Source organism: Buteo buteo, chromosome 2, assembly GCF_964188355.1.
Source record: "Buteo buteo chromosome 2, bButBut1.hap1.1, whole genome shotgun sequence".
Classification (NCBI taxonomy): domain Eukaryota; kingdom Metazoa; phylum Chordata; class Aves; order Accipitriformes; family Accipitridae; genus Buteo; species Buteo buteo.
The window spans coordinates 64,719,227-64,791,315 of NC_134172.1; the positions used below are offsets into that span (position 1 = coordinate 64,719,227).

A 72,089-nucleotide genomic window follows, 5' to 3' on the forward strand; every position below is an offset into this window, starting at 1 on the left:
GACAGCAGGGCTCCATCATGCCTAACGGTGGCTTGGGAAAACAAACACCATCACTCTGAACATGTCCCCCCCCTTCCTTCCTTCCTCCCTCCTCCCCCAGTTTTATATGCTGAGCATGACATCCTATCATCTGGAATATGCCTTGGGTCAGTTGGGGTCAGCTGTCCCGGCTGTGTCCCCTCTCAATTTCTTGTGCCCCCCCAGCCTCCTCATTGGTGGGGTGGGGTGAGAGGCAGAAAAGGCCTTGACTCTGTGTAAGCACTGCTCAGCAGTAACCGAAACATCCTTGTGTTATCAACACTGTTTCCAGCACAAATCCAAACCATAGCCCTGTACCAGCTACTGTGAAGAAAATTAACTCTATCCCAGCCAAAAGCAACACACCCTACTTTTCGCCCTGGTCCAGGTAGGGCAGCACAGATGGCTACATTCAGAAAACAAACATCATGTCCAATGCAAAGGCTTCCACAGACACCAGCATTTGCTTTCTGCCTCCATGCCAAGAGCAAGGAAAATATCTTCAAATCAATGTTAAAGGCCAGTTTCCAGTGTTTGCTCTTCTTTTAGAGAGAATAGTACCAAAACTGATACATTTTGTTCCCTTACCCAACATTTGCTATGGCACTGTCAAAGTCATTATCATTAATCAAATTAGGTGTAAGAATCTAAATAAAAAATGTGCATAGTAATTTATGCAGATTGCTGTGTAAGCTTTTAAAATGCTGGGCTGAGGGAAAAAAAACCCCAACAACCATATACACAAAATAAAACCTGCAGCTTTCTTCGCTCTAATTAAATCTGTCCTGCTCTGCCTGCAGGTGCATAGACCCTTTTGCTCATCTCTTTCTGTGATCGTATTCTGTGCAAAATGACAAATTAATAACTTGAATAACAACAGTTCAACAGAAACAGCCTGATTACAAATCTTGATAGAAAAAGGTATTGTTGCAGGAGTGGTTTCCATTTACAATGCAGTAAATCAGATGTCTCTGAAGGAAGAAAAGTGCAGTTTAAAAACTTATTTAAATGAAGAAATGGTAAATAGGAGAGGCAGTGCCCATTTCTCTTATTATATGGGTATGATCCAGCTACAGGAAAACCTCAGCAGAGGAGCTGGTTCAATTTACTGTTATCAGAGGGGATTAGAGCTGAAGATCCCTGATAGCCACAAGAGCTTTCCTGTGTTATTAACTAGGCTTGGCGGTATTTTTCGTCCTTTAGAACACAAATGAAAAACCTCTTCAGTTGCAATGCACGTTGGATATTTCCTGCTTTCATGCAGCATTTCTCCACTGCAGTATTACGACCAACTTCAGCTTTGATTATACATATGCTTTGCGCATATGTTGGCAAGACAAGTCCCACAGTGTTTAGGTTATACCACATTTTGCCCAAAGCCCTAGCAGCTTCTGTAAGAAGCAGTCAATGGAGGGAGCAATGAGCTCTTCCCCTTGCTCAGTGGCTGAATCAGGCCCTGACATAATGGGATGTGGCCCTGGCAATCCCCAATTCATACCAGGGGCTTCCCAGCATGGGGCAAGGGGAAGGCATTTCTCTGCTCTGTTCTCCATGATGGGGTTAATGGTGTGAAACAGCCTTCCCCCTTTACCTGGCCAGCTATGCTTTAACTATAGGATGGCTATTTCATAGCCAGCAGGAAATGCTTTAACAGGCATCAGTTCAGCAGCAGCAAGGAGCTCCCCATATCAGGAGCTGTCTCAATCCTGCAGATAGATCCGTGCAAAACACTCCCACCCCAGTTTGTCAGCAGGGTGAGCTGGTGGGGCTGAACAAGCAATGCTTCTGCCCGGCTGCCCCAGGGGTCCGACCCTGCCCACCACTGCTTTCACCAGCCCCAGGCTCCTTTCTGCCAGTGCAGCCCCTTCCCTGAGCCCACAGGTCACCTCCGGGGATGTCTTGGGTGTATCTCACCCTTGTATTTAGTGACAACTCTCAGAAGACTGTAGATCCACATCCTGGCTTTCCCAGGGAGCAATGCAAACCTGCAACAGGACAGTCACTCCCTCAGGAGCCATCCATCGCACTGGTCTGTGTGTACTGCTTTTATTTCTCCCATTCCTTCCATTCAAGGCTATTACAAGGACATCTGAAACCTACATGAAGGGCAGAAGCATTCATCTACCAGCCTTCCAAACACCAAAGGTAGTAAGACTCACAGAGTATAGCTAATATATTTATTTTTCTCCACCTTACACAGCCTGGATTGCCTCTTAGCAAAAACCTTTCCCATGAAGGGAACAGCACAACACCTTGCTCACCCTTTACTAAAGCCTTACATACATCTTAGGCCTCTCATTGCCCCACTGGCAAAGAAAAAGGAGTGGAGATTGTGAGTATGTCAAGAGCTCTGCAGATCAGAGCAGTATTAATGTAATGTAAGAAAATAAGAAAGCTCCACGTCGGCCTTCCCAGTGCTTCACAGAAGAGTGATAGTTTTCCACAGATCTGGAATTATTTGTCAGATGGGCTTATATTTATGTTGTGTGGAATGAAATGGCTCCCTCGAAAACATTTAGTAGAGCCTCTGCAATCTGATCGGGCAGCTGAAAATGCCATTCCTTTTCAGAGGAAAATGGGAGAAACTGTTTTACAAAATGAGGCCAAGCAATGTTTGCATGCAGGCTGGTGTGCGGCTGAGCTGGGTGCTGGGGACAGCAAGTGGCCGTGGCACATTTAGCAGCACCCGCGGTGGCCCAGTTTTCCCAGGCACTGTGTCTGCCCCGTGGGGGTTTCTCAAAGCAACTGCCAAATCCATTCATACAGAAATTGTCATCTTCTTATTTTGGCATGGGCATAGGTAGGATCTCACAATGACACAGATCCCTTTACACAGGGTTGTGTGTTTGTGCCCCTGCTGCTGTGCAGCACTTGCTGATGAGGGGGTTTAGTTCTCCTCCACTCCCTTGGAAAACCCCAACCTGTGCTAACAGTGAGCACAGTGACTGTCTACCCCAAAATCCTGAGCTGCTGGTAGACCCCAGCTCTGCTTTCAGTGTCACACAAGCTGTGAGAAGATACCTTGTGGTCTTTGGCACAGGCTCTACTTTTTCTTTTCTTTTCTTTTCTTTTCTTTTCTTTTCTTTTCTTTTCTTTTCTTTTCTTTTCTTTTCTTTTCTTTTCTTTTTTTTCTTTTTTTTCTTTTCTTTTCTTATGTACTTTTCTGGTCTCTTAATATAAAGCAGAAAGCACTTCCCTTAATCATGTCCCTTTGTCATTCAGTTATAAAAGTTGAACCATCTGAAGACAGTTCCCTGGCTAAGAGGAGAGCAAGGGAAGGGACTGACAGAAGAGGCAGAATTTCATGTTTGCAAAGATGAAAACAGAAAAGGGGAAGATCAGCAACTGTTCTGCACAGGAGAGGTGGTATTAACAACTAACCAGCTCCCAAAAGGGTCAGGACACAACTGCTGCCCATGCATCCACAGTCTGGAAGAGGGCACACGCGCAGAACCACCAGCCAGAGAAAGCTCCAGAGCCAGCCAGGGCAGACAGTGATGGACCAGGAGCTGGAGGGATCCCTCCTTGCATAACCCACCTCAGCAGTAGCCCTGGCATGGCCAGTGCTGTAGCTACCACGTGCAGGTGAAGCAACCGTCCTGAGGTCCACGGTTTGCTGGGAAGCCCAACACCAGCCTCAGAGAGGGGGGAATATGGGGCAGGCATGGGTGGACAGGGCACCCCTCCCTCCATCATGCCAGGAACCATCCTCAGCACCGCCAATTAACAAAACAGGTCCCCTTTTGAGGGACCAATCCCACCTCAGTCTCATTCAAGGCTCTTTTAAATAGTTCCTTCCCAAGAGGCTTCCCATTGAACATCCTCCTCATCCTCAGAACAAACAGGTTTTTTATAATAAAGTGCTAATCGATAGTGCCTGCATGCAGGGAACAGGAGACACGTGTGTGCTAAACCAGCCACCAGGACGCAGCCACCCAAGGAGGCCACGCAGGGCTCCTGTAGGACAGTTTGTTTTAGAGCCAACTTAATTTAGGAGCTGTGTAACAAAATAGTAACATAAACACTAGCGCACATTGGACACAAACAATTAGCAGTCTTTCATTACAGCAAAATGCAACACAAGGATTTTTTTTTTCCTTTTATGTCTCCATCCCTGTTCCCACAGCAGCTCTATTAAAAAGGTGATGATTTACTGCAGAATGTGGCATAAAACAATTGTAGTTTGCTGGAAGGCTCTCAGTCTCTTCCCCAACCCTGTGACTAATACCTGGGATTTAGAGATGTGCCTGGCTCTGCCCTGCACTCTGGCATGCTGTACACATCGATGAGCTCAAGTTGTGGGACCTGTCTCTACCTACCCATGCTGAACAGCTAGCCGCAGGTCGTGCATGGGCACTGGTGCAGGATAGTACTCTGCCATTTCCACTTATTTTCAGTTGATTTTTCTAACTGTGGTGAAGAGAAGGAATTTGTCCATAGGAGTGAATGGAGGTGCTGATGAGACAGTGGTGCATCCCACGTTCCTCCTCCTGGTTGACTTTCTCACCCAGAACAATGAGTCCTGGCAATGTGTTCATAAAAGCATCAGGTCCTGGAGTCATGGCTTTGCAAATTGTATGAGCTTCATTTTTCTCATGTAACTGAGGTTGTCATATTGGGGTTTATCAGGGAAAGCCAACATTGCTATTGCCTTTCACAGGGAATCCGATGCTCAGGGAGGCAGACGATGGTGGAAGGGGACCCAGCAGCCAGACAGCAGGTCTCTTAAAGCCCATCTAGGGCACAGCCATCCACAGCTGTGGAGACATGAACTGCAAGATGCCTGTCTGGCCTCCGTCACTGCAACGTTATTCTCACAATGTTTCTGTCAGATACGGGACCAAGTCCAGAGAGGTGAAGAAGTAAATTGTGCAGATGACTGGAGCTTTTAAGCTGTAGCATAAAAAATTTATGTCTCTCAGATTAATGTTCACCTGCTGTCCAGTTCTGGAGATGTCCAGCCCCTTGGGTATCTCAGTACTCTATTTTAAAGGTCAATTTTATCCACAAGGAAATCTGGAAGCAGGGTATGTTCAGAGAGCCTAATTAGAGATTGCTATAGCTACAGGATCAGTGAGAAAGAAACCTCATGATAACACTGTCCTCTTGTTCCCAGGGCTCCCAACCAGCCCAGACATCTTCCAGCTGGTCTCTCTCATCCAAGGGATGAGCATGTGAGCTGCCTGGTATTTGGGGAGGGATTCTTTGCTTCCCCTTTGCTGCAGGGATTCCCACTCCACCAGCTTTGCAGGAGGAACTTCTCAGAGCTCCTAAGGGACCACATGTCTCTTTTTAAGTCAACAGCAGACCCATGTCAAAGCTACATGGGTGAAAGTGTTTAGAAAGTGTTGCCTACACATACACATTGCTAGCGAGGCACTGGACCCTGCTGCACTCGGGAGAGGCCAGAGCAGCCCCATCCCACCTGCCTGACACCTGCCATGGCTGAGCAGGAGCACGGATCTTCACTCCACAAAATAAATTAAGATCTACTTAGGTTGTGTTTTTAAATCTCCATTCAGAAACAGAGCACAGCACAAACCTCCTCATAGACATAATGCCTGGGTGGAGGATGGAAAATGTTGCTCTTGCCGTGTCATGATTTCTGATTAAAAATTATTCACTTGGAAAGCTACCCACTGCATTTACCTGCTCACAGCTGTGAACCACCCAGCGATGCCCTGTATAAGCCAGCAACGTTAGTGGAGCAACATACTGTAGCTGATTTTTTGTGTGATAAATGGATGGTAATAAAGACAAGTGTGCAAACAAGCAGCAAACCTGCCAGCAAACCACGAAACCCAGCCTGGGAGCATTCCGCAACTCCTTTGCCTCTGGCTGTCCTTTCTCTCTCCCCAAGGAACTTGTCCAAGCTCTGGCCAGCACCCATTTCTCCCATACCCCTGGCTTAGCCTGGTCCACAGCATGAGAGCAGACAGGTACTGAACAGCACTGCAACAGAGAAAAAAAGCCACGAGAAAGCCACCAGCCAGTAAAGTTTGGGCAGGCACACAAGCTTTCTGCACGGCCAGGTGTCTGCTGCCCAGCTCTCACATCAGCACAGCGCCCAAGGGCCCCAGGCTTCAGTGAGCTTTGCATCAAGCTTTTTACTTAACTTCTCACCTTTATTATGCCCTTGCTCTTGAATTTAATAATGTATTTTTGTAGCCGTCAGATGCTATAAAACTAGCTTTTCCTTTTTTCCTTTTTTTTTCTTGTTTTAGAAATCCACCTGAAATCTAATACAAGGGGAAAAATAATATTATAGACCCACGATATCATAAATTGAGCAAGGACAGAAATTCTTTCATCCTAACCCTTCCAAGCACAAGCTTTCATTTACCCCAGACGTACAACGTATAGGTTGGAACAAACTCATAAGTGGTAAATCACATCAGGTATTACAGCAAGCCTTGGAGAAAAAGGACAGTAAGCTATTATGTCGATGTTTTGTTTGTCTTTGTGAGTGTGCTGCCATCCTGCTGATTTGTATTCCCAGGGACACAGCCCACTTGATCATGTCCCCATGGCAGGTCCCAAGGCAGTCATCAGCTTTGGGAAGGTGTTGGTTGGACACATAGCCCCACTGTCCTTCTCCATGCTATATGCTACCTCCGTGTCCTTTAGCTTTCTTTTTCCCCCCACTTTTCTTCAGATAGCAGTGGAAGTTGCACTATGGCAAGTCCTCAAGGGTTAGAAGGAGGACCCCAAAACCCAGCTCAAGCCCTCTGTGCCAGTACCCCCCGACTCCCCCAAATGCAGCTGTCATCCAGGGACCACCATTTCTGGAGAAAGGCATGCCCACGTGCGTGCTCAATGTGAAGGGCAAAATCACTGCAGAAATGGGAATATTAGTTTATAGCTGTGAATATGTAGATATTTATTCACTGAGAGAGAATTGGATTTATTTATTTAGGGTCCAGGCCTGAGTTTTTTGTTTGCATTCCCTAAACAGAGCAGGGAAAATGGCAGCTTTTGAAGGAATATTAGAGAACTTCAAACCAGCTGATCCATTTTGGAGATCCAGTTCTGGGGTCCCCAGTAGAAGACAGACATGGACATACCGGAGCGAGACCAGCAAAGGGCCACAGAGGTGATTAAAGTCTTGGAGAGTTGGGTATACAAGGAGGGGCTGAGAGACATGGGATGTTCAGCCAGGAGAATGCTCAGGGAAATCTTAACGATGTGCATAAATACCTGAAGAAGGGAGTACAGAAGACAGAGCCAGGGCCTACTCAGTGGTGCCTGGGACAGGACAAGCTGAAATTGTGGTCAAACATAAGAAAAAAATGTTTTTCCTCTGATGACAGACAAACATGTTACCTGGAGAGCCTGTGGGTCTCCATCCTTGGAGATACTCAAAACCCAGCTAGACACAGACTGCTCTGCCTGATCCTGCTTTTAGCAGGGAGATGGACCAGACCACCTCCAGGTAGACCAGACCACCTCCCGATGTCCCATCCCACCTCAGCCTCTCTGCAGTGCTGCAGGGATTTCACTCCCCAGTGTGCTGCAGAAGCCTGTGACACTCATGGCTAATCAAAGCCAACATCCCAGCTCAGACTTTTCTCCCAAGCTTTTGGAACAAACTGTTCACAAACAATTCACAGAGCAGGAAGGAACACTAACAATCACCCGAGAAGTACTTTTTGAATAACAAATAAGCATGAGACATTCATAAACTGCTGGCAAACAATTTATGAGCAGGAGAAGTAGCCAAATTCATTAAATAAATTATACATTACATTTTATTCCCCCCTCAGCTCTATTAAAGATTATAAAACAACATATATGCAGCCACAGATAAGGCTGAATTATCTGTCAAAAATAAGTGAAAGGATGTAAACATCCCATGAGCAGTCAACCAGTGGAAGTCATCTGCAAATATAGTATTATTGTATAATTACAATGATAAACTTAATACAACAGTCTAACAGCAAATACTCACAATTAGCTACCTAAAAATAAGCCAAGGATCAATAACCATTCATTGAGCTCAACTGACAAAATATTCCAATTATTATTACTGCACTTATCTCCTATTTATTCCATAAACTATGTTAAACATCTCATTCATCTCTTTCTTTAAAGAATGTGTTTGAGACAAGCCATCGTTTGTTCTCAGTTTGCCAGAGGAAAAGTGATGGAGAGCAAGCAAGTTAATCCTTATCAATCTTTTGTCCTCACCCCCCACCATTTCCTTCCCACCAAGGTGTTAAAATTTATATTTTGCTCTCACACATGCTGAAATGAATTCAGTGTAACAGCATCAGATTTGCACCGATGTCACTGAGGATTTTTCCTGTCCCTGGGGGAGAAGGCTAATGCTTCAATTTAAGTATATGACACTCCACCTGCTCTCAGGGCTGCACAAAATAGGAGCTGAACACGCATCCCAGAGCCAAGGGACATGAGGACAGGTTTGGTCTGATCATATCCAGTCTTGTCACCTAGGGAATCAGGTCAATCACAAGTGAGTGCAGGGCAAGGACAGCACAAGGATGTGCTTGCTTTGGCTACCAGGCCATGCATTGGCTGCTCAGTGTGGACAAAGGACCAATCTTGGGTGGGTGGGACTGTGTAACACTCTAGATGTTTTAGACCTAAGGTTCATGTAGGCCACCATCCTTGGTCTGACAGCAACCACTGCCAGACATCTAAGACATAGTGCAAAACCAGCAAATTTAGGTACTTCCTTGATGTATTTTTCAACCCTCCAGAGATCTGCAGCTTTGAGACAGAGGTGGTATTTTATATTTAACAGGCCTCCATGAATTTGCTTAATTTTTGAACCAAGGTAAACTTTCTCCATCTGCTGCTTCTGCAGCAAGGGTTTCTACAGCTTAACTGCACACTAAGGCAAGAGGACCTGTGTTTCCTTGGTCTTGAACCTGTCACCTACAGGTTTCATCAGGTGGCAGCAGATATTACCCTGGAAGAGACAGTGAAATTTGGTCCTTATTCACCCTCTACACATCAATCAGGATTTTAAAGCCCTTTGTAGATTTTTGAGGCAGGAATTTTCTCAAAAAAAGTCATTCCTAGCAGACCATATTTAATCATGTGTCTACTCATTACAACCTTTGGAATAGCTTCCACCAAGTTGCCTGCTGCAGGTGACAGACTATCACATGTAACTCCGTGGACCATTCCAATCCTTTTTAAAAAATAGCACCCTATCTGTCACTTCTCAGTCTGCTATTGGGGCAGACTGGAGCAAAAGATTACACCCTACGGTGAGCAGGTCCGTTACTTCATTCTTGATCTTGAGAGCATGTGGATGATACCATCTGGTCCTGGCAATCTGCTGCTGTACATCTTGTTATTTTTTCCTGTAACCTCCTCTAACAATTCTTCAATTCTACAGTGTCCTGTAAAGAGAGGCTCTGAGGTGCAAACCTCCCTGAGCCTTGATGGGCACAGATGCAAAACAAGCCCTGTGTTTTCCTGCTATGACTTTCCCTTCTCTGAGCACTCCTTTACACCTGGGTCGTCAAAGGCCCTATGGGTCATCAAGTAATTTTCCAGCTCCTGAGGGCTGAACAAACCTTTTTTTAGGGTGCTAGGGGTTTTGTAAGCTGCTCCTGCACTTTTTCACCTTTTCAGGGGGGCTGTCTTTTGAGTTTTTCCATGTAACCAGTCAATTGTTTGCATTCTCTTCTCAATTCCTTATCTGGATATCACTTCTATTGATTACTGACTTGATGTTTATCTATGCTTTTTCTTTTTTGTTCTTTCTGAAGAGCTTGGTGGAGGTGAAGGTTGACTCTCCCAGTGGGAGTGAAAGGGCTGTGGCTGCTGGAGGGGAACTTCTCTTCTAGGGGAGCTTGTCAAGGAAAGGGCAGGACCTGGAGCCCTTAACTTTGCTCCACCTCATTCAATCCCACGCACCATTGGCATGGCCTGATTATGTTTTGGGCATCTTGCACATGTACCCAGAGCACGTGGTTGCCCAGATTGTTGACCATGCAGTTGGCACATCTCTGCAATCAGACCCTTGCACAAACAGGAGAGGCAAGATGCTGTATGTACATTTCAGTTCCTAGAGCAACCAGCCGCATCTTTTCAGGACCTTAGCATTTCACAGCCACCATGGGAAGTGATTTTATTCTTAGCTATGGAAGAAAAAAAATACATACTCTGTTCATCGCACAGATAAAATATTTGATGACTAATTTTTTGTGACATGTATATCCAGTTATGATTTCTGCCTCTATTCCTAAACTCATGAAGGAAAATGTCATAACAGAGGTAAGCCATCATAGATTTTAATGTCCTGGGAGGCTAATGTCTCTACTGGAGAGTGTATATGGCAAGAATGTCTCATTTCTGAGGGTGCTTCATGTCAAGAGCTATTTCAGATGATCTCCTTGCAGCTAGGTTGGATGCCCTGTTGTTTCTTGGCAAGTGCACACTCCCCAGGTCTTACAGTCCCAACACTGATAGGCAGCAGGATACATTTGCAGAGAATCTGAAGTGGCAACTCAGCCACTCATCCATCTCCTTAAAACCAACCCTTTTCTTTCATGCGATGCCACAATAATCACTGTTGTCCCATTTGGTGTTCACAAGTTTCCCTCTCCACAAAACCAAGGGGACAGTAACTCCCACAGCCACACGCCTAGAGGCAGATGAGACAAGGCAGGGGAGGAGTGTGTGGGTCCTGTGGGGTTTGTGTTTTGTTGAGGGTGCAGCATGAGAGAAATATGTGGTTTTAGAAGCTTTCAGGATGTCCTTTTTTGGGGGAAGAGTCAGGCAGGTTCATGCATCATGAATTATCACAACACGTTGTGTATCCTCTGAACACAAGAGTCCTCCTGTGCTTTCATCACCCATGTTTTCCCATTAAGCTCGCTTAGCTCCTGGCAGACCCAAACTGGCTGACAAACCTTTACAGCGGATAAGAACCTGAGACACAGCAGCAGCCCCAGCTGTGGGGAAGGACTGATCTACTCCTGAAGTCCCACCAGCCTCCTCCTCTGCAGAGAGTTAGAAAAACCCGAAGGGAAAAATCCCTGATGCCCTTGCCGATGGAGCAGACATCACTCTGGGTTAACCTCTCAGCAACAAGGGCGGCTGAGTCTCTGCCTTCTTCAGTATGAAGCCAATTAATTTTACCAAAAGGAAACAGGTATTTTATAGAAAACAGTGTTCTAGAATATCACACATGATACGCTTCTTAACAAAGGTACTGGGCTGGGTTATTAAACCTGAAAGACTGGTTGTAAAACACAGTTGCTCCACTGGCAGAATGGGGTTGCAGTAGTGTAATCAATGTGCCCACCCCAAAACTGAGACAGTCTTTCTGTACCAGTCACTGCTGTCCTTATCTAGTGCCCTGCTTCAGTAGTCCTCTGTTTTGCTTATCACAAAGATCTGCTGAGATCCCCTCTGACCCTGGATTTGAGTGGCCACTTGCATTTGCAATGAAGGTTTCTGACCGGCATTGCTATTTCTGGTCATTCTGGCTTCCTTGCTGGGAAACAATGCCGTTTACGGCACAGGGCAGATGAAATCATAATCAGAAGTTGACACCTTTTTACATCCTGCTATAAAACAGGCTGCAGGAGAAGAGCAATAAATCATTGTGGCGATCACCTCCTTCATACTGGACCTGCAGGGTTTGAAAAAGAAGCGCTTCCCCCAGGATCGCTGCAGAGAAATAGCTGCTGGCTGACGGGGGATGTGAAGGGGACAGTGTCTCATCCAGAGCAATTTCTCTTCTGCTGCTCAAAACCCCCTGACATCTTCCCCATGGGCCAGGAAATTACCCACGACCTGGGCCATGTCCTCCCTCCACCACACAGGGTGGAGCAACCTGAGGCTTCAAAATGTGCTGGTGGCACGGTCTCCTGGCTGTGGGCAGCAAACCCCTTCCTTGCCTGCCTGCCCCTCTTCTCCACCCACAGCTTTTGTCCTGCTCCCGTTCCTGCCCATCCCAACACGGACTAGGTGGCGACAGGAATGAGGGCAAAAACTGGCCAGGGAAGGTCTTATTGCATCCTCCCTTGGCCTCACGTGGCCTTTTTTTCTTCTGAAAAGGCTGGGCACAGCCCTGGCTGATGGGTGGGAAGGGAGCCAGGGTCTAGCTCAGCCCTTCCCGGCTCCTCCAGTGGGATGGAGGGAGGCAGTGGGACTGGGCTGGCACCGTGTCCACTTGTGCATTACTGAAACGTCTTGGGAGAAATTCACAGGTTGGTAAGGGACCCATGCAGGGAACATTTGTCGTTCAGGATGTAATGAAAATGCTTTAGTTAAAAAAAATAAACCCAGCTTTAAAAAGAAGCATGAGATGGATTCATTCCAGAATTAGTCAAATACCTTGCTTTGGGGGAATATACTTCACTTCTCTTTTAACTTTAATATCACATTAGAGACTGTTTTCTGGGATGGTGGATACTGTATTCTGAATACTTTATCGCCAGACTCTGAGAGCTAGTGAAGTGTTTTGGATAATAGAAATGAATAATGTATCATGCACTCATTGCCTACCAGACTGATTTGTTTACTAATAATTTAGTTTAAAGTACATTATTGTTTTACTACTCACACACTGATTTACTTCCAAACACTGACTGAACAGATATCATTAAATTAGAATAATTTTTAACTCTAAAAATATATTGTTTACAATTTGCTCCTTAGCAAGGCATTTGGTCTGAGCTGCATATATTTGTCTCTAGGATTATGGGTCCAAAGCGATCTTCAAGCTGATTATTTCTAGGATATTTCAAGACTTTCTTTTGTATCTGGGGTCCATTCCAGCCCTCTTGTCACTCAGCTCTTCGGCAAAGGACCTCAGTAAAAACAAGGAGTCCCTCATAAGTAGAACATCTGCAAGCTACTCTAAAAGAAACCAAGCCTGAGGCTCCATGATGAGCTTTTCCCCTGGACTGACTCTCTTAATCCTGTGAAGAATAGCATGTGCATCATTCAATATTTCTGTGCATAGCTTTGCAGTGCAAAACTAGTTACAGGTGGATCCTTTAGCATATTTTGCAACGTGCAACATTTTTGTGCTCATGAAATTCAGAATCAGAATAACTCAGTATTTGAGACCTTTCTCTCTAGTTAGACTGCAGTGGAATAAAGTTCATACACTATGCCTGAAGAAAGGTTTAGGCCATGCTGCTAATGACTGTTGCACCTATTTGCAGTAATTTTCACTGAAGCTCAGCTAACTTTGTAGTGATAGCGTGAAGACAAATATCTGTTATACACAAGTTTCATTTTCTGCAGGACCAAGGCTGCTAAATGCATTCCTAATACTTGCATGTCCTTCAGCAGTTTAGATAATAGAACCTTTGAAGAAAGATGAACAAACTGGGGCTTTTCAGCATAAAACAGAGGAGACGGAGGAAGGGAAGGGAAGGATGAGGTAATATTCTTTTAAAGATGGAAAAGGCTGCTGCAAAGAGAGAGACCTATTGTTTTCCATGTATGTGGAAGATAGGAAACCATGCATTTAAAACAAAGTATGAAATATTCACTTTACTCACTAGGAACTTTTTTAAAAATTTTGTAGGTAGTAGAGGACTGGAGTAGATTGGTGCAAATGCAGTGTCTTCTTCGTGGGAGGCTGTAAGAAGTGGCTGGACCAGCATCCATGGGGTGAGATGGGCCTGACCTTGCCGGGCTGGTGAAAACCTAGCTCAGCTCCGGATTCTTCCACAGCTGTTTTCCAAGCTTCTGCATTTATGGCTGGGGAGCGCAGTGCTGGAGCTATGGGGTGCACTGTGTGTTCATGTCAACACCTTCAGAAACATGGCTTTAAAAAGAAACAAATGCATTCTGAATTATTTATATTTTCAGTACTTACTTTTGAGATCATTAAAATTATGCTGGAAGGGGGTTCTGGATGGATTTACTGCTGGGCTTGCTCACTCTCCATCTGGTCTTAACTGGGATCTGAGAGTGGTTTGGAGGAAGAGGAAGGGTCTCCTCTGTGCAGTTTGGACCACCTTCATTCAAGGTAAATGGGGTCAAAGGACATTTGTTCTGGAGGTAAGAAATTACCTCCCACTGGTGTTACATCTGTTAATTTGCTACAAAGAAGAAACTGAGGTTTCACAAAACCTCAGAATTGGCTCCCCAGCAAAACTGCTTGCAAATCCTCCAAAGAGAAATTCAACGCAAGCTGTTGGGCTACAAAGACCCCGAAGTAGGCAACCTGTTTTTTTATTTTCCTCCCCCTTCAGACTTAGAGACTTTAACAATGTCAGAAAAGAGGAAAGCATCCTGACATTGCTTGCAGGGATAAGAACTGGGAAAAGATTGTACAGCTTACAGGATGAGAAAGAAATTAAACTGCAGCATACAAAACCCCAATATCCCAGCTGCAGGCTCATCCACTTGGTGAAACCAATCTAATTTGTTGGACTCTTTATCCCCAAAGCCTCCTGAGACCTTAGAGTAAAAGAAAGAAGCTACCCAGGGAGAAAAGAAAGTTTCCAGCCTGGAGGAACAAAAGGGATGTCACGTTTATTTAAAAAGAGAGAGGGGACAGTGGAATAGAAGCCAATCTTGGGTGCCTTCAAGCACTGCCAGGCAGATCCTGGAAGATAAGTGCCAGTGTTGTCAGAACTTGAATTTTTCTGAAACAGTTCTGATAACATTGATGGAGGAGCCATGCACGATGGCAACGGTTTGAAAGCCTCGGAGCTATTGTTGATGCAAATGTAGAGCAAGAGCTAGAACAGCGGTTCCCAATCTGTCACTTACGGCTGACACAGGCCCCATCCAGAGAGACCATCCTGCTTTGCTCCAGGCAACTGTGCAGGAGAAACCTTCAGCCCAGCTAACACAAAGGGCTGTGATGCTTACAGAGCCATAGACGGTAAAGGAGAGCAAATACGTTAATCAGTGGGGACGAGGTGGGCTGGAGAGAGCAGCATGAAGGAGGTGGAGGAAAGTCACCCAAAAAGTTGCCTGTGGGCCAGCTTGTGTGGAAAAGCATTGAGATAAAAATGCTCCAGGCTATGAAAATTATTTCCTTAACACACTGAGAAAACAGGCTTTTCATATATCACAGAGAAAGAAGGCCGGTTAGTCATCTGCAATTGGCAAGTTCTCATAAACACTTATGCTCCTGGGAGCTGTCAGGAATATTCCCTTAGTGCACAGGAAGGGATCCATGGTCTGCCCTGCAGACATGTGCTTTTATATGACAAAGTGCTGCAGCTTTCATAGAATGGTCAAAGCCTCCACAAGATTATTCAAGAACTTAGTCACTGTCATTTGACTCAAAACTGTACTTCTTGATGCACTGATGATTGGACCTGAACCACAGCATCATGTGTGCTGGAGGTCCACGGTCTAACCTCCTGTTCAAACCAAGGCCAGTCACAGCAACCTGTTCCAAGCTTTGTCCCGTTAAGTTTTGAATGTCTCACAGCCCCTCCACACCCCTGCTTCGGTGTTTGACCATCCTCAGGGTGATATTTTTTTTCCCCCTTCTAGCTAATGAGGATATCCCATGTTCCAACTTGTTGACTCTCATCCTTCCACCAGGTATCTCCGGGAAGAGCCTTCTCAGCACCCTCCCATCAGGCTGTTGCAGATGTCAATGAGGTCTCAGCTTCACCTTCTCTTCTTCAGGCTGAACTGACCCACCTCACTCAGCCTCTCCTTGTATGTCCTGTTCTCCAGCCCTGACCATTTTGGTGGCCTCTGCTGGACTCACTGGACTTGCACTGGGAGCCAAAATGGCCCAGCACTGCAGATGGGGTCTCACCAGCACAGAAAAAGGGCAAGGATCCCCTCCCTTGCCATGCTGGCTGCACATGCTGCTGCCATACTTGCTAATGCAGATTTTGTGGGGCACGGTGTTGATTCATGCTCGACTTGTCCACCAGCAGCCCCAGGACATGTTTCTGCAAAGCTGCCAGTGTATCTAATGGGTTTGGGTTACTCCCTCCCAGGACAGGATTTTGCTTTTGCCTTTGTTGAACTTTGTAATGTTCCCAACAGCCCATTTCTGCAGCCTGTCAAGGTCCCTGTAGATAGCAGCCCTGTCCTCCAGCGTACCAACCGTTCCCCCCAAATTATGTGGAAGGCACTCCGAAGCCTGTACTGTCGAGTTTTATTCTGCAATAGCTACAAGAACCTTGGTATGTTTCCATGCAATTTAAAATATAAATTAATAAGATTATTTTTAATTGAAATGGAGTGGAGTCTACATTCTCTGCTCCAAACTCTGCACAAACTAAAATTTCTGATGCCTGACCTGCTCATATATCTAAATCTCTCTTTCCTCATTCATATTAGAGCTGGTAGAATTAATACATTATTCAGTGATTTAGTCCTCCCGTCCATGATCCAAACCCATTTTCTGCAAATGTATTCATTGCTTCCTCATGTTTGTTGACTTGTTATGTGAAGGACATTCAGCATATATAGAGTATTTGGGAACATTTTGCTTTGTTTGCAAAACGTTATCTGTGGTGAGGAGGTCACGTGAGTCTCAAAGTATTGTTTCCACCACCCGAATCTTTATAAATGAAGGATTAGTAAATTACAAATGCAGATAAGTAATAACTATGGAATATTGAATAATAAATAGTCAGGACTACTTGCAGTTCAAGAAATCCTAGTTGCCACCAAATACCCTTATTTACTTTTGTTCTGGGATGAGGAAGAGCTTGTTTCCCAAAGGCTGGTGGAGTTGTGGATCTTGAATTCCCCTTAATGTCCACAGCTAAGGTCTAAGAAGAGGGCTCTGTAGGATTGCCCAAAACCCCATATGAATTAGGAAATATACCTTCATGAGCATGTTCCACATTCAGGTGGAGTTTGCATTGTATCTAGTTGTAAAAGCTCTCAAATTATGTTTGTAGGTATTCTAGAGATACCTTAGAGGGGTGTCTAAGGGATACCTTAGAGAAGGCGGGGGGGGCAGAATTGCAGCTACTTTATTCAGGGCATCACTAAGATGAGCTGAGCTCAGTCCCACGCTGACACGAACACATCCCATGCCACTGCCAGGCAGGGTTGAGCCCTCAGGAGCTCCTCAGCTTGGCCTGAGCCCTCGCTGTCCACGTGCCCGCATGCAAGGAGCATTGGCAGGACTGGACTGGAGACCTTGCTGGGTCCTCTGGGACCTCTACAGGTCTACCTTCCCGGTACCCGGTGGGGTAGCAGGGCAGCCTCTCTTCCTGCAGGCTGGCTGGAGCTGCTCTCCCAAAGAACAGCTGGGTCCCACCTCTGGTAACAAGGAGCACCAGGTGCCAGAGATCTGTACACCAACAGCCCAGTCCACCTCACTAAAGAAATCCCAATCAATATTCCCCATTAGAGTGCTACTGAAGTGGAAGTAATTTGGCCATGAGTTGTTGCTGGAGGTCTGATCTTCTTGCTTTGGGCTGCAGAGGCTCTTAGGGTGAAAGATTTACAGTATTTTGGAGAGACAGGGTTATCCTTCATGAGATGGGAACATTGACAAGCTGGGCCTTTTCATCTTCATTCCACTCCTGAAATCCCTCTTGATTCATTACACTTTGTCCTTCTCGTTGGTGTAATGAAATAAAAATGTTTATGTTGATATATAAAGATAGCAACATTGATTTTCTTTTCTGCAGTAGATTTGATTACTATCAAGCTTCCAAAGCCTTCCTGAGGTCTTTTTTTATTTTATTGCGACACCTTTTCAAACTCACAGCTTTTTCCTAATTGTATTTTCTGCTGAGAGAAGCATGTGGAAGAATCTGAAAAGGATGCAGGTGAGGTCTCAGAGGGGCCATTTCAATGCATTAAAACATTGAGATGCTCTGATTTTACAAAGATGGTACTTCGCAAATTACATATTTGCAAAAACTTAAGATGAAATTATAAATAGAAGACTGCAAGCAAAGTTATTTCACATTTATTATTACTTCCTCTAGATTTTAATCTCATATCGGATCCCTGGGGTTTTGGAGGTTTGCCGATATTTTGACACTATTTGTATTCCTGTTTCAGTGCATGATACCTTCAATATGCTTATGGGGATGGATGAGCAGATGTGGGTAAAATGTACAGGTGCCTTAAATATGCTCAAAAACAGAGCCAGCTTTAATGCTTAGACAAGATATTTGTCTCTCTGTGTTAAACCTGCACTAGTCTCAAACCTGAAGAAGAAACTCCAGACTGGAAACCTTTGAGAGAACCGAAGCACTTGATATCTACAACTAAATCTTACACCTCAGTCTAATTGAGGTCCCTTTTACATGCCCTGTTCTGCATTGTAGAATGGGAAAACAGCAGAGGCTGAGGCTGTGCTATTGCAAATTTTCAAATCTTCAAGGTGCAAAAAGCACAGAAACCTTGGTAGTGCTTGTGCTATTCCAGACCAAGACATGGAAATCACCCAGAGGCTATTGGGACAATCTCTTGCACAGCTGGTCTGTTCCCGGTGCTAAGCTGGTCCTACAGCAAACACTTCCTTGTTAAGCTGCTTAGAATTATTGATTTACTGAGACAGAATGTTAATTATTACGGAATCCATGAAAAGGTTTGTTGTTTTCTTTTTTCTTAACGAACAGTGTTCTCCAATTAATCTTGGCTTTGTTATGAATGCAGGAAAGATTCTTCATAACTACCAAAGAAACCGATTTTTCAGGTTTCAACATGTTTGTGTTCGGCACAACTTCACCATTTCCTTGTTTGCTAAGAAAAGGGCTATAGATGAAGTTGGAGCAGGCTTTTCCCTAGAGGTGTTCACTTAGTGGTTTAAACATCAGCTTCCCAACAGTGCCTGGAACTACATGTTTGAATAAGGCTTGATTCAAAATGTTTAAGGAAAGTTAATTAAATTCAACTGCTTACTTCATGAGCTTTCTGGAAAGATCCTGGATGACCCTTCCCAATCCAGCAATACAGGAGCAGCAAATGCATAGACATGGGACCAAAGGCCAGACATCTCTCCTGGGTACCCTGTAATTCTTACATGGCCCTACAGTAGGAATTTCAGGTTTCTGTAACCGAGTTTCTCTTCCGATCCTTTTCTTTTCTGATAATCAAGCACTGGAAATGCAATCTCAGCAAGCAAGCAGAAGTTCCAGAACATTTCCATTCAAAGGAAACGTGATTTTTTTTGCAATCTATTGCTTCTCTTTCTGTGAAAGCGCTAATCTTTGGGCATTTCCTGACTCAAATTTTTTAAAGTAGCATTTCAAAATGTCCAAAATTTTACTATAGGATTTTCAGATCAGGTGAAAATGCTTCAACGGCTAAATGAAGGAATCTGATGCTAATATATGGGAAACACAATCCAAGCTTTTCTTCAGATAGTGGCTCAGTCTGCTTTTCAGATCATTGACTTAAGGATTTTCCTGTACCTTTCATGGTCTTTGAAATATTTTTTTTTCTACTTCTAACTTGAAAGAAAGTCCGTTCCATTATATTAGTCTTTTTTTTTCCTTTGGCATTTCCCTCTACCAGTCAACTCCATAGTTGGGATCCCTGCTGGGGAGGGGGCAGCTGACAAATACCTTGTTCCTCAGAGGCAGGCTTCTTCTGGCTGGGATGCAGCACTATGAACCATCTCATGGGGTTACAGGCTGAAGCCATCCAATCCTGCCATAATAAATGAAGAAATATGGGTGGTCCCTTAATCTGCTGGGCCCATTGGCCCTGCAGCTAGACTGCTTGTTTGGGATATAGTGGGGCCTGGAGCAAAGCCCCTTTGGACCTCCTGCCAAGGAGCCCAAAACCAAGACTATAGTGTTCCTCTAAAGCCCTGTGACCCTAACAGAGCTAGTCTGTTTAGCACAAATGACTTTTGGAGCAGGGAGTTGACCATCTCACAGCCACATGTAATTGCCATGGACTGGAAGGCCAGTTCCTTCCTCCTTCTTTCAGTTAATGAATATATTGAATATGGTTGCTCAACCCACGTATGTCCAGAATCCCAGTTGTTCAGATACAAGAGGCACAAGGAAGCGATATGACTCTGAGTCTTTCCACATGCCTGGTGAGTCAAAAGGGCTACGAAGTCAAAACAGCACACTGAGCTGAACCTTGCAGAAAGTCAGGCACAAAGTCCCCGAGCTGCAGATCTCATGGGGTGCAAGCCTGAGGGGAGATCTGAGCAGTTCAGGGCCAGTTAGGTACATGCCTGCAGGCAGAAATTTTAGTACTTCTGGGATTCTAGTGAAATAAATGGCAGCATTTCCTGGATATTTGCACCCCCAAGATCCACTGGGGGAGGTGACAACCTAATATTTCAACTCTAAAATGAAGACAAATACCTGCACGCCTTCACCAATCTAACCCTAAGCAAATGCACACATCTTCACTTTGTATTTCTTCTCAGTCTCCTCCAGGATGCATCTGAATCCTAGATGAAAACTCATTCAGCATTAAACACTTTGTTAGCTGGATTAGCCTGAGGGGGTGCTAGTAATTGCAGTATTGTTAGGGCTGCTTTTCATTTAAAATCATTCTGTTAGAGATGCTTTCACACACAGAATCCTGTAATTTTCCTAGTAGTGGGCTGGGTGTAAACTCCTTGCTAAGCTGATAGATGTCTTTTTCTATAAAGTCAATTACTGTAGAAAATCCAGTAATACAAAGGGCATAATGCAATTATTTGGAATTGATTTCTTATAAGCTTATGAATAGACATTTGGGCAAGTTCAAGTTTGCCGAGAGAGTTTATAATAATAGCTGTCACATTTTACATTAGCTTTCATCCCAGGAGATTTCAAAGCACTTTACAAATCCTGAACTCGCATCTCTAAAGAGGAAGCATGGCCCAATGCCCACTTGCCTTTTGCTCAGGAAATCTGCATTTGATTCCCCCTTTCACCACAGCCTTCCAGCACAATTCTTGACAAGTCTTCAAACCGCTGCTACAAAATAAGCCAAAATGCGTCCTCCCTCTGCAGGATAGTGGGAGGAGAGACACCGTAATGACTGGCAGGGGTAAGAAGGTGCAAAACCACGTGGAAGAAGTCCATTTAGACCAAGATCAGCCCTTAGGATGAGTCTCAGCTGCCCTGACTTGCTCTTCTTAAAGTCAGATGCTGATTCAGATGGTCACCTTGGCTGAAGCCCTTTGATAAAACAACTGAGATGTCAAAGGAGAGGATCAATCCTATTTGCACGCCTAAAATAGGACAGATGTCCCACTGCCAAGGGGTGGCCTACTTCTTGCCGTGGACTTTAAAGGAACATAAGAGTGAAGAACGTGGATTTAGACTTGCAACTTTTCATGATCTAAAGCTAAAGGACTCCTACGCAATATGCCACGGATGTCCCAGCAGTTGATTCAGAGCTATGGGCACTTTGGTTTTTAGCAGTAAAAGGCAAGTGGTGATGATAACAGTAACAACAGTGATGATAATGAGCCGTGAATGTTTTTAGGAGGATGTAGGCACCTGCCAGAGAGCCATGGAGGAAGGAAGCAAAAGGATGACAGCCAAGTATGAACCACGGTTCAGTGGCACTGATGGCTAAAAATATGGCTCATTCTTAGTGGTTCATTAATGGTTCTTGGTGCGTTTATGAGAAACTTTATGTGATCACTTTTCAAAGCTGTGGCGTTATCAAAAGGCAGAACCTTCACAAGGAAATAGGAATGATGTACTGCAAGAGGTGTTAATGAGGTTGTAAGTGTTATTACTGGCCTTTCCTGGCCAATGCAACCTATAGCTAGCAGACATTTCATTAAAAATCTGAATAAAGCTGAGGCTCTGATGTAAAATTGAGGCATGTATTCTCCATACGATAAATATATTCTACCTATCTGTAAGGAACAAGAAGGAGTCATGTTTTTATCTATTTTTCCCTCTGAATAAGATGAGCTTCATGTAAGTATGCAGACCAGGAAGAGCAGCATCAGCACAGACAGCATTGTGCTGAAATAAATTCATTTTTCATCTAGCATTTTAATCTAGCCCCCACATTCAGCATCCTGGTCTAGTCTTTTTTTTTTTCTTCCCCCAAAGTTGCAGTGGACATAAAATATACCTGATCCTTCTTAATTTATATTTGCATCAGTTCATACCATTTGAAGAGTAGTTTTCAGATTCTAAGTAGGCCAGATAATAATTAATTGACTAGATGGTTGCACCATCAAGCCCGCCGCTTTGTAAGAATGAGGATGTACTACTTTAATATTTTAAAACTTTCAAAATTGTTTCAGACGTAAGGTGATGTTATAATATTTACTGTGCAGCACCTCAGAAGCCAGCCTGATGAAGGGCCAGGCTTAACTGAAGTTATTGTAATCATGCCACTGTTTTAAAAGGACCTAAAAAATAGGCATTATAAAGAAATATTGACAGATTAAATAGATTCTATGATGGGAACTGGGAAATTGCTCAATTAAAGCATGTGTGTATTACAACATTAGGCAATTATTAAATTAACAGATGGCAGAGACTTCTCAGAGCTCTGAAAATAGATCCTAGCAGCATGCAAGTGATAAAGGGAAAGTCATATGATAATGTAGGCATGAATCTGAATACCCCTCTCAATCACTGCCACGTGGGAATTCAGGGGATGAAACTGATGCCTTGATCTCACAGTAGCAATAACAGAGTAACTCATACAGTGATGAAAAATCTGTGTATTTCCCCCACTCCCCCAGTTAATAGTAAATTGGTCCCAAAAAGGTGATTTTCCCTGTTCCCCAACTAGCAGAAAATCTGCTAGAGGAAAAATAATGGGAGAAGATAGGGAAACCAAAGAAGGCTAACTCACAAAATACGATAATATACCATCTCGTTGTCCACGATCTCAGAGGCTGGGAATGCTCACCTGAGACACAGAAAAGCCCAGATCCACCTCCCTCCTGTCCTGGAGGGATCCTGGTCGCATTCTGCACCTCCTGCTTGGGTCATAGTCTGGACCTCCACAACAAACTGCTCCAAAGCACAGTGTGGAAGTGAGCACTTTGCATCTTTCTTCCTTATACTGTTCCCCTTGCTTAAGGGATTAAATTTCACTGGAGCAAAGACTGTAATGCTGGTGAACCATCACATCCTCTATACGGCTCTTGAAATCTGCTAAGCAGCGCAACATCCCTGATGAGAGTAGGTGGGTTAAAACCTCCTGGGAATGGGTGGTTGGAAGAGCCCTGTGTCAAGTAAGACATGGTCCCTGTCCCTGCTCTGGACATGGACAAGATTGAGTATGATTTTGACCCTCAGCTGAGCCCTGTCCCCTCCAGGAAAGGGGCTCTTCACTCCTTGCCGCTGGCACTTTTTCTCAGCTGCAAGGATTTTTTAGGTCGTTATTATATCCAAGAGAAAAAGCTTGAGAAAAGCTCATTAGCCTGGAGGTAAGAACAGTCGCTCGGGAAGTAGGTTTGCTTCAGGGAACAGTTAATTGTTTATACAAAGCTTCACAGTGTTGAAAAAGTGAGATTTACCATACCAGCATCCAGGCTGTCTCCTTGGACTGCCAGTGGTCAGAGCACTTTCCTGGGCAGATGACTGATCCCTTAAATCCCCTCAAGCAGAAAGAAAATTCAGATGACACCAACTTCTTGAGTAGCTTGTAACCCCAGGCCTCCATTTTCAGCATGAAAAGTTTTGCATTAAATGGAAAACTGTGCATCGACCCACATGAAGAGTTTAAGATTTGTATTTTGTGGAGGATGGAGAGTATAGCGTTGCTTCAGCTCTCCAAAGCTCAACAGTTTTTTTGAAGAAGTTTTGGTTTGGCTGTCACATGGAAAAATAAATCAATCATTCACGCCATTTTAGCAATTACCCCCTTTTCAGATTTAATTTATCAAAATTGGAAGCCTAGAGTTAAAGCAAATCCAAGATAGACGTTTCATTATTCTGGACCTCTTTGTATCTAATAATTTCCAACACTATAAAATACAAGTGAAATTTCCCATTTCTGCAACTTTTTTTTCCCACTGCTGGCAAGGTCTGGTCTGCACACAGAGCTCCCCTGGATGACAACGGGGAACATGTCATTTATGTACAATAACCATTTATTTTTAAGAATTAAATAGGCAATGAGTGGTTGATGGGGTTTGTACCCATAATCTGGTGGTCAAATATCTCAACAGTAGCCTGGAAAGAAAGATTAACTTTCAGAAGTATTTCACACAGGTAACAATAAGAATTGAGATGTATTTGAAATGCACATCTTTGTAGGCACAGGAATCTGCTACTCGATAGCAGGAACAGCTGAGCTGGAGCATATCACAAACTATCAAAGAAAACTCTTTAATATCATTGTTGAAAGTAGAGCACACCCAAGAAAATAAATGTTAGACTTGTATCCTCTGATTTAAAGACAAGCCACAGCTTGGCTTAAAATTCAGAACTGTTTCACTCTCCCAGACAGGGACTGGGGATATATCATCTGTGGAGAACTATATGGAAAACAAAGACACTTTGGAGATTTAGGAGCCAAAGTCCTGCTTTCAGCAGTGATGTAGAAACTCGGGCATGCCAAGGGCCAGATGCTCTAAGGTATTTGGGGGTTTAGAGATGCAGATAAACTCAGGTTAGTCAGATGCATAGTAATCAGGGAAAAGGATATTTTTCTAATCCAGATGCAATAATTCTGAAAGGGTACAGATACAGGTCAGAGAATTCAACCTGTGAGCCAAGAGCTGTGGGCAGGGGAGAATGAGTGAGGGGGCTATGAGACAGTTCAAAAGAGTCCATAAGAAGTGACTTAGAAAATTACTCTCATCCATGCCTTAGTGCAATCCACAGCACTGACTTCCACTGACGATTTGCACCTCTATCCAAAGCAAAAGCAGAATCCACAGGTTGAAGATGTTTGAAAACTTCTGGTCCAGCCCATCTGGAAGACTAATATTACAGCAAGAAGGGCAAAACAACAATAATGATCCTACTCTCCAAAGAAATCTTTTATGCTTACAGAGAAAGTAAAAATTGAATTGGGCATTATGAAAAATTCTCTGTGTAGCTGCAACTATAACCTAGATAATTCATTTAGGCTAAATATATGGTTGTAATTGAAAATCCAAATAAGGTATGCATATGCATTGATCCATATGATTTAAATCAAGCTATAAAACATCAACATTATCCAGCAAAAGCTGCTGAAGAAATGGCAGCCAAGCAGAATATGAAATTCCAGAGAGACCATTGCACTGGCTGGGAGGAGGACTTAATTGATTTTGACAAAGAAACCTATTTGCTGTTTAATTGATTCCTACTCTAAATTCACAGCACTTTCAGACCTAGCAGAGAGAAGCAGCAGAATAGTGATTACCCATAGCAAATTACAGCTGGCTGGGTCCAGAATACTTCAGGTCCTAGTTATTCTCTATTTACCAAATTACTACTGTGGATTTTCAGAGAAATGCTAAAATCTACTCATATAAGTACACAAATCTCTCAAAGTTACAGGATGATTGAAAGAGCTATTCAGACCATCAGAAAGACCTCAGGAGAAGCAGTAAGCATCCTCACTTTATTCCAAAAGTATTCATGCTCTTCTGCACCTCTTTTAGGTCAGTGAGAGCTGTATTTTCTGGGTTGCAGGGAAGGAGGAGGTCACAAATTGTGTCAGTGCTGTAAAGTCAACTTGTGAAATCCCATAAAAGCAGTGGATGACCCTTCTCAGCTTTGATAGATGTCTGTGCCATGCCCTTCCAGGAGCTACCACCACTAGACTGACCTCCAGTCTGTCTTCCCTGCTCCTAGAGAGAAACTGTTCAGCAGCCTCGTGAGTCCCGGGAGCAGCACCACATCTGGGTGCATCTGTGTAACTACGAGTTATGCTGGAGCCTACAGGGCTGCTGCGTTTAGCATGTCTGTGATGCCTTCCAAGGGACATCACAGGAATCACTGAGCCTCTACCTTCATGTCAGGGCGTAGGTGAGAATGATTTTCTTCCCATCTTAAAACAGAGAAGCAACCCCTGCAAGTCAGGTACTTCCTCATGCACATGCCCTTTTAGACGGCAATGAGGTGGAGTTGCACAAAAAAGTCATTGGAAATAGGAAAAGGACTTCAGAAATTGTTTGAGTGGGGAAAGTCACCGAGCCAGCCATGTCCTGTTGCAAGCATCGATGAAGTAAGACCCTGGTGTGACCTGGAAGTTGCTAAGTACGGGACCATGCTTTGCTCTCCCTGCTCCATGATCACTCTCTACCAAGTTCCCAAGGAATGCACAGGCGGGCAGCGACCCTGCTGCAGGCCTGTCAGCACAGCTCACAGGGCCTCTCCCTCTCAGGAGGGCTCATTTGCTGGGGCTGTGCTAACTCCAGGAGTGGTTGCTCAGGGAGCAAGGAGTATGGTCCATTCATCCTCCTGAACCCAGCACTGGAAGCACAAATGAGCACCCACAAGGTATCGTCTCACTGTTGTTTAAGCTACTGTTTCCCCAGTACCTCCCTAACAATGACCGATGGACTCGTCGCAAAGATTTTTCAATTTGAAAAATCCATTCTCATTTCAGAAATCATCTTCCTCTGAGCTCATCCATTTGTCATACGTTGCAAGGCAGAGCTGGGGCTGCAGTCGGCACTGCCGGCACACTCCTCTTCAACGGGGAAGCAAAGGTCTGTGGAAAGCTGGGATAGAAAGTATGGCAATTACAGCCTGGACAAAGACAACTAAATCATTGACTTTGTTTCAAAATAATTAAAGAAAGGATGCTTGAAAGTGTTAAGAGGCAGGTTGGACCTAAGAAAATATTATCGTGATTATCAATACTGTAGGGCAGGTCTTATTCTTTCAGCATTTAGACATTTCTTCCACCTCTCATACTGAAAGGCATCTTGCATGGAGGTCAGCTGGGAGTGAAGGCACACGGCTGGGTGTGGAAAAGGCAGCACATGAAGATGTCCAGACGCGTGGCTGCATGCCGAGGCCGTCTTTGCAGATGCTGCAGAGACAGAAATGGCACAGAGTACAACTTGAAGACCTGACCTCAAACCTCTGTCCGGAGGTGGGGCTATTCCAGAAGCCAGAAAAGTTTTCTGTAACCCCCGGGAAACATTGAAACCTCCTCCAGCTCCACCAGTTCTGGGAACATGGATGACAAGTGACAACTATCTAGATTGCCCTTTTGCAAGCTCTCCCCTAATTAAAAGCAGGATGCTGAGAAATCACTTATCCTCGTCATAGCTGTTGCCTGAGGGACTACATTAGGTGGCTGAACACTTCGGTACATCCTTTCAGGAAGATGTTCACAGCTCTGGAGGCTCCCCTTGAATTTTTTTTTTTCCACAGATGAGACTGCTGTGGGCACCTAACTAGAAAGGGATCTTCCGATCCCATACAAGCAGAGAAACAGCCCGAGAATTTCCTTCCTGCTTCCAACAGAGGAACTTCCTGAATCAAACAGTCTGTAATCAAATGAGAGCAAAGAGAAACACGGCTTTTCTGTAAGCTTCACCAAGGTGTATTTCCAGCAGCATTCTTCACAAATTTCAGAGAAAGCAGGATGGAAAAAAAAATGAAATTGTTAGAACCCTTTTCTTACACAACTGCAGACCTCTGGGTGTCATTGTAAGTTTCCCAGGGAAAGGAGCTCAGAGAGATCCAGCTACAAGAGGAGGGATAACCAGAGGTGTAACGGGGCAGGCTGAACGCCTCTACCTCTCTGTGGTGCTTGGGGCAGGGGGGGACGCTGCTGCAGTGCCTGCCCATATCCATCAAAAGGAGGAGCCACATGGGGGACCAGATAACACCAGTTAGGACACCTAACACCAAGAAGTAGCTTCTGAACAGTGTGTTGTACCCAAAATGAGAAGTACAGGCAAAAAGATAGACAACACATGCACCAGGCACAGCAGTCTGCTCCCATCAGGTTTACTGGTGCATGTGATTCTCAGCCCCCTCCAGCAGCCCTGCAGGTCCCAATGTGGATGGGCACCCCAGCACCTTGGATGCCATCCTTTACGGGGGTCCTGGCACCCCCATTCCCTGGGATCGGGAGGAGCGGCAGGTCCTTCTGCCCAGGGGCAAGGTCCCCACACCGAGGGGGCTCCAGCACCCCCAGGGAGGAGGGTCTCCCCAGCCCCTGGCCAGTAAATGTCCATGGCATCTCTGCCTTTTGCATTTTCCTCCATCTATAAGGAGCTCTCTTTTCCAACCTCCTTAATGAATGCCGGCTCCTCCTAGTCATTATCTGCCAGCAGGCTCCTGGAGCTCAACCCTTAATTAGGGTGAAGAAACAAACTAGGAGATTTCCCGTAACAGCTACCTGGCACCTTCTGAAATCACCGAGAAATTGCAGCAGTCAGTCCCCCTGCAAAGCCAGCAGTTATTACCAAAATCAGTGGTTTCATTTTCCTGCTCAGGTATCTCCTGCCTCCCTCCCCAAAACATCCAAACAGAGGGAGATCAAGAAGAAGAAGAAGAAAAGAGAAAAAAGCACGTTTGTGGTTTCTCTCCAAACTGAAGTGTGTTCCAGTGAAGTGACACCAAAAGTTTCTGTACTGCATACATGCCTTTGATAAAGCAGGCAGCAAGGCTCTCCTGGGAACCAGGGAGTTTCTTTCTGGATCTGCTACACACGTTTTCCCATATTAAATCCACAGGCCATGGTAAAATAAATGAGGGCCTTTCAGGTTTTCCTGAGGAGGTGAATTGTCCAGGAGAAGGAAGAAATGCATAGGCAGGCTATTAGCAAATCCAGTTCATCCTGATGAGTGCATCCCCCTCCGCCCATCACAGCAATCGTCCTTCTCTCCCAGGACCCTCACTGTCCCTTTCCACCCCACAAACCCAACCATCAAGTCCCCTCCTTGAAGAAAAAACCTGGCCCTGTGTAAAGGCAGAAAAACGGGATGAGAAGGGTTCAGGCTGGCCTGCTGCAAGGATCAGAGAGAGGAAGCCATCCCCTGGTCCTGCAAGGCTTCCTCCGCCACCACTTCACCAGGCACAGGGTGAAGGCACACATCTTCTCCACGTGATAGCAGCAGCAGGGACCTGGGTAAACCCAGACACCCCAGACGTCAGGGGTAGGGGTCACCTGCTGGGTCCTGTCCTCTCCTACCAAATTCATATTTACTTGACTCTAGTCAGGGCTTCAACTCTTTGTCCTAACCACCCAAGCCGGGAAACCCTCCAGTAAACTTAAGGCTGTTCTATACCACTCATCCTTCAAAGCCTTGCCAATCCCATAGGACGGTATTATTTTAGGTGTTGATCCCACTGTGTTCAAACATTGCTTTATAGATTAGCCAACAGCAGGTTTTCTCTGGGCCTATTTATGCATGAGAGGGAAAGAAAAAGACATTAAAAAAAACAACACAAAAACAAACCATCAAACTCTTAACTTCAGGGTCCCCTGGAACTGCAGCTGCAACAGCAGTGTTTGCACCAGGTGAGAGAGCTGTGAGCTCTGCCAAAGGCAGCAGCCATGCTCCTTCCTAGGAGGGACGGAGGGCCATCACTGAGCTCTTATCATTTAGGTTACAAGTGCTATTAGGCTTTGCAGCAAGATCTTGCAACCCTTGCAGTTGCTGGTGTGTCTACAATCCAGCATGTGCAAAAAGGGAGATGGGAATAATTTAGCTGAGGTATCAGCCCTTATATCCCTTTTCTTAGCAAAAGCACAATAGGATCACCCACCTGCTGTAGTAACTCACTTTTTGAATTGCTCTGATCCAAGAGGCATATCCAGAGACTAGCAAGTTCCCACTGGGACTTCAGCTAAAGGATGCAACAGGCAACTGCATCCAGATTTTGGGGCTTGCCTGAAACAAGACTGCTTCTCTTCAACACACTAACCTCTGACCTCTGTCCCAGGGCACATGCATTGCACTAGATAAAAAGGCAAATAGATCTAATTATGCAAAACATCAAGTGGGCAGAGACTAAAACTGGGTCCAAAGGCAGAAATTTTATCCAGAAAAAAACTGCAGTGATAATTATCCAGACTGTGATGTCTTTGGGCTGCAAGCCATTCATGTGTGCTCATCATTCAGTACCGCAGCCTTCTCTCTGGTGCATAGCTGGAAGGTCTGGTTGCCAGAGTATCCCAACCCTAGAGCAAAAAAAGGATACAAAATGCAAGGCAAAACAAGACTAGCTGATGGGCAGAACCCCCAGTCTTGTGACTTTGCCAGTACCCACCCACTCCACTGGTCAGCTCTAGCAGTGAACATGAGAAAGTGCCACTGGAAGCCAACACCACTGCTCACAGGATCTGTGTGTGGGGAGTCTGCTGAGCTGCACCTGGTTTTGTACCTGCTGGTTCCCCCAGCCCATCTCACAGGAGGCAGAGCTGATTCAGCCAACTCCTATCAGCAGCAGAGATGTTACTGCAGCACTTGAAACGCATGTGTTTCATTTGGGGGGGGGGGGGGGGGGGGGTTCCTGCAGGAAAAGCAGCCAATCTGGCAGTGATTCCTTTATTGCTCTCTAGCTTTTGATGTTAATAATTGCAACCGAGTCTTCAACGCCCCATCATTCCCCCAAAGGCAGTGAAACAATGAATTTCAAAGGGGAGCAGAGTGCTCACAAGAAGCATCAGAAAAGTTTCAGCCATCAGGTTTCCAAATTTCATGTTCGTTATCTGCAGGCAGCACTCAAACTGCACAGGGATGCTAATATCGACGCAGGGCTGTGGTTCACTGAAGCTTCGGAGAAGTGCACGAGAAGGGATGCCATTACAGAAATCAATCAGATCCCACTGTTTCCTGCACCTCAAAGCAGCTAAAGCTATAAGACCCTCACTTTTATATAAAGACAGCCTGGCTTAAATACAGCACTGACAACCAGGCAAAGTTTTGAACAAGCAACGGGGTTAAATCATCAGTGTTTTGCACAGGGGATTATGTGATGGGGTTAACATACCCCCCTTCCTCCCAGCACAGTGGCCAGGACTGTGTGCTCTGCAGGGTCTGGCACACAGGAGCAAAGCCTGTTCAGATCCACCACCTTTTAAGGAAGGCATTTTAAGATGTAACTCTAGGGGGTTGGTTCAAAGAACAAAACAATTACTGATGGTAACTTCTGAAAAGAGCAGTCCCCCACTGGGCTGCAGTAGTTGATCACTTATAAATAGGTTTCATGGATTTTTTTCCCCCCAAATTGGTGTTTTAATGTTCAGGAGCTGGCCAAACAGTGGGCATTACCAAGTAGCAATACATCATGGACAGTCACAAGGCATGATGATTTTACAGTCTGGCAATCAACCAAAAAACCCACATAAATCATATACTGGAATTTGCTTTCTCCGCTCTCTTTTTTTTGGCATAGATGCTCTGGTGAATGGGATTCTTGAGAGAAAATGGGAACAGCCAGCTCAACCACAAGGGAATGAAACCATGCTCTTGGGGCCTCTGTTCTTTACCTTCTTTATTCTGTAGAGTTTGCTGCAGTCTCTCTTTTGAGCCAAACTCTTCACAGCAATATCAACAACAGGAAGGCTGGAAAACTCTGAGCCAGGATCTGCAGAAGCACCAGACTTGAAAGTGATACATGTTGCCTGGAAAGGGCTCTCCCTTTTTGTGTTGCTTCATTCTACAGCTTTAAAACCCAAGATTTAGAAGTGTACCAAATTTTCTTACCTGTGGTTGAGATTCTCCAGTTGTGACTGTAAATCAAAGCCAGACTAAGGAAAGCCCATGAAATCCTAAATTTCACAATACAAAAATCTGTTTAACCTCACATAAGGATTTGAGGAAAGTAAAACATGGAGGTCAAAGATTGCATTGAAAGTCTGTGGTGGCTTTTTTTTTTTAATGGACCCCATTACTTTTTCTTGTTTCTGGGATTAAGTTACAAATGACACAAAAATAAGGCCCCTTGCTTCTTCAGTCCAACTTCCATAGCCTGGGCCTGGAGCAGGGGAGCAGTGAGTAAGCATGAGATAAGCCTCACATCTGCTCCAATGTGGCTTTTATGCTGATAGGGATCTGCTGTGCAGAAAGTGAGTTTTTGTAATTTATCAGCCAGTGCCATCCCTGGAGGAGGCACAACTCTACCCGAGCACAGTGTAAGGAACATGTACATGAGGACATCTGCATGGGGAGCACAAATTTGCAGCCCCACAGCTCCCAAGTATCTTCTTGTCCTCCCATTTCCATGGAGAAGCTAATGAACTTCCAATTAATCTGCTGCATACAAGCCTGTTCACCTGCTTATGCTACCACTGCCTTTTCCTCCAGGAACCACTCTATCAACACATGTCACATCTGTGCATTTTACTGTGTTTTCACCCGTGCTCATCAGGTTGTACTACTTGAACCACTCTGCCACAAACAAAGCCTGAAAGATCCTCTGCTCCTTAACCCAGCTCTGCCCAGCACCACACTGAGCCATCCCTGGAGGATGACCAGGGAGTGTTGGCAACCAAGAGAGCTCAGAAATGCTCAGGACCACCTAAGATCTGATCCTTCCCTGCTTTACAACCCCTCCTCCAGTAGCTGAACCATCAATGAAGCATAAAAGCCTTCATGGTGTTTGCAGCTGAGGCTCATTTACCCTCCTTGGTGCCATGGTTCAGTCTCATTAGGAGGCTGAGGGGATCCAGACAAGGGCACACCAGTGGGGAACAGACAGCCAGAGCATCCCACAGACTGCATGTCATGCCCTGATCTGCTGAGGATCAGTGGGAGGGGACAGAGCAAGACACATGCAACAGAAGACATTACAGCAAAAATATTTCAAAACCCTAAAATTGCTTTTCTTTTCCATGGCAGGTGTTTCCAATCAGTTTCCACTGCATTGGGTTTGTTATTTGTTTGGTAAACCTTATAGTTTCAGCTATAATTACCCCATCAAGGCAGCTAAATGAAGATGACATTTAAAGTGACCTTCAGCTTACAGCTGCAATAACCATCCCACAGGAGAGGTAGAGCAGGGAGGGGAAGCAGCATGCCATTCCCCAGGCGAGAGGTGCCTGTGGACATGCCAGCCAGATGTTCCTCCAAAATCAGCCAGTTCAGGCAGAGTAGTGTTTTAGTGAGAATAGCATGAAAAAACAACAAATAATTCGATTTCTCTGCTAGGGGAAGGGCCGCCGCAAGGTGCAGGCAGTAGGTATTTCCTCAAATGGGAGAGCTCAGGATGTCTTTCATCCTAGGGAATAACAGCCCCTGCAAAACCAAGGTACGTGATGATACCACCCTGCACAATAGTCCATGCAGGAGTGGTTACATGCAGTGTACATCTCCTGGTGTCCCTCTTGCAAAGGAATATGTTTTTCTCCAACATTTACTTGCCAAAGGGCAGACATATTATTTTGCCTTGCACCAAGACACCTTAACAAGGTACACACACAGTGCCCTTAAAAAAAGGGGCATCTAGCCCCCTGCCGTCTGGTTCCTCTCCTATCCCCCAGTCTTCTCTACCTTGCCCAAGTCCTGCCCCAAGTGCTCCCCTCTCTGTACAGCACTCCCCTGCTTTTCTGCTCCAATCTTCCACTCAGTTTATCTATCCTTCCTCTTATACTCGTTGAATTCTCACCTTTAATGTCAATCCACTATTTTTCCAGCCAACCTCTGACCTGCTCTCTAGTTGTCCCCAGCCCTTCTAGCGTCTCGTCCTCCAGCTCTCTCACTCCCCTCTCACCCTTTCCCATTCCACCTCTCCCCAGCCTTAGCCTCAAACTCCTCCACACCCTTCCCTTCCTTGCTGTTTCTTGCCCTCACTTAGCTTTCCCAGATAATCGCCTTTAACAACTCCCACACCACCGTGCCTTCCAGGGCATGTGGGGCAGCACATGAGGAGAAATGGGCAGGAACCTGCCTGTCTGCCAGCCTGCCTCCTGCACTAAGCTCCCATCAGAGTTTTTGAAGCAAGCTTAACACAAACAGACAAAAAGAAAGTATCAGTTCTGAGAATGGCATAAAATCCAACCATGTCAGCATCCAGCTTGTTAATTATCATCCAGATCACCTCCCCTCCAAATTCACTGCTGGAGAATCTCAAGCCATTGCTGAATCTAAATAAATATGAGAATCAGAAGGAGACCGGGAAGTCAATACTGCAAACTAACTGCTTCTGTAAATGGATTTTCATTACCATAGGGGCAGACGCCAGTGTCCAGAAAGCACCACAACAAGGGTAATTATTTGCTGGCAGCACTCTGTATTCACAGAAGGTACTTTGCCTTGTTTGCAGCAGTAAAGGGCAGCTGAGCTATTGATCAGGTCAGATGCCTGTCACTCCTGCAGGTATCAGGGGTTTTAACAAGCCATGCAAAGACCATATTGGAATAGTCACAAGTTCACGCTTGGTTTGTAAGGCAATTTGAAGCAAATTTATTGACCCCCTTCCTTCCCCCACCATCCACAGGGTATAGAGGGAAGGAAAGCTGTCCAGCTCAAAGTCTTGCCAGGACCTGCCAGAAGAGGCCCTTGGCAGGAACCTCTGAAAGGAAAGAGGAGTTGAATGCTGACACCAACAAAGATTTTAGCTGGAAAAGCATTGGTGTGCTTCAATTGGGAGTACAGGTCACTGCAAAATGCTGCTACTAAAAGCACATATGTCCTTCTCCAGCAAACAAATGTATACTCTCAGGGGGTCCTAAACCCACGCTAGTCTCTTCTGATCATTTCAGGTTAGCACAATCCAGCTCAGAGCACAGGGAATTCTCTCCAGGTTTCTCTCCCATGCTCTGAAATACTTGGTTTCCTCCTCTAATGCAAGGAAAGGAAGTGCAGTAGGAAAGGGAGGGGATGGGGAAGATTACAATAGGAAAGCACAGGACCAAGTGCTAACCAGCAAAATTAAATTCCTGCCTGCCCACATTAGACAGCAGCAGGAGGAACACCTAGCAGAATAGGTCCCACAATTTGATTTTGCTCCCATACTGGCCAGTCACAGCATCTTCATCTTCCAGTACTAAGGGCAACTTCATCCCATTTCCATTACAAATTCCAATCAACTTTGAAGGTCTTGAAGTTTCCCAGCCACAGGGACTTAAGGTGATCCAAAAGTTAGAAACCAGACAGCTCATGCCTGAGCAGTGCCCCAGCTACCCAAGCAGCTCTTCAGGGAGGTCACAAACTTTTTTTAAACATAGTGTTATTTTACAGCAGGCAATAGCACAGCTTTTGCAGAAGAGATGCCAATGCCCAAGTGTGTCAAGAAACATGGAAGTGAAAAGGGGAAATTAAGCTCCTTGCAAGGAACTAGAGAGCTTTTGCCTTTCAGCAGTTGCTGAGAACTTCACTTTCCCGTTCTATTGCCTTTATGACAAAGCTGTTTGGGAAACCCTCCTGAAGCAGTTACCCTTGCCAGTTAGAGGTCATAGTAACATGTTGGCTAATGCCTCCTAACTCAACTCATGGAAAATGACAGCCTTTTGGAGTGATGCCCAAGGTAGCCTTCACCCAATTCCTGCACACACCCTGACCTAGAAGTCAGGCATTTGAACAATGAACAGCAGAGACTGAATAAAGAAAGGCAGAAGCACATGAACATGAGAATTAAATAATTAAAGTGTTAAGTAAACTGGCAGAGGGAGATGGTGGCATCTACCAAGAGGGAAACAAGAAACAAGTGCCCCTGTGATTGCATTTAAAATTCAAATCAGCCTATAACTGAGCTATCACATGTGACCACAGCATAAGCAAGAAGGAACAGCAGTAGGGGCAGAGGAGGGTAAGATATAATCACTTGGGCTATAATCATCAGAATCAAGGAACACTACATCATTACCAAGGGCCACTGAGAGCCCGAAGAGATACCTCAAAGCACATCTTCCCTGCTGAGGTGTTTGTCTAGGGTTGTCACATTACCAATGCATTTCTTATTTCTACCCAAAATGACTCAAAAATAAGTGTGAATAGTCAGACAAACAAGCTTGGATAAAATGGAAAACAATCTGGGTAATTTCCCAGAGATGAGTTTCCATCTTAAACATTGCAGAAAGCCAGTCTGTGTGTCATTCCCAGTTTCTTTTCACCTTTATCCCCCTGCTGTCTCTACAGCATGGAAAAGACCAGAAAAGGAAGAACAAATAAGAGTCAAACTATTCCTTTTCTGTGGTCAGTCTTGGTAAGAGTTTTGCCCTTCTTGTTTGGTGTAACGCATCTCCATGGTTCCCTGCACCTTTGGGGGTTAAAGAAGAGGTAAAATGCATGCAGAGGCTTCCACTCAGCCTCCTCTTCACAAGCAGAACTTTAGGAGCTGCCATGAGAAAGTCATTTTAGCCTGTTGTAGGCTATGGGGACTGTAGGAACAGAAGACCCACAAAAGCCTTAGAGGTGCTGGGCTGTCCTGCACCAGCACCGGGAGCCAGGGAGACCCCAGCCACACGCAGCATTTAAGTTCCCAGCTGCAACTAAAGAAGGGGCCCATGAGTTTGTGCACCAGGCTCCCAAGGTAAGAGCAGCCAATAGCATTTGCAGAAAATAGATTTAATCAACAAGCAAGAGTATGCCCCAGTGATCCATATGCAGAAGCAGCATGATTTGCTAAACTAAGCACTATATTAATATAGATCAGATGGTATTGATTTGTCAATGCATCACAAGTACAGGAATGCCTTGCTATTTCTTAAAAAGCACTTTTAACCAGGCAAGTTTAGAAACAGGATTCAAGCACTCCTAGGTAGCAAGGTACAGCTTTGCTATTTGAAAAACAACATATAGTATACTTCCCACTAAGCAGCAGGACTAGCTCCAATGCTGCTTGCAGTTAGTGCCCCACTTCCCACCCTGCAAGTTCAGCTATAATTACATTAGGCAGGCTAGATCTGCTTCTCTGAGCTCTTTTCCAGAGAGAAATTGCTCAGCAGTAATCAGAGACCATGCAGTGAAGAGATGACCCCTGCAATTTCTCTCTCAGATCTCAACAACAGCTTGGCCTAGCAACTTAAATTGCCTTATTATTTTGCCTTCAACACAAACTAGCTGCTACATGAGGAACACAGGTTGGACAGTTGTGCGATGCCTCTGACATGCTGAGCTCAGTGAAGTTGGATCCAAATCTTTACTACATCAGGGGGTTGTTTTGCATCAACGGAATAACTGATGCTGAAACCAAAACCCAACAACCACGTGGTCCTGCCACAGTACAGCACAAAACTGTACATTATGCACGGTAATGTAGGATGAGGACTGTGGTTAGAACAGTAGTCACTTCTATTTGAGAGGAAGGACTTCCACCTCTTCAAGCCTGTATTTGCGCTACCTAAGAAAACCCTCTCCCCAACCCCTGTTTCTGACTTCCATGAAACAACAATTTTAACCATCTTTCTAAAAAAAAGTCCAGAAGCAGTACTTACATTGGAAGTAGATTCCAGTTCTTTCCTTGAAGACAGAAGGATGAGAAGCAAGGAGCAGAGCTTTTCATTTAGAACTTCAATAGGCATTTGGTCCATCAGCCTTAGCTACATCAATGTCTGGCAAGTCTGAAAGCATTGGGCTGGTTCAACCTCTTCAGAAGAGAGTCAGACGTGGCAGCTGAAGAGCTCTTAGCTCAACTGAAACATCTGGCCAGGAGAGGTCAGTGCTGACAGTAGCTATCTGTCACCTAAGCCCTAATGACTCTTCATCAGAGAGTCCACATCTCTCCAAGGCAGACAATTCTGCAGACTACTATCCCATCACAGACTGTGAAGTCTTCACCAGATAGCAACAGACAACTACAGGAGGCAACTTAGACCTAGGAGGACTAATGACAAGGGATGCCAGGATCTTGACAGCTCCCCACAGCTTCTCCAAGCATGGAAGAGTGCCAGGAAGTCACATACATGCCTTCAGGATTGGGAGTAAGAAGGAATTACAACTTCTTACTTCCCAGGACAGTAGCAGGGCTTGCCAGCTGTAATCCTTACTGTACCACTGACTGCTCACCAGTTCTTGCATTTCTGACTGCACTGTCCCAGCATCAAGGAACAAATTGGAAGAGTACAGCTCATGTTGTTGAGCAATACTCACTCTTACAGCCTTTCTCCAAGAGACACTAGAGACAGTAAGTGGTTTTGCATGCAGTAGTTTTATTTTAAGCAGTGATGACCTAGTACAAGCAGCTTGTAGGAAGACAATTCTTTACACTGTATACCAGCTGAGAGTTCAAGACCAACAGCAATCATTGTATTGAAATAGGCAGTGCCTACATACACTGATGAAGGACATGCCATAGACAGCTTTCTAGGGAGATGGGAGCATTGCAGAGCTTCACCTCTGCTCTTCTGGCCCAGAGCTCAACCAGCATTCCTGAAGGCAGCTACAAGTACTTAAGAGTGGCCCTGCTACTTCCACCACCTTCCTTAGAAGCTCCCAAGGATTTATTCACCAGTATTCAGTAATCATCCAAGATGTGACAGCTCCATCCTCAGCTGGGGAGCAGGGTTACCTAAAGCTAAGACCAAGCACTCACCAGACTCATGTCAGGCAGGCCTGGGATCATGGCTTTATCCTTTACACAAGGGTGGTAAAGGCTTCATGATGCCCTGCTCCTGCTGTCTCAGCTTCCTTCTCCTGCAAGGGCTCATGCTCCTGGGAGGTTTCCTCCTCATCCTCCTCCCTGGGGGAGAAGGGTCCCACCAGCCAGGACAGAGGTGTGTTGTTTTTCAGGTAGTCCAGCAGCTCCTCCATGTACTCCTGGATCACAGCCAGCTTCCTCTGGCTCAGGACACTGCTGGACAAGTCCTGGAAGGAGTTTGCTGCTGAGAAAGAAGCATGAAGCTCCTCTATGGTACTGAGAGATTGTTTCACCTTATCCTGAAGGCTTGAGGGAAGGCCTTGAATTGCAGACACTATTTTACAGCAGGTGATCTGCAGCTGCTGTGTGATACTGCATGCCATGAGCAGGGCCAGAGACTCCATCTCCTGGGAGGAGACAGGAAGGACAAGATCAGAGGAGCAAGTTACTTTAAAAAAAACCAAACCAAAAATCAAGAGGATACCCAGAGCCCATTGCTTCCCTCCCCAGGGAAGTACCTCTGCCGATGTTTTATCTCCACTCTCTTCAGAAGACTTTTTACTCCAGTCCACCCACATCTGTTGCAGTTTCTCCTGCCCCTCCTGAACCTTTTGATTAAATCCTTGTTTAAACACTTCAATCTGTGGCAGGGGAAGATCAGAGTGTCAAGACAGACAGATCTGTTGGTGAACAGCACAGCTCTTTATCACAGCAAAGAAGTTGAAACCAAGCCAACACTTTGGTCCCCTCCTTCCAGGAGACTGGGCTCTACCTACCAGTTCAATGATGCAGTGAAGCTGTGCAAGGGCCCCTTGCATGCCCTGCCAGACCTGCTTCATTTTGTCTGTTGAGCGCAGGTAGGCGAACAGGCGAAGTTCATCAGAGAGAGACCCCAACCGCACAAAGTACTGTCTCTTCTCCTTCTGCTGCTCCACAGACATTATGTCTGCACCTTCCTCAGATGCTGCCAGTTTGGCTGAGGAAAGAGACAGTATCTGTAAGTGGCTGACCAGAGATGTTTACCACACATAGTAAACAAGTATCAGGAGATCTTGGACTAGATAGCCTCCAGCACAGCACTTCCCATTAGTCCCTAGTTTGACATACTACTAATGACATACTGTTTACTTACCTAGTTCCTCATTTCCAATAGGGAGAGAGCTGTCTTCTGTTCTCCCCAGCACGGCTTCTGCTCTGCTTACAGCTGTCTGGCCCACTTTGGAGTCCATAACCATCCCCACACTGGTCACTGCAGATCTGGCAGCCTCCATACTGCTCTGAAGAGTCTCCTTAGTTATATCCACCACCTCTGCCACTTTGCTGCTCACAGCATCCTTCACACCAGCCACTCTCAATGATACCAGCTCTTTTGTCTCAGAGAGGATCTGTGGAAGAGGAGACTTATGTCAGATAAGTGATTGGGTCATGTAGTACACCACAATTCTGAATTGCACCAAGAGGACAATTAGCACAGTGTCTGCTAAGTATTTATTCCTGTAGGAACTTGCACTATGCTCCTAGAGTAGTTTGTTCCTCACATGAGAGCCTACTTCACTGCCAAGTTTAGAAACCCTGCAATAACTAGGTCCATCTGCCAGCTAGGGACAGCATAGTCTTTGATTCTTACCTGTTCCCCTGGCTTTTGAAGGAGTGGGAGCTTTTCCTCTAGTTTATCCAAACCCTTGGAGGCATACTCACTTGCTGCAGCAACTGAAAAGAACAACAAAAAAAAGTGTCAAAAGTTGGTTTTCTGCAATTCCATCTCAAGTTCTGCCTTCCTGAGCATGTTGCTCTGCAGGGAGCCTAGATGAAAGTCTCCATTCAGATCACCAGGCCAGGTGTGTTGTACACTGAATTTGTAGAGCTGCTTGTCTTGGTCTCCTCATAGATCTGTTCACTTTGACAGCTGCCAATTTCCACTTGTACAGACATAGCCACCCACATGGGAACCCCTCCTGCAGCTTCTTGAGGTCTTGACTAAATAGATGCATAGCCCTCATCTCTGCCCAAGCCTCCACATCCCAAGGATCCAGGATCACATAGTAACTGACAGGAGGGGGATGCCCACTCTGGGCTTTGAGCAAGCCCAGGCCCTGTCACACAGACTCTTTTATCAGACATTTTATCAGTCATTAGGAATAGCCCCTCTCTCTCCAGGAGTTCAGAGCTTCTTCTCAGATGTCATATTCTTTAAGGGCCATTGCAAACAGGACCTTTAGAGGTAACAGTCCTCCAAGAGGAGGCTTTTTCCTGTAGCCACCATGAGCTTGTAAGAATCCAACTATAAGCACCTGCCCCCTAATGCTTTGGACCCTGCAAGATCAGTTTTAGGGAAGTCAACATCAGAGTTAAGTCCTTGCCCTCCAGGGAGCAACCTTCCACCACACTACCTGGACTAGGACTCAGTTTTTAGCCTTACTTGTAAGCCAGGAGTTTTGTAAGCTATCCTTTTAGTATGGTGATGTAGAGGTACATTTCCACATCCTGGGACTCCTTCCAGAGCTGGAAGGAGCCAGACAGTCCCTCACAGGCGGGTGCAAACCTGCTCTTCCACAGGGGATTACCATGAGGCTCCAGTGTAGTCAGAACTGGCTGCACACAGCTGGCTGTGGCTTTGGTCACACTCTTCACTCCTTTCTCTGCTGCATCACACACAGATCTGATGTAGGGGTGGCTCTCCTTAGTGGAGGCATAAGCTGTAGAAACTATGTCACAGGCAGAGCTCACCAAGGTCAGGTTAGCCACCTGATTTGCTGCATCCTAGAAGAGCAAGAGAAAAAAGCCGTGAAGCTTGCAAACATGATCCTGAGCTTCCTATGCAGTTTTGTCCCAAAACTCCCTGTTCAAGTCACCTAGTCTGGTTGAGGAAGCAAGGCTTGCCTTGCTTGGACACTTGCTTTAAAGTCTACAACTCAGTTGTGAAACAAGCTGTGGAGCATTGACACTTATGGTTGGTTCATTCTAGAAAGGTCTTCCTCTGGCACAATGCTACCCAAGAGACAGCTGAGTTTGTGGGCAACCTCAATACTTCTGTACCCATACACAGCTCCAATTCATTTGGTATAGCTATTTAACAAGCTAATACCCTGGCAAAAACTCCATCAGACAGGTTCAAGTTGATTTTAAGTTGACAGACTTTATACTAGTCTGCAAGAAGCATGCTGCTGGTCATGGGAGTAAAGCAAGCACAACTGGTGTTAGGTCTGTTGAAAGATGGGAGCCTTTCCATAAGAGAATTGCCTGCAGCAAGCCAGGATCTTGACTACCAAGTGAGAGAAACATCTGTCCTAGCCAAGGACCAGACTACTTTGCTTAGCCTAGGAGGTTACTTACAGGGTCGTCAGGCCTACTGTTTCAGCCATTCTATCACCCATGTTTCCAAAGCTGCAGGGCAAGCCTGAGCAGAGGAAACACTCCCTTTGTGGAGGCTTCACTCCCACCAGCCACAGCAGGACCACCACCTCATACCTGCATCTGGGAGCTGCCAGTCCTTACACCTCACATGGAGCACCTACCTGCTGCTCCTCTTCCTTCACCTCCAGGGAGCTCTCGGCAGCTCTCTCTTTGTCAGGCATAGCAGAGGCCATTGCAACTGAAATGCAAGTAGCACCATGGTTTTAGGAAAAGGCAAAGCAGCCAGTGAGCCTGCAAAGGTATTCCCCTTCCCAGGGGACACTTCCCTCTAACCTCATTAAAGGAAGAAGTTTCTTCACTACTCATTAAGGGAAGATCCCCAAAATGGGCCTCTTCCCATTACGGAATAGAGGGATCTGTACTACTTGCAAAGCTACCTAGTATTTAGGTTTTGCATGGTTTATGCTAACCAGAGGAATGAGGAGAACAAAGTCTTTCCTCACCCAGGAGAACTTTTGTCAGAGAGATCATAGTGCTTGTTATCAATATACTTAGAAGAAGCGCTGGCTTAGAAAGTAACAGCAGAACTGGGAAAAAAAAGCAGCTCAAGAAGCTGCCCTACTGTTGTTAGCACACCACAACCAGAACCAGCTTTTCACTCAAAACCAGCACAAGCTGCATCTAACCTTTCAGGCAGGACCACAAGCAACCTTGCATTAACTAAGACTAATCCCATTCCATTATTAAGCCAGGCAAGAAACATCTAAACATGAACCAGGAGTTCATAGAACAATTACAGCCTTAACACCTAAAAATTTCAGAACAGTACCTTTTTGCTCTGTCAGATACAAGCCAGAGACCAGCAAGAAAGAACCAGACACAACAGCATACTCCATCATCCCCACTCTGCCTTTTTATACTGGCTGGGGAAGTGGGGGTAAGGAGGGACCCTCAGTGACTGACAGCTCTGTGAAGCAGCAGAAAGGAGCCAGTCTCTCTCCTAGCCAATTAGAGGTGGAATGGGGCAGAGATGGGCCCTGCTGTGGCTCGTTAATTACTCTGTAATCAGGCAGGTACACCTTGCCCTGTGTAGAGGAGCTCCTTTTGAAGGCCAGTGCTCCTGCAAAATGAGAGAGGCACTGCTGGCATGGACCATGTCCCCTTTATGACCTTGCCTCAGATCATACACCATCTGGAAATGGCAATTAGTTTTGTTTCTCTTCTTGATGGGAAACAATAACCAGAAAAGAAAAGCAAATAGAGTAAAACAAATCTGGAGAAGGACTTCACACCTAATGTGCGATTCCTACTGCTCTTATCTGCTAGTGCTTAACGTTTAATGACAGAAGTACCTGCTCAGCTGCTGCCTACTGTTAAAAGCACTGGAACTCAAGTTTCTCATCTTGAGGTCCCCAGAGAGCTTGGAGTCTTTACATCTTCTCCAAAGGCCAAAAGGGTGAACAGCCCCTGCGTAAGACTGATTAGTAGCCAGGTTAGACCCCTTCTGCTTGGGTTCAGCGTGTACTTTCAGGGGTGTTCTGACTCATGCCATCGCCCTCAGACAATCCACTTTCCTTCAAACGCAATTGCACAACAGCCCGCTGATCTTTCCATGCATTTTGGGAATTGCAGCTTCTGTTCATTCCTGAGCTGGGGGTGGAATTTGGACATCCAGCAGCCTGGGGGAGGGCCAGCCATGGTCCTTCCTCCTCAGCAGAACTTCACCTCATTGCAGAATGACTGTTTCAATTCACTGGGTCTCAGAACATGCAGGGACCTGCCTCGTGGTGGTGGGCACCATCAGCAGGAAGAGAGAAGCCAGCCGTCTGGATCCCGCAAGGACTTTCCCTGTGTGGAATCTGGTGACTTTAAAATACAGAACTCTTGGAAATGGCTCTTGTTTAATTTACAAAGGAGCAGTTATACTGAACTGTCCTCGTTTTGGCTGGGGTAGAGTTAATTTTCTTTCTAGTAGCTGGTTATGTCTTGGATTCAGTATGAGAAGAATGTTGATAACACACTGATGTTTTCAGTTGTTGCTAAGCAGTGTTTATACTAAGTCAAGAATTTTTCAGCTTCTCATGCCCAACCAGCAAGAAGGCTGGAGGGGCACAAGAACTTGGGAGGGGACACAGTCACACAGCTGACCCAAAGTGGCCAAAGGGGTATTCCATACTATGTGACGTCATGCCCAGTATATAAACTGGGGCAAGCTGGCCTGGAGGGGATCACTGCTCGGGAACTAACTGGGCATCAGTCAGTGAGTGGTGATGCATTATGCATCACTTGTTTTGTATATTCCAATCTTTTTATTAGTGTTATTGTCATTTTATTATTGCCATTTTATTATATCTTTATTATTTCATTATTATTTTCCTCCTTTCTATCCTATTAAACTGTTCTTATCTCAACACACAAGTTTTACTTTTTTTTCCCCGATTATCTCCCCCATCCCACTGGGTGGGGGGAAGTGAGGGGGCACCTGCATGATGCTTAGTTGCTGGCTGGGGTTAAACCACGACATGAACAAGCCATTCCAGGAGCAGGGGGCTTCCCATGGATCTGTGTCTTGGTGCTGCTTTTCTCTGGCTTCTCTGATGATTAACGAAGAGTGAGTCGCACTGTGTGCTTCTCTTCAGAGAGGCATTGCCATGGACCCCTCTACTCCTGGGCCACCTCTTTACCTGATTTTATTGGGATCTTGAGGTCCTTGATGTTCTGTTAAACCTGAAATCAACTGAGCAGTTCATACTTTACATGGGGGAAGGGAAAATCAATAGTCACACAAATGCACACAGAACATGGCTCTTTGACACACTAGGTTAAAGAGAAATAAGGGCACAGTGATGGGGACACAGCGGCTGATCAAGAACAAATCACTGACTTTCATTTGACAGTGGTGGAAAGGACTGTCTCAAAAGAGCAACACTATCTCTCCAAAACACATGGATGAGTTTTCATGTCATCATGGTTTGGTGAGATCTTTCAAAAAGGAAAAAGTGAAACTCACTGTACACTCCCAGGGCAGCCAGCCTGAGAAGACAACGCTGTCCATATGGTTGATGATTCAGGCAGTTACATGCAGTCCTGTTGGAAAGCTTCGAGTCGAGTGGGATGTTTCAGGTATCCTCTTAATACCCTGATCCCGTTAAGGGTCACTGCTTTACTTCTATGAATGCATTGTCCAACATTTCAGCAAGACTGTTCTTGTGGGGGAGTTCAATGCTGAAGCTTTGCAGGACGAGTGTTGATGTGATTTCGCTTTGCTTGCAGGAGAACACATAAAGCATTTGCGTTACAGCCTGCATCTGAAGCCCCGGCTCCTTGAATACAGTGTTTGTCATTGGCTTCATTTAAAAAGAAAGTCAGAAGAAAAAAACTATGAGTAAGTGGCACCAGCTTGGATCTGCTCTGCTGTTACCTGCCAGAGGAATCTTATCTTAACAGCCAGTTTTCCCATGCAGGAAGCAACCCTTTCCCTGCTCCAACAGCAGAGCAGACACCCCAAGGCAGCTTGTGTCCCACACCATCCCTTGCAACCCCTGACCCTCATGTGCACAGTGGGGGACAACGTGCAGAGCCCTAGGGAAACCCTCCATAGGAATGAACCAGCACAACCCTCCAAAACCAAAGTCAGGTGTTGTGAAATAGCCACAGAGAATGTGTTAGGTGCCTTCCCTTCATATGCATCTGGCAAATAAAACAAAGCAAACATGTTAGTCCTGGGCAGCATCCAGAGATAACCTACATACTTCCTCCCCAAACATCCCACATCCCCCAGCCAGACCTCGCAGGTTGGTATGATGGCACCTGGGCTGCAGGGACCGAGAGGCTGCCACTTTGCTGGGCTCATTCCTTGGGCAGAGGGTGCTGAGTTACATGTGCTGCATCCACGCTCCCTGAGAGCATGCCTGGGAGTGAAGAGCCCCAACAATCTGCCCCAGGTGCTGCCCAAGAGGGAATCTGCTGTTTGCTCAGAGGAAGCCCTCACAAGCACTCAGCATCAGTGCTGGGGTCCCAGGAGCAAACAAGAAGTTTGACAGTGAAGATGCACTTGCTACAAGAGATGGCCCAAAGCTTATGGATGGTTCAGGTAGGAGCAGCTTAAGACAAGACAATGCTGTCTCTGAGCCATCCTATTCCTCAGAGTGGCCTGCTGAGACCTTTATTTGGTGACATGAGAAGTCTCATTCCAGCTCATGGGACTCCCCCAGGCTCTCCCAGGACTTCCCTGGGCATGACCACAGGCATTTTTTGGTCCTGCTTAGTTACCTCAAGGCCCACATGCAGACAGAAGTAGCTCTGCTCAGCTTACTATGGAACATGTTATGGACACACCATATCACGCTGTTTTGGTGATAAGAAGGAGGCTGGTGGCTGTTGGAATAGAGGTGACCAAAGGCAGGATGGTTACACATCTCACCATTTTTGCAAAGCATGAGTGAAAAGTGTCATAAGTAAGGTATCAGGCCCTGGAACTGTGGACAGACAAGTGTCAAACTGCCTTCATCCCCCCAGAGCCATATAAGGGTGGTCCACCAGGAGTGAGGCCAGAAATGGTAAATCACAAGAGTCTGGAAGTCCCTTATGACTGTGGTTGGTTTAACTATTTACTAAGCAAGTCCCTCTCTTTTGCTACAGAGCCTGAGTGTCTCTGTACTTACATAAATGCAAATAGACAGGCTAAATTGTGCTTGGCTGCACAATGTCCGACCTCTGGGAAGGCAGCATTTACCAGGCTCTGGACCCACCTGCACACCTGAGGGTCCCGTGTGCCCATGGCTCGCACCTCATCCCTGCTCTGGGGCAGCTGCAGATTTGGGCTTCTGCTCCCTCATCATGTGTCTAGAGGAGGGACGAGCCCAGCTGAAGCCCTGACAGCCCTGAGGAGCACACAACGCCTTCATCTTTGCACCTGACACTACAGGTGGGACTAAGTGTGTGACACAGCAGCCTTCAGAGCAAACCACACATTTGGGAGTGCCCAAAACTGCCATCTGAGGGAAGGGTTGGTGTCTCCAGCCATGTAAATAGCTGTGCTGGGAGCTCAGCGTGGAGACACGGCAGTGGGCATCAGGGCTGCAGCTCCCCACAGGGAGCACAGCCACCTGCCGTGGGTGTCATGGGGACCCGTGCCGGGCAGCTGTGTGGCACACCAAGAAGAGCCTCAGATCTCAGCCGGGGCTTCATAGGCTTCAACAAATGTCTATCATTTGCATTCGGTCCCTCCTAGAGCTAGTGCTGGAACTAGGAGCCAACTTCGATGGCCTGACTGCTGTGGGAAAGGTCGCAGCAGACGTGTTTGCCCGTGGCGGCGGCTGTTCCTGCCCTTGCGCACCAAGTTGATGGAAACCAGACTAATGTGGTGTGGAGCAACAGGTGTTGCTGGAAATGATGCTTGCACAGCCGGTTACAAAACGCAGTTCCTTTCAGCCCTGTCCTCAGCAGAACGCCAAGCAGGACTCCTGTTGCCAGAGCCAGATGAAGAAGATGGCAGATCTTTACAAGGCAGAACAGTGGGGAGCAGGAAAAGCTAAACCAGGGAGGAAAACAGACTTCAGCCAGCCCTTTATAAACACAAAACAGCTACCCTGATAATCCAAACAACTCAAATGTAACAGAGATAAAAGCAAATCCTTCCTAATGAGATGACTGAAAATAAAACTGAAATTTCTATATCCTTTCTCCTTTGGCTCTAAAGCCTGCAAGGAAACCCAGGCAGTCCTTACCTTTTCCTGAGGCCACCCACACTCCTAATGCACAGTGCGGGGTTTTGAGAGGAATAAATATTTGCTGAATATCTGCCGAACAAAACCTTAAAAGATACGTAGAAAAAAAATATTTGACTCGATGGTCCCAGGCGGACACTCATTTGGTTGCTTCTATTTCGTCAGCAATAGCTATGGGCATGTGTAAAAGCGGTTTCATGTTCCTAAATAACATTATTGATAAGCAATAAGATTTTGGGTTATTTAAGGGGCACTTCATTTCTAAGTTTGTCTGAGGTGCCACAGTGCTTTGCAGACCAGGTTCTGTGTGTCTCTGTACCAGTTATCTACAGATCTCCTTATATCCCTGGATTCTGAACATTATGAGTAATTCAGTTGCTCTGATGATAGACACCAAGTTACCAAAGATCCTAATTTTTACACTAAATATAAGGCATTAGCTGTAGTTTCTCAGCTGCATTTAATAGTAAACTCAGAAAAAGGAAAAATCCACTTTTGAATGGCCCTGGCTGCACAAAAATCACAGTATCATGCAGTTTTCTGGATGATGAGCTTGGATGATTGTGAGGCTGCAAAATAAGCCTGTTGTAATGGCCATGAAACTGCTGGCAAGCATGATGCTGAAGGCTAATCCAGTAAATCTGGAGGTTCTGACATATCGTCTCTCATCAGAGCTCGCTATCACCATAATAGAGAACATGAGACCAATCAGAGTCTAAATCCCTCTGTATGCTCCCTTATGTCTTTTCTGCAAAAAAGGAAAAAAATCCTTCAAGTACAAACTGTCCTCCAGACAAGCCCTGAAGCAGTGGTAAATGTCATGTCAGAGGATCCATCGTCCCAGCACACCTTGAGGAAGGAGCAGTGTTTGTGCCATTTGCCTTGAGGTCTATCTTTCTGGTTTGGACTGTGACAGCAGCATCCCTGAAATATGTCATCCTCCTGCACAAGGAGCCATGCAGTGGCTCACACCACTCGCCTCTCATTGCTCCTCACATCCTCAGCTATGAATGCCACATGTGCAGCAGAGGCAGTAAGTATATCAGGGGTGGAGCCCAGGCCAGGTCTTACAGTGTTGAGTAGAGGAGTTAGGGTGAGTAGGTCCTCCTCTTGACAGAGCTCCTGGTCAGGCTTTGGATGATCAGACTCATAATGGTTTGTCTCTTCATACGGGGACAGAAAGGCCCTTGGTGTCTTAAGGTGTTCATGCAGTCTTCTCTGCCTGAAGTGAGTCTCCTGAGGATGGTTACATGAGAAACTGAATTTCAAACCTGTGGAAATGGGAGCTACCACTACTTCCAACCATATGCCAGAAGATAAACTTCATCCAGTTCATCAATACAGCACGAGCCTTCAGAGGGCCCCAGACTCTCTCAGGAGAAGGGCTGCTCCTGCTGTCCCACACCCATCAGATGCACCAAGGCAGGGAAAAATCCTGAAACCCTGCAGGTTTCCCAGAAAATAAAGAAACATTAATGTTTCTGTTCCTGTGCTGAGCTTGAGCTGCCATGCAGTAGAAAGTCAAGCAGTTAGATCTCCCTCTTAGCTGCCTTTAGCTGCCATCAGAGGGAAGAAGTACCAGTTACAAAGAGATGGACGCATTGGCCTGACAGCACCTGAACCCCTGCAGAAAACCATTCAAAACCATACTGACTTCCAAGGAACTGCTCCTACCCTCTCTTGCACCCTCTCTTTACCACTTGTTTTTCACAGCTCTTTTTGAAAGCAGAATGTTTTGCTAAGCCCCCTTGGCAGAAAAAAGCTCTCACAGAGGTAGAAAAGAGTGAGCAATTTCATGTTATGGGTCTGTTGCTGTTAGTCACCAAAAGGCATGTCCTAGTGCTCTCTGTCACAGGGGGAACAGAGACTCTACCTGGAAATTGCTGTTCATACTCTTTGTGGTATTGACTGAGCCTTTCTGTCTCAGGAAGATGTAATGAGTGTGATAGCTGTCAGCCTGTTGCGGAGCTTAGCATAATTGCCTTATAGCCAGGTTTCAACAACTGGGTAGTTATGGTGATAACTACCCCCATTGCCTTGGCCGAAGCTGTGTAGCACCCGTGTTTGTAAGGAAGATGAAGACGAACAGTCAAAACCAAAGGGAGACACTGGCAAAATCAAAGGGGGACTTTCTGATGCCTGGGATTGCCTCAGCCAAACTTACTGTCATTTAATAGGTAACAGGAAGGGGGAAGTAAAGGGGGATGGGAAGAGGTAGCTAAAATGGGGATTGGCTGTACCTTTTTCCCATAGTCTGCCCAATTAACACAGAGACTAAGAAAGCTGATGGTGGTGAACTGTGTTTTGGGTTTGTGTGGTGGGGTGGAAGCAGAGGAGGGGACTACAGGGGTGGCTCCTGTGAGAAGCTGCTAGAAGCTTCCCCGGCTCCAAGCCAGACCTGCCGCTGGCCCAAGCCGACCCCATCAGTGACAGTGATAGCACCTCTGGGAGAACAGATTTAAGAGGGGGGACCAATAGTGAGTAGTGGGATTGGAATGTGAGAGGAACCCCTCTGCAGATACCGAGGTCAGTGAAGAAGGAGTGGAGGAGGAGCAGGGGAGGAGGGGATGCCCCTGCAGCCCGTGGTGAGGCGGCAGGCTGTGTCCCCCCAGCCCGTGGAGGGGAGTGGGGGAGCAGAAGCCCACCTGCAGCCCGGGGAGAGAGGAGCCCACACCAGAGCAGGGGGATGCCCCCCAAGATGGCCGGGACACCGTGGGAAAGCCCGCGCTGGAGCAATCTGTTCCTGAAGGACTGCAGCCCGTGGGAAGGACCCACATTGGAGAATTTCATGGAGAACTGTCTCCCGTGGGAGGGACCCCCCACTGGAGCAGGGGAAGAGTGAGGAGTCCTCCCCCTGAGGAGGAAGGAGTGGCAGAGACAACGTGTGATGAACCGACCCCAACCCCCATTCCCCATCCCCCTGCACTACTGAGGGGGAGGAGGGAGACAGAAGTGGGAGTGGAGTTGAGCCGGGAAGGAGGGAGGGGTGGAGGGAAGGTGTTCTAAGGTTTGGGTTTACTTCCTAGTATCCCTGTTTTGATTTGATTTGTAGTAAATTAAATTGATTTTGTTTCTCCCCCAAGTTGAGCCTGTCTTTTGCCTGTGGCCATAAGTGGTGAGTGATCCCTCCTTGTCCTTGTCTCAACCCACAAGCCTGCCTTTATACTTTCTCCTTATCCCACCAGGGCCAGGGGAGAGAAGTGAGCGAGTGGCTTCATGATGCTTTGTTACCAGCTGGGTTTAAACCTCGACAACTGAAGCGGAGAATCCTTTGCTGCCTGCTCACTGATGATCAATGGGAAAACCTGTGCCAATCCCTCGGGCTGGAGTCAGCGGTACAGAGACTGCATCCAGCTCAGTGGCAGGCTGGTAAAATAGTCAGCACACTTGAGAATGGTTCCCCTGGAGGTAGACTAACTGTGAAGGACTGGACAACACCAAGCATGCTGCTCTCAGGAAGAGGTTGGCATTTTTTTAATGACAGCATGGGTGGTGTTGGCCAAATGCAGGAATTGGTTGAGCAATATTTGGTCGTCAGAACTGAGCATCATCCATCAATAGGTACTATGAACTGTCCCAATCTGGGCTAGGTGAGGTCAACATGGCAACATTAATAGAGATCCAAAAATAGAGATCTTCTTCCCATCTGCTTTACCTTGGGCCTGTTGAGTGTGTTGCAAGTGCTGGTAAATTCCTATAACTACAATTTCAAAGAGACTAGTAGGAGGACAGAGAGGTGAGCCTTGCTTGGGCAGGCTCCCTGGCCATTTCAACTTTTCCAAGGTATGAAAGATGGTAGGTTTTCTTCTTTTCCTAGTCAAACTCATCTTAACCACACTGGACAAGGAAGAAAAACACACTGCATTACAACAGCTAAGCTAGAAATGAGCATCCTTCTAATGCTGCTGGATCAGCCTGGCCCTATTCCACACATGGCCAAACTCTGCACCAGGTGGGCCTGTTCCTGGTCATAGTTCTGCTCATGGATTAGAGGGCTGAGATGGACCTGAGAGCTGGTCTGAGCTCAGCTGGGAAAGCCAGCACCTCTGAGAAGAAGATGGTGTGGTGCTCCAGTGAGCTGAGCGTCCCTGCACAGGCAGGGATGGCAGGTCAGGTTTGTCTGTGGGTTGGCAGCCAAGTGCTCAGCACTGCAGGTGGGTCCTCATCTGTGCCTCTCTGCAGCTAAAACCTTCTTGAGGTATGCATATTTGTGTGTGTGTATGTGGCTGGGGGGGTGTCTTTCTTCCTATTCACTTCTGAGACCCCCTGTTGTGAAGGAAAGACACTACCCAAGGTGGGGACAGGGAGAATACAGGTGCTGCTGTGCTGTGAAGGGCACAAGTTGAGTGTAAATCCTGTACAGAAGTTATGGGAGGTAACTCGTCCAACAGGTCCTGACAGTCTGCTCCAGTTGGTGCTAGAGAAATCAGTGAATCAACCAGCTCAGTTAATCTAAGAGGGTCACAACTAACAGTTTGTTCTGTCTTTGTATTACCTGGCAAGCATTTGCACCAGTTGCAAGTGAATCGCTGTTTCTGTGCTCATTATTGCACTGATATTTGAAGACCACAGAGCTATTGTGGAAGAGCAGGGCTCCAACCAAGGCAGAGGAGAGCCTGCGGGTGCTGTATCCATGACGACAGCTCCTTCCACTTTCAATCGTTTGACACCAATTAGAGATAGTCGTCCCAGTGCTAATGATGGGAATAGGGAGGCCGGAGCACTGGGCTGGACTTGGGGACTGTGGGACTCTGTCCTCAGTTCTGCCAGCTGCCTGCGGGGTGACTTTCTCTGAGACTGTTGGGTTCTGTGTTTCAGCTTCTCCATCTTTAAAATGGTGATCATGATTTTGACCTCTTTTCACAACATGCTTTGTGATCTGCTGATGAAAAGTGCCAGATGAGAGCTAGGGATTACTGATAATAAACTCCACGCTTACCATTAGAAAGGCAGTTCCTGCTCAAGTCAAGCCACAGTCCCCTTAACCAGAGAAACAGAGTTTCTCTGTGCAGATCTGGCCAGCACCAGTTTCCAACCCCTTGGATTTGCCATCCAGGAGGAGGAGGTGAGTTCAGTCTCTGATGTGGCAATGTTTATGCAGGAGCTCAACTTAAGCACGTAGGCAGAGCTGTCAGGAGGACAAGCTGGGCTCCGCTGCTCATCAAATCTTGTTCCTCCTCCTGAGACGTGGGCAAACTCCATACAGCGACTGTATGAAATAGGTGCCTGTCCCCTGAGAAGGTGCCACCAGCTGCCTGCCACCAGCATCCCTTTTAGCTGGACCAGGACTTCTAGGCAGGCTGGACCACTGGGCAGCTCCTAGCTGAAGCAGGCAATAGTGAGTTACCCATAGGAAACCATCCAAACCCCTCCAACAACATCCTTAGCTCAGAGACCTGTGCCTGACTAACTGTGCTCGGTTTCAGTGTGGAAAATGGATCTAGAGGACTTGCATGATGCATGTGCACAGCGGGGGTTATTGCTTTTCAACAAAGTAAAATAGGAGGTCTGGATGCCCCTCTGCTCTACAGCATACTTGCTTAGATTGTACTGGCCTCTTTCAATCATCTCTATATCATGTGATGAGCAGGTAACCTAGGCCAAATATTTGAAGAGGGTGCCCACTAAACTGTCAGAAACACCCCTCAGAAATATCATTTGAAGTCCCTTCCATAAAAAGAATCTGGAGCTTGAAATATGTGCAGAGCACGGAAAAATAGGCTCTAGCAGCACATTTTGAAAATCAGTGCTTTAGGCAATCTCCTTAGCAGCTTGTTAGATGTTTTATAAGTGTCCTTCCCAGCTCCAGAAGAAATAATAGTACTAATGATTGTGTCAGATACAAAATAATTTCACAGCCTTTTTTGTCTGCAAGCTTTCCAATTTCAATAAATCATGTGCCCTTCTATGCAGCTGAAGAAATCCAAAACCCATAGTACAGACAGCTTGGCTGGCAAAAAAAAAAAAAAAAAAAAAAATAGAAAGGACACCAGGGCCATCTTTTTCTGCATTAGTTCCAGCCAATACTTTGTTTGCCTTAGCAAGTCAGGCACTTGCTGAGCTGTGATACCTTCTCATTAGCACGGCTGAGCGCTCTCTGGGATCCCAGGAGAAGGTGTTAGTATTAAGCATGGGGAAGCATAGTAAGAGAATTGGCACACACCTGCATGTTTCACTGGTCTGCAAAGTGGGCTGGTGTCCCCGAGAGAGTTGGTGAACATCCAGGCTCCCTCAAGGCTGGGGTCGTGAGATAGTCACCCTGGCAGTGGAAGCTATGGCACGATAGATATCCGTTCAAGCAGAGAAACGATTTGCACATCTGACATATTGGGGGAGTGTTTTAACTAGTGAACTGTGGGAACTAGTAAGCTCCCTGCAAATACTCCTATGCTCAGGACAGTTGTCCTTGTGGACATAACCACATCTGAATGATTGCATCAATCCACCAGGAAAAGCTTTCCTGCTAGTGACATCCTTGGTGACGGGTGAGATGAAGCAGGGCAGAAAGGACCTAAGTGCCTTTGTGCCTTCTACCCAACAACATATCAGTGAGAGTTTTACTTCTTTGATTTTAAAGATGGAATATCATATGGGGGAAGTAGCAAACTCATTTCACACTTGAAATGGTTGGTTTATTTGTAACAAAATAATTGCAGCCCAGGCTAGAGTTATTTGAAATACCCAGAAACAGACAGTAAAAATTCACATTTCCACGAGTCTTTTGAAACTCCCTGTTGAACTTTCACTGCAGGTGATGGGGGAAAGGACCCAGAAACAACTGTTTTAAAAAAAAAAAAAAAAAAAAAAAAAGGTGCATTGAAAAGAGCAGAGGATAATGAATCTTCAGTGCTCAGTGCAGTTACAGATCATGAATAAATAACTTGCTAGATCAATCTTCCTATGTTGATTGCATTCATCTACTCTTTTTGTTCTGAATAATAGAAAACATCACTCCAGACTCTTGCAGAAAGTAGGCTAAGGCCAACAGCTCTCCAACATCACAGTTTGGGCCTCCAGTTGTCTGTAGAGCACTTGAGTGGGGTGATAGCCTCCTCTTCTGCTCCTCCTCCCTTGCAGGTGTTCCCTCCTGTTCAGTCCAGCTCCTTGCATATGGTGGTTCAGGCTCGGGTAGAGCTGTTCTGTCTACATTGCTGGATGAGGGAGGACTCACCCAAGCCTGCATAAGGAGAAACACGAGCATGTGTGCCCCTTGACCACATGCAGTCCCCAAACACTGGGGCTGATGAAGCAGGTTTACATCTCATAACTAATTGCAGATCCTGGCTGAGCTTTGTCTGGAATTTGTATGCTCTCCATCCAATTCTCTGGTACCCGCTAGACTCTGAGCTCACACAATGATCTTTCCATTAATTAGGATACTTACACTACCTTTTTTCTTATTCAGTTGCCTATTTTTTCACATTTTGTAAGAATTTAATTACCTTTGAAACCTCTTCCCTGCTCTGTAAGATCTGATTGAAATTTAGCCAATGGATTCAGAAACTACAGTGTAGGGACAATTTAAAAACCCAAAGGAGATAGTTACACAGTAATGTGAAATAATATATAATCCATTTGAGTTTAATTTATCCACAGCAGTTACAATTTTTCCCTATATGTTAACTGATGTAATTTTGAGAAATTTATTCCAATCCTGTATGTCCGCTCTTTTTTCATTGAGCTGCCTGAAATACCTGGCACCACCTGGTAGATGTTTCCCCTCAAGACCTGCCAGGGACCCCACACCAGGCAGAGCAGCAGCCTCAGCTAACAATCTTTTCAGTGTGTCTACAGAGTAAAAAAAGCAATTCAAACAAGAAACAAAAGGTCAGAAACCAAAAAGCATGTGATTAAATTAAATTTTTGTGTGTGGATATTTAATCTCTTAATTGTTAAAGCTGTACCTGAACTCCCGGGCTTTGCCATAGAGGTAAGTGGGAAACTGAAGTGTAATGATCTTCTTTGGGACATCTCCATCTTCCACCCGTGTTTTTCCACTGCACTACTCTGTGTCTAAGCTTCGGGTCTTATCTTGCTTTTTCCCCCCCGTGCAAGTTGTGATAAACCCCCATAAGGTCCCTGTTCCCTTCACCCATGGCCACTGTCTCAGGGGTTGGTGGGGAGCTGCCTCTCCCTCACATCGATCCATCATAGGCCATGGATAGTGTGAGCTTTTTCTTTCTGGTAGAAACAGCTCCCAGTAACTGCACGCTGAGATTGATAAGAATGACTGGTTGGGGCAATTTGGTGTTTTGAATCCTCCCATATATTGTCCTTTTTGGAAAGCACCTGACCTTTAGCATCCTTCTTCAAATTGTCTTCCTACTGTACCATTGACTAATCCCAAATGGATGTCTTTTTTCCACATAGCATGGCTTGAGGCTTTCATGGGAGAATGATGATGCAAAATACAGTCCTCAAGGTCTGAAAACATCATTTTATAGTGGAGAATCTGTGTCATACTTCTTGGCAGGGAGAGCACAGGGCGAGTATTACTAAGTACGTAGATGGGTCTGAATGAAGGTTGTCCATGGTCAGTTGAATTCTAGCCACCAAACATGAACACTGGGGCTTTAGACTTCCATAGAGTACTTGCAAAGTGTTGTCACCATTTAAGAGCAGTTGGTAGATTAATTTCACTGTGGTTCAATTTGCAGTTTAATGGCATCAAGGTTAGAATGGATTACAGCCATACATCTGGCCTCCAGCTTTAAATATGGCACCGGGTATTATTCACTGAATTTCACAAATGTTTTAGGAGTATCACTGGTATACAAACAACATCCTATGCACTGTCCCAATTATTTTGCATTTGAATTTCAGAACTGGTGGCCTGAGGGGCAAAGTAGTTTAAATGCTTAATTTTGCAAATCAGCTTCCAATCTTATGTGGCTACATGATGCCAGGCAATTATACATGTAGAAATATTACGGGATAAGACTGATGCAATCAAAGATAACTTGACTGTAACATTCACATATTGTTTTCCCCTTCTGTCAACAGTTTTTTTATTGCTTTTTTTGTTTGGTTCGGGTTTTGATTGCGGAAGTTAATTTTAAAGATGTTACAGGAGAAACATATGTGTCTACACTGTGGGGTGACCTACCTTTAAACTGATGCCTTCAACTATTAACAACAGTACATTTTCCAGCAGCCCCATTTCAGACCCAGTGTCCATGCTGCTGTGGCTTCGTGGCCATCCCTGCACCAGCAACCTCGAGGATGTCTGGCTCAGCTCTGCCTCTGGGAGGAGAAGGTACATTTTCCTCCTCCTGCCGTAAATCTCCTTTCTGAGTCATCCATGGAGGCTCATAGCTCCAGTGATGGTCATTGTGAGCCACAGCCAGGAGCTTCTCTCCCCGCTTCCACAGCATTGCTGTTTCCTGTGGCAGACTTTTCTAGAAATCTCTAAATTTTAGGGAGACATGCTGCGGTTCTGTTCATAACTCACGACCTGCTGGTGTTTTATTCAACTGTGTGCTCTCAAGTAGCCTTTGTTTGCATTATTATCTGGAGCAGTGTGATATGACTGTCCTACTTTGCCTCTCATAAAAATAGCACAGAAATAAGGTTTGATCTCTTTCCAACCACAGAGATAATTGTGAGCTGTTTGCTTCCACGATCTTCCTAGTCAGTTGTTATAGCTATTTTAAAATGTTTCTTTCAGAGCTTTTTTTTTTTGATGGGGTCACCAAGATTGGTGGTAAATCTTGATACACCTGTCAAAATACCTTTTTTTCACTGACAGAACATTTTGTATTAGATGTTGCAGCATTAGTGTATTTTAATATGTATCCCTTTCTTTTGCTGTTCTTTAAAGTAGTTTGGAGGATACAATTTTCAAATCTTTTATTGTAAATCTTTTTATAAAAGTGTCTCCATAGCTGCTTCTTTCTTTCTTTCTTTTTTTGAAATCAGGTTTCTTTCTGACAGGATCAGATCTGAAATCATTTGTTATTTTCCTTGCATTTTTCATTTCTGAAGTCAGGCATTGCTTTTTACACAGTTTCTGTGGGTTTTTTGAGGCTTTTGTACTTCTTTTCTCCCCTTTTAATATTGATTCTAATGTTTGTCAGACAATTTTATTTCTGGTGTCTTTGTTCTCTGCTTTGTTTGATCTTTCCTATCGCTGCTTTCCTACAAGTATTCTAAGTAAATTTCTTTAATTTCCAAATGATATACTTTCTCTAAGTACTGTTGACATGGAAGAAAAGCAGAAGAAACATTGTAGACTTTACGCTGGTTCGACAGTCTAATAAGAGATATAAACAAACTACACACTGGAAAGGGGAAAGCAGCTCCTTATAAATCTTATAGGTTTCTTGTAATGGAAAGATAACATACCTGACAAATATGAGTGACTTCCAAAGGAGAACAGCATCAAGCTGTGGATCCAGCCAAGCCAGTGTGGGAACATAAATTAGTTGCTTTATAAAGTGGATCTACTTCAAGAGAAGAAATGGAACGACTTCCACCAGATTCTGACTGTCATTGGAAGGTGATATTGGGTGTATTCAGGTCTGGGTAGAGATGGATCTCTTCACTATATCTCCACAAGAATTCAGAAAGAGGGTCTTGTCATACACCAGGGTGAAAATCCAAGTACAATAATAGAGTCCCTGAACAGTGATGTGAAAAATTAACTAGCAGTTAGAAAAACTTATCCAGCTACCAGGGAAGGCTGGAATGAATCGTGCTCAGCTGCTGCTGTTTACATTTCTCATGCTCTGCTAATTTCTTCAATTTCTTACAACCCTCTTTGTTTTGGCTGTATCTTTTCTTGATGCCACTGCGCAGCCCAGCTGGGTTTCAGCTGTTCTTGGGGGTGGAGAGAAGAGCCAAGAATTCATGGAGGGGGTCTCATAAGCCATTTCTACTATACTATTTAATTCATGAAATCTGTATTTATGGTGTTGAAGTCTAACTGAGAGCTAGGACCGTGGTGTGCTGTGCTTATACGCACAACCCAAAGCAAGAAGTGAGAATGATGCATAAATCTTCCAGGCGGGGGGGGGGGGGGGGGGTGGGCAGCAAATGGGAGAAATGTCAGAAAACCGTGAGATACTGCTAATAAAACTACTCAGAATTGCTGGCACATGGCAAGGGGCTTTACAACATCCCAGCCAAACTGAGGCGTCAAGCTGGGGACAGCATCACATCCCATCAGTGAGCTGCAAGAGGTGCAGAGTGAGCTGACAGTGAAGGTGACAGCCTGGGAAATGCCCTGGAAGGGCATGAATTCAGGGTGGTTTGCATATGTTGACTCTAGAGTAGCAAAGCAAAAAAAGCTGCCCTCATTACAGTAATTACAGCCAGGAAAGGCATGCAACTTTTTTCTTTTTGTCCAAAATACTGAACTTTCCCTCTGAAGATATTATTAGCAAAGCCATCCCTCACCACCACCTCTCCAGAGCCCTCCTGGCTGGAGGACTGCTCATTTTGAACAATTGTCACCTCTGTCTGTAGTAAGGGGAAAGTCCCATGGGCCCAAAAGGAAAAACTGTGTAGCATTATAAGCTTTTAAAAGGAATACGTTTCCTGTGTAAGAAAACCAAGCTAGCCATGGAGAAATTGTTCCCCAAAGAGCAGGAACACTATGAGTCCTTTTCCTCCAAGAATCACTGTCACAGGTAACGCTTGCTATTGATCAGGCACAGCCTCAATCCCAACCTTTCCCATTTATGAGCATGTTTTAAGAACCTTATAACTCAGCTGTTGGGGACAGAACAAAGGGCAGGAATGTCTAACACTTGGGAATTCTGATTAAAGATGCCACTTGCAAATGATGTCTTCTCTCAGACCAGGTACTTTGGCAAGCCTGGCCTGGCCCAGCCCTCCCTGAGGTCATATCTGAAAGCAAGAATAAATGTTGCACTCAACAAGTCCAAGGGAGTAGAAGTTTTCCCCCCCTCCTGTGACCTTCCCATTCTCTTTAGATGTGCTGGGGATACAAGGGAGAAGGGTCCATCTGCCTGTATGTGCTGAAACAACTGTTAGAGTTGCACAGCTTTTAATACGGGTGAAGCCACACATAATTTATTCTCCCCCTTGTACAGAGCTAAACTAGCATAGGAGTGATTATATTGGCACAGGCATATCCACCAGCATGCTCCCAAGCCTGCTACATTTAAGCTTTAGAATTAGAATCATTAAGTTTAGAAAGGACCTCTAAGATCATCAAGTCCAACCATCGACCCAATACCACCATGCCCACTAAACCATGCCCTGAAGTGTCATGTCTACGTGTTGTTTGAACACCTCCAGGGATGGTGTCTCCACCACTTCCCTGGGTAGCCTGTTCCAATGCCTGACAACCCTTTCAGTAAATAATTTTTTTCTAATATCCAATCTAAACCTTCCCTGGTGTGCAACTTGAGGCCATTTCCTCTCATCTTATCATTTGTTACTTGGGAGAAGAGATCGACCCCCACCTCACTACAACCTCCTTTCAGGTAGTTGTAGAGAGCAATAAGGTCTCCCCTCAGCCTCCTTTTCTCCAGGCTAAACAACCCCAGTTCCCTCACCTGCTCTTCATAAGACTTGTGCTCTAGACCTTTCACCAGCTTCATTGCCCTTCTCTGGACACACTCCAACACCTCAATGTCTTTCCTGTAGTGAGGGGCCCAAAACTGAACACAGGACTCGAGGTGCGGCCTCACCAGTGCCGAGTACAGGGGAACAACCACCTCCCTGCTCCTGCTGGCCACACCATTTCTGATACTGGCCAGGATGCCGCTGGCCTCCTTGGCCACCCGGGCACACTGCTGGCTCATATTCAGCCGGCTGTCAACCAGCACCCCCAGGTCTTTCTCTGCTGGGCAGCTTTCCAGCCACTCTTCCCCAAGCCTGTAGCGCTGCATGGGGTTGCTGTGACCTAAGTGCAGGACCCAGGACTTGGCCTTGTTGAACCTCATACAATTGGCCTTGGCCTATCAATCTTCAGCCTGTCCAGATCCCTCTGTAGAGCCTCCCTACCCTCAAGCAGATCAACCCTCCCTCCCAACTTGGTGTTGTCTGCAAGCTTCATGTATATCGTTAGGGCTTGCTGGCCCTGTCTGTCCAAACTTGCTGGAAATCAAATTCCTGCTGCCCGCCAGCTCCTGGCTAGTCCCCTGCAGGCATCATCTCCCTGATCCTCCCCAAGGCATTCATCCCAATCCCGTGCAAACATCTGTCTGCCCTGCCTGATGTCCCCAGTCAGGGCATCCCACTTGGGGACTGCTCTGTCACATGCAGTTCCTGCTGGCAGTGCTGGGAGCATCTCTCCTCTTCCCAGGCCACCTGTGAACAGCCCCAGAGGATGGACAGGCTCCAGCTCTTCTGGGTTAATAGATGGGGAGAAGTGGGGTGTCTTCTTCTGCAAAGAAACCCCAATACCTGCACATGAAAGTTACCGGATGTGTAGAAATCCAGCATGCAGCAGCAAGAGTCCTCAGGAGCATGACCTACCAGGAGAGCTTTGAAGGCTGCTTAGTTTAGAGGAGAGATCAACAACAGACATGGCTGCAGCTTTCACACAAGTAACAGATTCCCACGCAAGGGCTAGAGCAAAAACCAATGGGCTTAGCTCAAGGCTAGTGAGGAACAAGGCAGCCAGTAGAAGAAATCACTGACAATGGGAGAGTGAAGCGTGGAGGAAGGCATAGTCTCTACCTGTGAGACCCTGCAGCACAAGATAGAAGTTATCTGTTAGATACAACATTGTATAGATGATCATGGTCCAGAGCAGGGAGCTGGACACCTTCTAGCCTCATTCTTAATGGTACCAGGGTGGGACAGAAAGGCAGGGAGGTAAACAGGCAACTAGCCAGGGCGGAGTCTGGTGAGATTAAAAAAACAAACAAAAAAAAGGATTTTATAAAATCATAAGATGATGTAACTTGTTTTCTTAGGAGAGAATTTTAGATTTGAGTTCTTCTTTTGCACATCTGTTGGTTTCCATTACTTAGAAGTAACAAGATGTAGTTTATTTTATGAAGCCTGGAGGTGTGGTACATGCCCCAGCTGTGCCAAACTTCTATACAATTTATTTTTTACCAGATGTTCCAGTGCCCAAACTAATGGGCAGTGAAACACACCCTAAGTCCTGCTAAGTGCTCACCCTCAGGTGAGTCTCTTCATCATCCAGGAGTCCAAGATTTTAGTTGAATTGATTTTAATGGTTTGGGTTCAGCTGAGAGGCTTCTGAGATCAACAGCCCAAAGCCAAAATTGTCCATGGTCTCCTTGTCCTAACTCTTTGTTGCATCATGCTCAGAGTAATGATTTACTGAAGCGTGGCTGGCACGAGGCCCCAGCCATGCTCTGAGCATTGGCAGTGCCCAGAAAAGCAAATACTGGCAGAAAATAGATTTCTTGGAGGAGAAAGAAGCTGGCCCATAAATTTCAAAGCAGGAGCTGCTCTGCAAGTCTGGAGCCATGGAGATATTCGGATGGGGGAAAATATTGCAAGAGGTAGTGCAGTTGTTCAGCAGGGTTTTGGGGGTGGTTTTTGTGGTTTTTTTCTACAAAACCTCCAGCGCTTGGTACATGTTTGCAAAGCCCCTGCATTGGTAGAATGGCTTACAGCACAGTTCAAGTGCTTGTAGCCACCTGCAGAGAGCTGGACAGCTCTGCCCCGTGACCACTGTCCATATCCCATGAGAAGGGACCATGGGGGAAAGAGGTGTCTGTATGGCAGATCTTGACACTTCCTGCACAGCAATGGATTGCCTAGGCTGTATTATTAAAATAATAATAATAATGCCATGCATTGGCTGTGAGCTGGCACAGCCATTCAGCAGCCCATACGTGGATGTGCATCACTTCATTTATAAGAGAGCTCTCCTGGCAAGGAGCAGCTTGAAAATGGGGGGAAAACAGTGTAAATTTTTAGAGAAAACCTCATTAATCTAAAACCACTTTGCAGGCAGGAAAACAAGTCTATTAACCACAAATCCAACCAAGTGCTGTGGCTGACCATTACTGCTCTCCCTGCATTTCAGGTGGGACAACATGACCTACCAGCAGCTTGGAAATCTGCTGACAGCTTGTAGGAAACCCTCATCTTCCTGGCATCCCTGTACTTAAACACCTTTGGAGCCCTGTTTATGAATTCCGAGTCCAAGTCCTTGGTGTGCAGCTAATCCCATGGGAATACTCCTGCCACCAGCAGCAAGCAAGGACACATCTCCCACCTGTAAAGCTCTCCGTGGCTCCCTGTGTATGCAGCTGCTGTAGCAATAGCCTCCAGAAATGATGGTGCAATGCAGGAAACCTGAGTTACATTTCAGGCTGCATCTCATTGCAGAGTGGAGAGCACATGCTGGGCTATTGGGACATGCACATTTGCAGTGCCACTCCACCACCACCAAACAGAAGATCACTGTGGCCAACGCATCTCTTGGCTCCCAGCTACAGGCTGGTCATCACTACCAGGTTCATTCGGTTCTTTGCTCATTAGGCTCTTTGTAAATAGGCAGGAAATCCAAAGGTGTGACACTCTACCCTGAGCTCATTGATGCTTATTCGAGAGTGCTGTGCTCTATTGTGAGCTTTGTCTCCATCAGTAAAAAGAACAAAATTACAGGCTGTTTCAGGCAAAGCTATGCAAAGTATCAGTGATGCACAACACACCCTGGGCAGAATGATCTGTGGCTGGTGTAAGTCAGCAGGAAGCAGGCAGAAGGCGACAGTAGAGGAAAGGGTTCCCTGCCTCTGCAGAAATGGGAGCACAGGTCATCAAAACTTGGGTTACCAGGAGCTTGCCTGAACTTGGAGAACTGGTATGGACTCTGAAAAGCACCTCCACCCCAGTGCTCACAGATCCCTATAGACACATACAGGTTTTCGACCCTCAGTGCTGCAGATCCTTGTGGTTTTCCCTTTGGCTGCAGTAAAAAATTCTGTTCAAAATAGTAAAATTTAACAACAAGAAAAAACGTACACACCTCTTCCCCGGAAGTGTTCCTAGAAACTCCCTTAGAAAGACAATCAAGACATACACACAGCTGGTCTTTCTTCGTCTAGAACTGGATCTCCAAAGCTCCATCTAAACTAACAATGAAAGCAAAGGGGGAGTAAAGCATCAACGTTCACAAAGGCATCCAGCCCCTGCATACAGATTGACACCCAATAGATTTTACCTTCAGGAAATAAATGGTGTAGATTTTAAGCCACTTACACTTCTGGCCTCTGTACTGACATGTGGTGAGCAGTGAGTGGGTGAAAATTAGCTTTGCAGAGCTGCAAACTTAGTATTTCCCAGGGAAGGAGCCCCTGGAAAAGGGGTCTGGCTGGCTATTGAGCAACAGAGTTGCCCGTCATGGCAATACGTTGGCTGAAGTTGAGCAGCTACCAAGCCCTTCCTCACCTCCTGCAGCACAGACAGGAACTCTTCTACCCTTTTCTCCAAGCAAGGACTCCAGCCAGTGCAGACCTGCTCTACTCCTGGTAACTCAAGGACCCTTGCATCTTCCAAGGCTGCAGCAATCTCTCTCCTCTCCCCCAGCCTCCTTCCCCAGAGGTTCCTCACTTATTCCTCCCCAAGCCATCTCCTCAAAGCCAAACATCCCCTTAGCTGTTACCAGCACCAAACAGCACGCGGCTGCCTGCAGACCCCTGGGACACCATTACACCACATGTGGCTGCGTCCCCTCCTCACAAAACAAGCCAGTTGGCCCCTTTGGGCCTGATGCCCCTCTAACAAGTCCCCAGATTCGGTGAGTTGTTCAGGACAACCTGTGCTGGGAAAGGCACCATTGTAACTGGCATACCAAGAGCAGTTAACACCATGCTTGGCTTTTTGTTCAGCTCTGACAGGTAAATGAGATGTTTAGTGATTTCTGTATGGTCTGGTTTACAGCTGAGAGAAGTGGCTTTATCTGAGCTGCTCCACTAGTTATTTAGAGAAGAAGGGAGGAAAAAAGAAAACTGCCTGGAGGTTGGGAATTAAATGCTTTTTTCTGTTTATTCCCCCTCGAGAAAAAGACCAGCAGCATTTTGGCATTTGGGAGATCCTTACAGCTCAGGGGGAAAGGTGGGATGCTCAGAGCAGGACAGCAGAGGGCCCACCAGGAAACCCTGAACTTCTGGCTAAGGCTGCCAAAGCCCATGTCAAAGCTGTTGAGGGACAGACCCTCTATGGACAGTTGATTTTCTTCTTTCACAGGGAAAGGGAGAGTAAAGAAACCCAGCTGAGCTGCTGCAAATGGGGCTGGATGAACCCCACAAAGCACACTAGAGCACAAACTTCAGCTTGTCTGTGGTAGCTGGATCTCGCCACAGCATCGTGGCACTTGCTATGTCCCAGCTCCCCTGGAATTTATTAAAAAGAAGTAAATAAATTTTTTAGTCCTCAGGACTGCAAAAAACATCTCCATTTCAGCTCATTTGGCACTTTAGGTCTCTTTTTAACCTTTTTCCATTTTTAATTTCCCTTTTACTTTTTTTTTTTTTTTTTTTTTTTGGAGTTGGACCAGATTTTAAAACCAAAAAAGTCACTCAAATGGAAAAAACCCACTTAAAAATGCTCGAAATATTTTATGGCATTTTTCTTTTAATTCTTTTTTCTTGTTCAAAACCTATTCACTAAACATCACCCTGAGTTGTTTCTCACCCTCAGAAACATGATTTTGGGACAAACACCCTGTTCACGAGAACTTTTCACCCAGCTCTCGTTTTATAGTCAACCAAGCATCAGGCTTTGCCGATGCAGGAGCCACAAATGTGTCTTGCCCCGGTGCCAGGAGCTTGGAGCAAGAGCCCTGGGCTCTGTGGTCACTGCTGTGCAATTAGCCTAGATTTTCAAGAAAAGGTTAGCAGGCACCACCCCTACAAACAGGAGTGGGGATGCTCTGCAAATCTGACCCTGGCCATGCACGATGCCGTTTTCTGAAATTCCAACCCTGAAACGCACCACCCCTGGAGGTTTTGTTATCCTCATCTTTGGCTTTTTGAGACTGAAGGTTTCAAGGAGATAAGGCCTCAGATGCTGCTGATATTGGACAACAGCACCATCTGGCCCCTGTCCTTACTCTCTCTGGATTAAAGACTAGAAAGCTTTTATGAAGTCAGAAGAAAGGGGAAAAAAGTGATATGTCATCTGGATTTCCTACTGTTTGCTGGTAATTAAGTTTGTCACAATCTTGACAGAGCTGGGAACAATGAAGGGAATCAGAAAGAAAAGGCAGAGGGAGGGAAAATATAATAAGAGTCTCTCTGGAGCTTTTTCCTTCTGATTCTGTTACCAAAGAAAATGATTAAAAGAAATAATGATATTTCCATGGTGTTTGCTCCCTGGTTCCACTACAGATATAAATTAAGCCTAACAATTTGTCAAATTTTTTTTAAGCTCAGGTAATGTCATTCCAATATTTACTGGGCTGCATGCCAGTTCCTGGGTTTTATATCAATTCAAATCTAGTCTCTCCCTCTTTGTCACTCCCTCTTGGTTGTTTCATCTTAGCTTATATCCTTTCTTTTACTTGGAGAGAGAAAATAAAAATCATCCCAGCTCAGCGGCAGTGTCTCAGGTGCCAGGCTGAAGGGCATCTCAAGAGAAAGACCTGTCCATCTGTACCTTTCTGCAGGAAAAAGTGATCATTAGAGTTCATTTTCATCTTTTGCTCTGCTCACTCCAGACCAGGCTGCAGGGTAAAACCAAAACCACTTGGGGCTGATTGCTGCAGCGGGAACTAACCTCCTGCTTAGCCTCCTGCCAAAAGCCCCAGCACATCGCCAGGGCATTATTTGTGCTTCGCTACTGCCACGAGCCCCTCTGCCGAACATCCCACCTATGCCAAGCTGATGGAGATGAAGTTGTCTGCAGATCGTCCTTGTCAGGAGCAGGGTTTCATGCTCCCCTGGGACCATAGAATCATTTTGGTTGGAAAGGACTCTTAAGATCATCAGATACAGTGTCCAAGGATACAGGCAGAGCAGGAGGTATTGGCAGAGCTTCTCTTGGATGGTGACCAAGCTGCAGAAACCCAAGCCAAGGGGCCATGGGCTTCACGCATGCAACATCCTTGATGTGCAAGAAGGGCACCACTGATGGCAAAGGAATGGTCTGCATGATGGGACTGTCTTCAGTGGAGAGGCAGTTTCAGGAGTGGAAAGGCACATTTCCAGACAAAAGAACAGTCTTTGCACTGGAAATATTTTTAAAAGGAAAACATGAATGTGGGGAAGTCATTGAAAACAATTACCACAAGCAGTTCTGGATTTGGTCTCATCTCTGCTCTATCAGTGCCCAGCTTTGGAGTTGTTACTGGCCTCTGCATGTCTATGGAGCCCCTGACATACAGGACTTCTGCCTATATTCCTTTAGTTTCCTGGGCTGAATAATTATTTGCCCCTTAGGGGAAAATACAGTCTCTACCGAAACAAGTGCAGCATTAAGGGACACCATGGGACAGCTGCTCCCATGTAAATCTTGTGCTTTCCCACCTCTTTCCAAATTGTTAAATCTGCAGAGGGTTCTCAGGGTGGACTTTGCAGAGGGCCGTGAAAATGTGAAAATAGATTTATTTTGGAATATTTCCACTTGTCATTACAATTAATCACCAGAACCCAAGGAAAAGGAGCGCAGTTTATGAAAACATCAAGCAGGGAATGTGACTGCAGGACCCTGACAAATGGGACAGCAAGACAGAGAGATGGTTTAGAATAATCCATTTTCATGCCAGCTCCAGTAAAAAGAAAAGAGAAAGACTGAGCAGCATCCTTCCGCATGACAACCTCCAGAGCATAATCGTGGCCCTCATCTGAAACCATGCAGTAGCTCCTCAGAACATTTTCGAAAGACAAGGCACCCTATTTTTCAAACTCTGTCTCAAGCACAATACTCAAGAGAGTCCCTCTGCTGTGAAAAATAAATGCTCCTCTGTAAAAGAACTAAATCCACATTTTTAAAAACCAGCCTCAGCTCTGGACACGAACTTTGGAATACACAGAATAATGTTGTCTAAAGTTTTGCTCTGAGGACACTGGCAAGATGGGCTCAGTTTTTCCCCCTTTCCTTGAGAGTACTTCCACTCCCCTCCACCATCTGCTGTGAAAGCAACAGGCTCCTCTGGGATGCATCTCTCTGCAAGGTTAGCATCATTAGAATGTAAGAAAATAGAAGTGGGGAGCAGCCTGTTTTCTAACTCAGTAGTTGAGACATAGACTTCAAAGTGAGACACACTGAGGCTGTAATAGCTGCACCCATGAAGCATTTATAAATGACAGCCTTCCACAGGAGGATAATGCCCAGCCCCAGCATCTGGCTACAAAACCAGCCAGAAGGGAGCCTGGGTTTCTCTCCCCTAATGAAGTGCCCTAACGTCCAAGTTACCTGAGAGGACGATGATGAAGAGGACAAGGAGGAAGAGGACAGCCCCTTCCTGGCAGCCTTGTGATTCTCACCTTTGGCTCCATTTAGTATCAGGCACTTGCAGAAGAATAGGTGGTTGAGTCAAATGGGAATTTGTTTCAGTGCAGTGAGAAGAAATGTATTTTGTGTTGATCCAAACCAATTTACTTTTTGTATCTTGGCAGCTGAGCTGTAAAGACAAAACAAACAAATTCCCAAACTGCAGCCCTGCCTTGCTCTTTGTTGGGAGATAACCTCCTAAGACCCCCCAGGTGTTTGGGGAAGCCTATAAGGGTTCTGGGTTTTGCTTCCCTGTAGCCCAGAGCCATGGAGTTCCCAACCCCAGGCAGTCCAGGGAAGGGTGCCCCAAAGCCCCGTGACTCTTGGCCAGCCTCCACGAGATGCAGGAGGAGATCAGGCAGCTTTCCTCTGAAGACCATCACACTGCAGGCCTTCCAGGAAGCAGATGGTTGATTTCTCCTACTCTGCTTCCCAAAACCTTTGGTCTTCCTTCACGTGCTCCGCCCTCTGAGTGCATGCATAGCTAGACCCAAAATGCTTCAAAGTGTTTTGTGGCTGTTAATTCAAGAACTATGAAAGCACACAAGCATATTTTGTGGGGTTTGGTTTGGTTGGAGAAATAGAGAGAGTTTTGGAAGGGTCTTTGTTCTCACAAGCCTTTCTTCATCTACCTGCTGGTGACCAACCTGAACAAGTCTTCTCCACACAGCACCAACACCATTTCACATTACAAGTCGCAGCCAGCCACTGTGCCTGCCAGGGGAAGAAGAATCACAACAACCATGAAGTGGAGCATTTCTTTAATTCCAGCCCACAACCAGCTACTCATTGACCAGGAACTCCACAGGTTTCTTGACCAGCAGTTAACCATGAGAAAGTTAATAGCCAGCTTTCACCATGAGTTTTGTTAGTAATTTATAACCAGAAAACCATACAACTGGGATTCCTGAGATGAATTTTGCCTCATGAATAGTTCATTATTTCTATCTGAGACACAGTGCTTTCTGAACATACTCCTAGCTGTGGGGGTCCCATGGGACATGCATCTCTGTGGCTGTTATTTTAAGTGGACATACCAAAATCCTCTTCAGCATTCCCCAGCAAGGAAGCCCTCAGTTGGAACCTGCAGAGGGAGGGAGCTCTTTGCTCCAGAAGCTGAAATTCAATTTGTGCTTAATAATTAAACCCCCAAATAACAGCTTTCATGTGTGAGCTGAACCATGAAATTACAAAGGTGGATCTAAGCCTTTTTACACTGGGTGGAGTTTACTCATGTGGAAATTTCCTGGTGCATCCTCCAGTGGACTCATTAATGATGTAAAAAAGGGTGAGCAGGCATCAGTTTTATGGCATTGATTAAAAATGTTTCTCTTCCCTTCCAGACTACAAAAGAATTTGTGGGTTGGTTGTTCACATTTTTTTAACCCACTTGGCATAAACAAATTCCTCATCATTGGAGCTGTATATCAGTGCTGATGCACATGACTTTTTTCAGACACACACTATTGGAACTGGAGTGACTTCACAGCAGCTTCAAGCGAGGTCTGTGGAGCTGGTAAAAGGAGTCAGTGATGCCCCCAGGACCCCTCTGACAGTCTTCTCCAGGGCCTTGTCCTGGCCTCAGCCACCAGGCATGCATTAGCCAAGCAAATGCAATGGGACCACCATGCCAACTGCACTCCCCTGTAGTCTCCTTAACTACAGGAAATTAAAGTAGAGGGTCTTAAGCATTGGATTTTCTCTTGTTCATTGCTCTAGCTTAAATGTCAGTGATTGTACAACACAGCCAAACACCTGTCTCTTACATTGGCTCAGGAATCTTAGCCAATGTTTTATCTTTTGATAAAACAACTTTGCCACTGCTTGTGCAGGCCAGCAGAAAGGCTTCCCACAAGCAGCTCCTCCTGGATCCAAATCACAAAGGTCTTTATTAAATTTAAATAATTTAAAAGACACAAGGAAGACCTTTCTCTCTGTTCACACAGCCAAATCTAAGTATCTTTACTTGTTGAAAAAGTGTAGTAGGACTAATGAAATCATAATGTAGATGTTAATTAATGTACATATTTTCTCAGTAAATTTTGCACAGCTATAAATGGTCAAATAAATAATGAATGCCATGGAATAATTTACGTGAATTCTGTTTCTTACTTTACATGTTCTAATTACTGTTATGAACACATCTTAATGAATTATTGAAAGTCACATAATAAATAAATTTGAAATTAATTTGTCACCAATAAGTACATGAGAAGCCAAGTTCAAATAGATATTTAATTCTACTGACATGTTGTATTGTAATCCTTGCCCAATAATTGGCAGCAGGAGAGGAAACGTTCCTCCTGGCCAGCTTGATTAGGAGCTCCATTTTTTCTGGGTTTTGTTTGTGGCTTCCAGTGTTGAAATTCAGCAACTAGAGCTAAGGAGATGCTTTTCATTATTGGACTTTCAGAGGGAACTACTTGAGATCAGACTCCTTTATGAAGCACAGAGTATAAAACCAACACCTGTCTTAAAGCATTATAAGCAGCACTTCACACTCACACAGCACATTGCAGCTGAGAATTTCACAGTCACTTGTAGATTAGTTAAGCTTTACAATTTCCCTGTGGAGCTACATATTATCATCCCACTTCTACACAGTAAACGAAAGGATGGGGATGTTCTGGGCCTCTAAATGCAGTTGTTGCACAATGTGAACTGTTTTTGCAGCTGTGATCAGAGGTTAGAAGCAACTGGAGGAAAATGGCCAGTAATTAATGTTGCTCGTTCTTAGCATGCTTGATTGCTTGTTTCTCATATGCATGCAGAGTAATTGTGTGCATCTTGTTAAAAACTGTGCTCTGCAGGGTGGATTTCTAAAAGGTGCTGCTGTGGTCTTTTGAAAAACTGCCCTGGATGATTTGCCCAGCAAGTTATTGGAAAACAGTTGCAAACATTTAGCAGAAGTATGTGCCTAAAGGCCTCCATCATGAGATGCTGAGTGCGTTTTCTGAATGGATGGATGCAGCCACTCCCCTCATCCCAGCAGGCACACTCCAGCCAAAACTGTGCCACTCACCTATTAGTTATCCACTTACTCAGTGTACCATGATGTGCAACTCATCATTCAAACCTGCTCCCTTTCCCTCTTTCAGCAAACCCATGGCTAACAAGATTGATGAATGCAGTACCCTGAATGCTAGATTAACGAGCAAGAAAATTCATCCTAGGTCGGGATGTTCATGATGACATTGCCTTCACCACGACTGAGCCAGGAGATGTCCCATCAGACAGTGCAGCCAAGAGTCATTTCACCACGAGGAGCACCAGCGTAACAGCCTGCAACCCTCCCTGCTCCAAGCAGAGCATCCAGGCTGGGCATGGGCTGCTTCCCGGTGGGCACTGGCAAGAGCACAGCTCTCGAGAGCACTGTTTTTCCTGTCAGGGGCTGAATAGTGATTAAATCATTTATTAAATTAATAGCATGTGTGGAAAATGGTTCAGTGGTTCCGAATGGCTTAGAAAACCCTAGTTCAAGTCCTTGCTCTGCACTTGTGTGTGCAACACCATGGGGGTCAGGAACTGCTTGCCCAGAAAGAAATGGAGCATCTAGACCAGCCTCCAATGAGGGGTAGCTAAATTCCTCCTGTCTGTTCACAGAGTGATCCCACCCAGGCACAAGATGAGTAACCCAGAAGGCAAATACCGGGTGGATGAAACAGACTGGAAGTGACATTCTTAAATGATGTCACTTCAAATTAGTCTCTGTGCTTGCAAAATGAGAATAACTATTTTTAAGTTATGTTGGAGATCTGTTTTCAAGTTTTTCCAAGGTATATCAAGCATTTTCATTTGAGAGATGTCATAGCTCATGCTCTTGATCCTTTATATTTCTTCATTTTTTTTTCTTTCTCCTGTCATATCCCAAACATTCATCAATTTTCCCCACAAAGACAGTATCCACTTGTGATTTTTTTAAAAAGTTTTTTCTATGGAAACCCTCAATGAACAATTCTTTGACCAGCTCTACAAATGGAAAATACTAAACACTTGGTAGAAAAGTAGCAGTAAGTGGACAAATCCAACACAGACACACAAAATATCATCCTTAAGACAGCTTAGCTTGCAAACAAAGCTGCAAAAATAAGTTGCAATTTGCAAATACACTGAAGGTAAAATTCACCCACTACACCACTCCTTAAAAAAAAAAAAAAAAAAAAAAAAAAAAAAAGACAAATGCAGGAACAACTACAATAAGAAAAATCTTTCCTGTACCCAGCCATGGCGAAAAGCAAAGTATTAAGCCTGGCTTGTGACACAGAGGTCAGGTCCCAGGGTGACAATCACCCTCCTCAAGTTATTTGTGGAGTACATATGTAGTCAGAGCCTG

The 72,089-nt window shown here is 45.5% G+C and overlaps 1 protein-coding gene across 1 annotated transcript; it reads right to left on the minus strand.

The window, feature by feature from the left end:
• Nucleotides 1-38,275: 38,275 nt before the first annotated feature.
• On the minus strand, nt 38,276-41,872 carry LOC142028692 (perilipin-3-like; the record flags this gene model as incomplete). The annotated part of the gene is made up of 7 exons (XM_075022538.1): nt 38,276-38,686; nt 38,798-38,920; nt 39,056-39,255; nt 39,412-39,664; nt 39,907-39,989; nt 40,844-41,039; nt 41,795-41,872. Coding segments are annotated over 7 exons (1,344 nt in total), but the record flags the coding sequence as incomplete, so codon positions are not given.
• Nucleotides 41,873-72,089: the final 30,217 nt, after the last annotated feature.